At 47.2% G+C, this 70,740-nt stretch overlaps 5 protein-coding genes, 1 long non-coding RNA gene and 1 pseudogene across 8 annotated transcripts; 6 read left to right on the forward strand and 1 right to left on the reverse strand.

Annotated features, from left to right (window-relative positions):
• The first annotated feature begins 10,101 nt into the window (after nt 1-10,101).
• Nucleotides 10,102-11,968, forward strand: LOC147971642 (uncharacterized). Its single transcript, XM_087524053.1, has 2 exons — nt 10,102-10,826; nt 11,089-11,968. The coding sequence occupies exons 1-2, from the start codon at nt 10,102-10,104 to the stop codon at nt 11,966-11,968; spliced, it is 1,605 nt and encodes a 534-aa protein (XP_087380179.1).
• A 3,033-nt stretch (nt 11,969-15,001) lies between these two features.
• Nucleotides 15,002-19,156, forward strand: LOC125556083 (uncharacterized). Of its 2 annotated transcripts, none has more exons than XM_087526215.1 (6): nt 15,002-15,544; nt 16,272-16,339; nt 16,415-16,534; nt 16,618-17,862; nt 17,965-18,214; nt 18,305-19,156. In XM_087526215.1, the coding sequence occupies exons 1-6, from the start codon at nt 15,169-15,171 to the stop codon at nt 18,964-18,966; spliced, it is 2,721 nt and encodes a 906-aa protein (XP_087382341.1). In that variant the 5' UTR covers nt 15,002-15,168; the 3' UTR covers nt 18,967-19,156. The 2 variants fall into 2 exon arrangements, with proteins under 2 accessions (XP_087382341.1, XP_048574835.2); XM_048718878.2 differs by having other exon boundaries at nt 15,003-15,544; nt 17,965-18,181.
• Nucleotides 19,157-21,514: 2,358 nt separating this feature from the next.
• Nucleotides 21,515-22,264, forward strand: LOC147971643 (uncharacterized; annotated as a pseudogene).
• A 5,261-nt stretch (nt 22,265-27,525) lies between these two features.
• Nucleotides 27,526-31,854, forward strand: LOC125556082 (uncharacterized). The gene is made up of 6 exons (XM_048718876.2): nt 27,526-28,059; nt 28,783-28,841; nt 29,059-29,187; nt 29,304-30,557; nt 30,646-30,862; nt 30,989-31,854. Exons 1-6 carry the CDS (start codon nt 27,687-27,689, stop codon nt 31,666-31,668), a joined length of 2,712 nt encoding a protein of 903 aa, XP_048574833.2. The 5' UTR covers nt 27,526-27,686; the 3' UTR covers nt 31,669-31,854.
• A 981-nt stretch (nt 31,855-32,835) lies between these two features.
• LOC125509280 (heavy metal-associated isoprenylated plant protein 25) lies at nt 32,836-33,799 on the forward strand. 2 transcript variants are annotated; one of them, XM_048674207.2, is made up of 3 exons: nt 32,836-33,180; nt 33,261-33,342; nt 33,429-33,745. In XM_048674207.2, the coding sequence occupies exons 1-3, from the start codon at nt 33,169-33,171 to the stop codon at nt 33,620-33,622; spliced, it is 288 nt and encodes a 95-aa protein (XP_048530164.1). In that variant the 5' UTR covers nt 32,836-33,168; the 3' UTR covers nt 33,623-33,745. The 2 variants fall into 2 exon arrangements, with proteins under 2 accessions (XP_048530164.1, XP_048530163.1); XM_048674206.2 differs by having other exon boundaries at nt 32,863-33,180; nt 33,258-33,342; nt 33,429-33,799.
• A 62-nt stretch (nt 33,800-33,861) lies between these two features.
• On the reverse strand, nt 33,862-40,342 carry LOC125509279 (dihydrolipoyllysine-residue acetyltransferase component 4 of pyruvate dehydrogenase complex, chloroplastic). The gene is made up of 6 exons (XM_048674205.2): nt 39,266-40,342; nt 38,962-39,153; nt 38,770-38,857; nt 38,622-38,692; nt 38,426-38,509; nt 33,862-34,180 (listed from the first exon to the last, which is right to left on the reverse strand). Exons 1-6 carry the CDS (start codon nt 40,115-40,117, stop codon nt 34,076-34,078), a joined length of 1,392 nt encoding a protein of 463 aa, XP_048530162.2. The 5' UTR covers nt 40,118-40,342; the 3' UTR covers nt 33,862-34,075.
• LOC147971644 (uncharacterized) lies at nt 35,033-37,700 on the forward strand. The gene is made up of 3 exons (XR_015604777.1): nt 35,033-35,566; nt 36,266-36,398; nt 37,301-37,700. It is a non-coding gene; the product is annotated as an uncharacterized LOC147971644 (long non-coding RNA).
• Nucleotides 40,343-70,740: the final 30,398 nt, after the last annotated feature.

Raw genomic sequence — 70,740 nt, forward strand, 5'->3', positions numbered from 1 at the left:
CTAGGTCTCCTGATCTGGATCTGGTGCGCGCTTTACGAGGATGATCGGAGAAGGAGGTTCGCCGGAGTTCTCCACGCGGTGGCCGGAGCTAGGGGAGCTCGCCGGAGTCCTCGTCCTCGGGCGGCGCGGCAAGGAGGAGCTGGGCAGCGCCGCGGCTCCCGGGTGGCGCGCGGTGGAGGGAAGCGGCGGCGGACGGCGGCGAGGCAGTCGCGGCGGCCGGTGGAGGCGAGGCTCAGCGCCGGCGAAGCCGTGGCGGCATGGGCGGTGTGGAGGCGCGAGGAGGCGGGCGGCTACGCGCGGGCCTCGGGAGCCGGCCTCGGGCCCGGGCAGGCCGGCGGCGCGGGGGTTCCGGGGTGCCACGTGGCGGCTCCGGAGTGGCTGGGGCGCGGCGGCGAACGCGTCCGGCCGGCGGCGAACGTGTCCGGCGCGGAGCAGCGGGGCTAGGGTTTCGGGATCCGGATTTTTGAGGAGATGCACATATTTATAGGTAGAGGGAGCTAGGAGAGTCCAAATGAGGTGCAGTTTTCGGCCATGCGATCGTGATCGAACGGCCGAGAGGATGGAGAGGGTTTGGATGGGTTTTGGGCCACTCTGGAGGGGTGTTGGGCTGCAACAACATGAGGCCTTTACGGTTCCTCGGTTAACCGTTGCAGTATCAAACGGACTTCAAATGGCACGAAACTTGACAGGCGGTCTACCGGTGGTGTACCAAGGCTGCTTGGCAAATCTCGGTCCATTCCGAGAATGTTTAACACCCGCACACGAAAAGAGGCAAAAGGGGACGCCGGAGGACGTAGGAGCGCCGGAATGCAAAACGGACAACAGGGAAAATGCTCGGATGCATGAGACGAACACGTATGCAAATGCGATGCACATGATGACATGATATGAGATGCATGACATGAACAAAATGCAAAACGAAGACAAAACCCAACCACGAGGGAATACATAACTTAGAGCCGAAAATGGCAAGAGTTGGAATACAAATATGGTAAATTACATCCGGGGTGTTACAGCCCCCTCCTTCCTTCTCTTCCCTCTTCCCCTTCCTTGTCCCCTACTCCTACTACTTGGAAGGGGAGGAATCCTACTCCCGGTGGGAGTAGGACTCCTCCAGGGCGCGCCATAGGGGCCGGCCCTCTCCCCTTCCTCCACTCCTTTATATACGTGGCCAGGGGGCACCCCATAGACACAACAATTAATCTCTTGGATCTTTTAGCCGTGTGCGGTGCCCCTCTCCACCATAGTCCACCTCGATAATATCGTAGCGGTGCTTAGGCGAAGCCCTGCGACGGTAGAACATCAACATCGTCACCACACCATCGTGCTGACGGAACTCTCCCTCAAAGCTCGGCTGGATCGGAATTCGAGGGACGTCATCGAGTTGAACGTGTGTAGAACTCGGAGGTGCCATGCGTTTGGTACTTGATCGGTTGGATCATGAAGACGTACGACTACATCAACCGTGTTGTGCTAACGCTTCCGCTTTCGGTCTACGAGGGTACATGGACACACTCTCCCCTCTCGTTGCTATGCATCACCATGATCTTGCGTGTGCGTAGGAAATTTTTGAAATTACTACGTTCCCCAACAGTGGCATCCAAGCCTGGTTTTATGCGTTGATGTTATATGCACGAGTAGAACACAAGTGAGTTGTGGGTGATACAAGTCATACTGCTTACCAGCATGTCATACTTTGGTTCGGCGGTATTGTTGGATGAAGCGGCCCAGACTGACATTACGCGTACGCTTACGCGAGACTAGTTCTACCGACGTGCTTTGCACACAGGTGGCTGGCGGGTGTCAGTTTCTCCAACTTTAGTTGAACCGAGTATGGCTACGCCCGGTCCTTGAGAAGGTTAAAACAGCACTAACTTGACGAACTATCATTGTGGTTTTGATGCGTAGGTAAGAACGGTTCTTGCTCAGCCCATAGCAGCCACGTAAAACTTGCACCAACAAAGTAGAGGACGTCTAACTTGCTTTTGCATGGCATGTTATGATGTGATATGGTCAAGACATGATGCTATATTTTATTGTATGAGATGATCATGTTTTGTAACCGAGTTATCGGCAACTGGCAGGAGCCATATGGTTGTCGCTTTATTGTATGCAATGCAATCGCCCTGTAATTGCTTTACTTTATCACTAAGCGGTAGCAATATTCGTAGAAGCAATAGTTGTCGAGACGACAACGATGCTACGATGGAGATCAAGGTGTTGCGCCGGTGACGATGGTGATCATGACGGTGCTTCGGACATGGAGATCACAAGCATAAGATGATGATGACCATATCATATCACTTATATTGATTGCATGTGATGTTTATCTTTTATGCATCTTATTTTGCTTTGATTGACGGTAGCATTATAAGATGATCTCTCACTAAATTTCAAGATAAAAGTGTTCTCCCTGAGTATGCACCATTGCCAAAGTTCGTCGTGCCCAGACACCACATGATGATCGGGTGTGATAAGCTCTACGTCCATCTACAACGGGTGCAAGCCAGTTTTGCACACGCAGAATACTCAGGTCAAACTTGACGAGCCTAGCATATGCAGATATGGCCTCGGAACACTGAGACCGAAAGGTCGAGCGTGAATCATATAGTAGATATGATCAACATAATGATGTTCACCATTGAAAACTACTCCATTTCACGTGATGATCGGTTATGGTTTAGTTGATATGGATCACGTGATCACTTAGATGATTAGAGGGATGTATATCTAAGTGGGAGTTCTTAAGTAATATGATTAATTGAACTTTAATTTATCATGAACTTAGTCCTGGTAGTATTAGCATATCTATGTTGTAGATCAATAGCTCGCGTTTAGCTCCCCTGTTTTATTTTTTGATATGTTCCTAGAGAAAACTAAGTTGAAAGATGTTAGTAGCAATGATGCGGAATGGATGCATGATCTGAGGATTATCCTCATTGATGCACAGAAGAATTATGTCCTTGATGCACCGCTAGGTGACAGACCTATTGCAGGAGCAGATGCAGACGTCATGAATGTTTGGCTAGCTCAATATGATGAGTACTTGACAGTTTAATGCACCATGCTTAACAGCTTAGAATCGGGACTTCAAAGACGTTTTGAACGTCGTGGATCATATGAGATGTTCCAGGAGTTGAAGTTACTATTTCAAGCAAATACCCGAGTTAAGAGATATGAAGTCTCCAACAAGTTCTATAGCTAAAAAGATGGAGGAGAATAGCTCAAGCAGTGAGCATGTGTTCAGATTGTCTAGGTACTACAATCGCTTGAATCAAGTTGGAGTTAATCTTCCAGATAAAATAGTGATTGACAGAATTCTCTAGTCGCAATCACCAAGTTAGTAGAACTTCATGATGAACTATAGTATGCAAGGGATGACATAAACGATTCCCGAGCTTTTCATGATGATGAAATCGATGAAGGTAGAAATCAAGAAAGAGCATCAAGTGTTGATGATTAACAAGACCACTAGTTTCAAGAAAAGGGTAAAGGGAAAGAAAGGGAACTTCAAGAAGAACGGTGAGCAAGTTGTTGCTCAAGTGAAGAAGCCCAAGTCTGGACCTAAGCCTAAGACTAAGTGCTTCTACTGCAAAGGGACTGGTCACTGGAAGCGGAAATGCCCTGAATATTTAGTGGATAAGAAGGATGGCAAACTGAACAAGGGTATATTTGATATACAGGTTATTGATGTGTACCTTACTAGTATTTATAGTAGCCCCTGGGTATTTGATACTTGTTCGGTTGCTAAAAATTAGTAACTCGAAACAGGAGTTACAGAATAAATAGAGGCTAGTTAAGGGTGAAGTGACGATGTGTGTTGGAAGTGGTTCCAAGATTGATATTATCATCATCGCACACTCCCTATACTTTCGGGATTAGTGTTAAACCTAAATAAATGATATTTGGCATTTGCGTTGAGCATGAATATGATTTGATCATGTTTATTGCAAAACGGTTATTCATTTAAGTTAGAGAATAATTGCTGTTCTGTTTACATGAATAAAACCTTCTATGATCATACACCCAATGAAAATGGTTCGTTGGATCTCGATCGTAGTGATACACATATTCATAATATTGAAGCCAAAAGATGCAAAGTTAATAATGATAGTGCAACTTATTTGGGGCACTACCGTTTAGGTCATATTGGTGTAAAGCGCATGAAGCAACTCCATGATGATGGGCTTTTGGAATCACTTGATTATGAATCATTTTGATGCTTGCAAACCATGCCTCATGGGCAAGATGACTAAGACTCTGTTCTCCGGAACAATGGAGCGAGCAACTAACTTATTGGAAATAATACATACCGATGTATGTAGTCCGATGAGTGTTGAGGCTCGCGGCGGGTATCGTTATTTTCTGACCTTCACAGATGATTTGAGCAGATATGGGTATATATACTTAATGAAACATAAGTATGAAACATTTGAAAAGTTCAAAGAACTTCAGAGTGAAGTGGAAAATCATCGTGATAAGAAAATAAAGTTTCTACGATCTGATCGCAGAGACAAATATTTGAGTTACGAGTTTGGTCTTCAATTAAAACAATGTGGAATAGTTTCACAAAATCATGCCACCTAGAACACCACAGCATAATGGTGTGTCCGAACGTCATAATTGTACAATTATTGGATATAGTGCAATCTATGATGTTTCTTACCGATTAACCACTATCGTTTTGGGGTTATGCATTAGAGACGGCTACATTCACATTAAAAAGGGCACCATCTAAATCCGTTGAGACGACACCGTATGAATTGTGGTTTAGCAAGAAACCTAAGCTGTCATTTCTTAAAGTTTGGGGTTGCGATGCTTATGTGAAAAAGTTTCATCTTGATAAGCTCAAACCCAAGTCAGAGAAGTGCGTCTTCATAGGATACCCAAAAGTAACTGTTGGGTACACCTTCTATCACAGATCTGAAGGCAAGATATTTGTTGCTAAGAATGGATCATTTCTAGAGAAGGAGTTTCTCTCGAAAGAAGTGAGTGGGAGGAAAGTAGAACTTGATGAGGTAACTGTACCTGCTGCCTTATTGGAAAGTAGATCATCACAGAAATCTGTTTCTGTGACTCCTACACCAATTAGTGCGGAAGCTAATGATGATGATCATGTAACTTCAGATCAAGTTACTACCGAACCTCGTAGGTTAACCAGAGTGAGATCCGCACCAGAGTGGTACGGTAATCCTGTTCTGGAGGTCATGTTAATTGACCATGACGAACCTACGAACTATGAGCCCAGATTCCGCGAAATGGCTTGAGGCCATGAAATCTGAGATTGGATCCATGTATGAGAATAAAGTATGGACTTTGATTAACTTGCCCGATGATCGGTGAGTCATTAAGAATAAACGATCTTCAAGAGGAAGACGGACGCTGATAGTAGTGTTACTATCTACAAAGCTCGAATTGTCACAAAGTGTTTTCGACAAGTTCAAGGTGTTGACTACGATGAGATTTTCTCACTCGTATCGATGCTTAAAAGTCTGTCCGAATTATGTTAGCAGTTGCCGCATTTTATGAAATCTGGCAAATGGATGTCAAAACTGTATTCCTTCATGGATTTCTTAAAAAGAAGAGTTGTATATGATGCAACCAGAAGGTTTTGTCGACCCTAAAGGTGCTAACAAAGTGAGCAAGCTCCAGCGATCCATCTATGGACTAGTTCAAGCATCTCGGAGTTTGAATATATGCTTTGATAAAGTGATCAAAGTATATGGTTTTATACAGACTTGCGGTAAAGCCTGTATTTACAAGAAAGTGAGTGGGAGCACTACAACATTTTTGATAAGTATATCTGAATAACATATTGTTGATCGGAAAGAATGTAGAATTTTCTGGAAAGCATAAAGGAGTATTTGAAAGGAGTTTTTCAAAGAAAGACCTCGATGAAGCTGCTTACACATTGAGCATCAAGATCTATAGAGATAGATCAAGATGCTTGATAAGTTATTTCAATGAGTACATACCTTGACAAGATTTTGAAGTAGTTCAAAATGGAACAGTCAAAGAAGGAGTTCTTGCCTATGTTGCAAGGTATGAAGTTGAGTAAAGACTCAAAACCCGACCACAGTAGAAAATAGAAAGAGAATGATAAGTCATTCCCTATGCCTTAGTCATAGGTTCTATAAAGTATGCTATGTTGTTTACCAGTCCTATTGTATACCTTAGCATCTTTCTGGCAAGGGAGTACAATAGTGATCTAGGAGTAGATCACTGGACAGCGGTCAAAATTATCCTTAGAGGACTAAGGAAATATTTCTCGGTTATGGAGGTGATAAAAGAGTTCGTTGTAAAGAGTTACGTCGATGCAAGCTTTTTACATCAATCTAGATGACTCTAAGTCTCAATCTGGATACATATTGAAACTGGGAGCAATTAGCTAGAGTAGCTCCTTGTAGAGCATTGTTGACATAGAAATTTGCAAAATACATACGGATCTGAATGTGGCAGACCCGTTGACTAAACTTCTCTCACAAGCAAAACATGATCACACATTAGTACCCTTTGGGTGTTAATCACATAGCGATGTGAACTAGGTTATTGACTCTAGTAAACCCTTTGGGTGTTGTTCACATGACGATGTGAACTATGGGTGTTAATCACATGGTGATGTGAACTATTGGTGTTAAATCACATGGTGATGTGAACTAGATTATTGACTCTAGTGCAAGTGGGAGACTGAAGGAAATATGCCCTAGAGGCAATAATAAAGTTATTATTTATTTCCTTATATCATGATAAATGTTTATTATTCATGCTAGAATTGTATTAACCGGAAACATAATACATGTGTGAATACATAGACAAACAGAGCATCACTAGTATGCCTCTACTTGACTAGCTCACTGATCAAAGATGGTTATGTTTCCTAGCCATAGATAAAGAGTTGTCATTTGATTAACGGGGTCACATCATTAGGAGAATGATGTGATTGACTTGACCCATTCCGTTAGCTTAGCACTTGATCGTTTAGTTTGTTGTTATTGCTTTCTTCATGACTTATACATGTTCCTATGACTATGAGATTATGCAACTCCCATTTACCGGAGGAACACTTTGTGTGCTAAAAAACGTCACAACGTAACTGGGTGATTATAAAGGTGCTCTACAGGTGTCTCCGAAGGTACTTGTTGGGTTGGCGTATTTCGAGATTAGGATTTGTCACTCCGATTGTCGGAGAGGTATCTCTAGGCCCACTTGAGTATGCACATCACTTAAGCCTTGCAAGCATTGCAACTAATGAGTTAGTTGCACGATGATGTATTACGGAACGAGTAAAGAGACTTGCCGGTAACGAGATTGAACTAGGTATTAAGATACAGACGATCGAATCTCGGGCAAGTAACATACCGATGACAAAGGGAACAATGTACGTTGTTATGCGGTTTGGCCGATAAAGATCTTCGTAGAATATGTAGGAGCCAATATGAGCATCCAGGTTCCGCTATTGGTTATTGACCGGAGACATGTCTCGGTCATGTCTACATAGTTCTCGAACCCGTAGTGTCCGCACGCTTAAAGTTCGATGACGGTTATATTATGAGTTTATGTGTTTTGATGTACCTAAGGTAGTTCGGAGTCCCGAATGAGATCGGGGACATGATGAGGAGTATCAAAATGGTCGAGACATAAAGATCGATATATTGGACGACTATATTCGGACATTGGAAAGGTTCCGAGTGGTTCGGGTATTTTTCGGAGTACCGGGGAGTTACGGGAATACGGGGGAAGAAGTATATGGGCCTTATTGGGCTTTGGGAGAGAGAGAGAGAGGCAGGTTGCGCCCCCCCCCCCCAATGACTAGTCCGATATGGACTAGGGGGAGGGGCGGCGCCCCCTCCTTCCTTCTCTTCCCTCTTCCCCTTCCTTGTCCCCTACTCCTAATACTTGGAAGGGGAGGAATCCTACTCCCGATGGGAGTAGGACTCCTCCAGGGCGCGCCATAGGGGCCGGCCCTCTCCCCTTCCTCCACTCCTTTATATACGTGGCCAGGGGCACCCCATAGACACAACAATTGATCTCTTGGATCTTTTAGCCGTGTGTGGTGCCCCTCTCCACCATAGTCCACCTTGATAATATCGTAGCGGTGCTTAGACAAAGCCCTGCGACGGTAGAACATCAACATCATCACCACGCCGTCGTGCTGACGTAAGCTCAGCTGGATCGGAGTTCGAGGGACGTCATCGAGTTGAACGTGTGCAGAACTCGGAGGTGCCGTGTGTTCGGCACTTGATCGGTCGGATCGTGAAGACGTACGGCTACATCAACCGCGTTGTGCTAATGCTTCCGCTTTCGGTCTACGAGGGTACGTGGACACACTCTTCCCTCTCGTTGTTATGCATCACCATGATCTTGTGTGTGCGTAAGAAATTTTTGAAATTACTACGTTCCCCAACAACACACACCGGTGGCCATGACAAGTGTGGTGCCAGTCAAAAAGGTAGGTGCTAAAATAAGAAAATAATTAACATAAGAATTTATCACAATAAAACTTCTAATAAGATTTTATCAAAGTATGCTACGCGCAGGATCACCCCCCCTTGTGTGTGGTCCTCGAGTGAATAGCTCTAAATAACTTTGTTGCCATCAATCTAGGACTTCCTTATTCTTGATCCTAGAAATAAGAGTGGTGCAATTTACATGTTCTACACTATGGCCCTTCATATCTAAATTTATTCTCTCCTTTAGCCCTCTTTTGATACTCGTGAGCATACTACTCCTCCGGCCCATATATCATTGCCCCCTCTCCCCCTCTCACATATCTTTCATGCCACTTTTCACTGGAGCGGTGTCGAGACAGGCAGCCTTTTTTAGAACATTCCTCTTAGCACTTTATTCACGTCGCAAGAGCATCCAGCTCCGCTCCGCTCCAAGCGCCAAGCCCTCCTTGCGCCGCTGGCCACTCCGGCCCCGATGCCCACCTGCTCGCGACGTCCGCCACTCTGACGCCATCACCCACCTCGCCTGATGGCCGCCTCGCCCGACGGCTGCATCCGTGAGCTGAGATGGATGGAGTCGATTCTCTCCTCCACCAGATCTGAGGCCCCATCTTACCTCAACGTGCTCCGCTCGATGCCCCCTTGCCAGTCCCCTCCTCCACCCACGCCATCGCCGTCAGTCATGCGCCGTATCCCTCCCTCCGAGGTCCACCGTGTGGACCATGGGCACGAGGCCGACCTGGACGACGGCTGGAGGGTCGCCACAGGCGGCAAGAGGCAGCGTTCTCCGTGCAACCCCCGGTGTCGTCGCCGCAACCCTGGAGCGTGCCGCGACCCGTCGCCGCCACCTCCCGGCGAGTGCCCCAGCTCTCTCGGCTTCCACCCCCACTCTGAGTGCAGGCCACGACATCCGCTGCCGGTTGTGCCGCGACGTCCGCTCCCGGTTGTGCCGCTTCTTCGGCCACATCGCCAGGATCTGCACCACGCCGTGTCCCTACTCCCACGGCTCCTTCCAAGCAGCCACAGACCTCCTCCCCGATCACCGCAAGCTCCTTCGCATCAAGCGTGGTTGGACCAAGCCAACCTGCGCCGTCCAAGCCCGGCTCCCCGTTACCCACCTCCTCTTCGGCCCCATTGCTGCGGGCACCCCCTCGCCGGCAACGGCCTCCCCCTCTACCTCCTCATCACGCGAAATCACCGCGATGTCGGGGCACCCCTCACTGCACCAGACTTGAGGGATTCCACCAGACAGTTTCGACCACTTGGAACTCCGACAACCCCGACCCTGACCCATTCATACGGATATATGATAGGCTCAAAGCCACGGCAGGCGTGCTACGAAGCTGGAGCTCACGCTTGACCGGCAGGATCTCCATGCAACTTCTCGTCTCCCACGAGCTCATCTACCGCCTCGACGTTGCCGAAGACACACGCCCACTCTCCACCAGCGAAACGTGGCTACGGCGGGAGCTAAAGCGCAAGTAACTGGGCTTAGCCTCTCTTGAGCGATGCATTGCATGAACGTGCACGTTTCTCATGGCTCAAGGAGAGGGATACAAACACGGCCTTCCTCAAGATTTATGCTTCCCATAGAAGTCAAAAACTACATCCTTGGGAACACCATGAAGGCTCCTTCATCAGTGACGACCCCGGCATGGCCCGCACGACATTCTCTCACTTCTCCACCACCATTGGATCCCTGGTCTTGTGCGAGCACACCCTCGACCCTCGTCGCTTTGACCTTTTGTCACTAGAGGAACCATTCACTAAGGACGAAGTATGGCACGCGATCAAGCTGATGCCCACAGGAAAGGCACCGGGCCCGGATGGATTTACGGCGGAATTCTTGCGCTCCTGTTGGGCCATCATCAAGGAGGATATTTGTGTCGCGTTCGACAAGTTGTACACTATGAATGGCATGGGGTTTCGCAAGCTCAACGAGGCGCTCCTCACCCTACTACCCAAGAAACCGGACGCGTTGACGATCGCGAAGTACCGACCAATTAGCCTAATCCACCTCATTGCAAAGCTCTTCGCGAAGGTTCTCTCTCTCCGGCTTGCGCCACGGCTATGTGACATGGTATCCACCAATCAAAGTGCATTCATCGTTGGGAGAAGTGGGCACAACAACTTCCTCCTCGTCCAACAAACGGCGAGGCTCCTCCACAACCTCAAGGTGCCGCGCATGCTTCTCAAGTTGGACATCACCAAGGCTTTCGACACGGTGGCATGGCCATTCCTCCTTGAGACACTCTGCCACCTCGGCTTTGGCCAGCAGTGGTGCAAATGGATTTCTATCCTACTATCCACTGCTTCCATGTGTGTCCTCGTCAACGGCAACCCGGGACCGCCGATCGCCCATGCCCAGGGACTGCCAAGGCGATCCGGTCTCCCCCATGTTGTTCACCTTGGTGATCGACAAGCTTAACTCACTTCTTGAGTACGCCACACAGCAGGGCATCCTGCAGCGCCTCATCACATGCCATGCCGCGTCGATCATCTCCATGTTCGCCGATGATGTGCTCATTTTTTGCCACCCCGACGCTCACGAGCTCAACGCCATCAAGTAGCTACTCGAAGCTTTCGGCGGCGCATCCGGCCTTCGAACCAACTTCTTCAAATGCTTGGCATCACCCATCAGGTGTACCGACGGCCAGCTCGCCACCATTGGGGCCTCCTTCTCCTGCCCAATCGTGGATTTTCCCATCAAATACCTCAGGCTACCCCTCTCAACCTACAAGGTGTTGGCTTATGCGCTCCTACCACTCGTCGACAAACTCTCCAAGAAACTAGCTACATGGAAAGCTTCTCTGCTGTCACGTGGCCAATGGCTAGCTCTTGCCCACCACGTCCTCTCTTCCATGCCGGTGCATATCTTGCTCGCACTGGCGATCAACCCATCCATCTTGAAGAAGATCAACCGGCTAATCTGCGATTTCCTCTGGCATGGTAACAAAGATGCACATATTGGCTGCTGCATTGTGTCCTGGCAAAAGGTGTGTCGCCCCCTAACGCTCGGTGGACTGGTGATTCGTGACCTACACCGCACCGGAGTTGCTTTACGCACACGCTGGCTCTGGCTGCAGCACACTGACCTCGCACGCACCTGGAAACATCTCCATCTGCCATCCGACCCTAAGGCTTCTCAGCTTTTTCATGCCTCGACAACTTGGACCCTCGGTGACGGCAACACCTGCAAGTTCTGGCAGGATCATTGGCTCCATGGTAAATCTATCCCTGAGATCGCGCCCACCTTATCCTCCCTCATCCCGAGGCGACGCAGAGGACGACAACTTGTTAGTGAGGCTCTCACCGATCGTGGCTGGATCGCGGACATCCATGGCAACCTAAACCCCCTTGCGGTCATCGAGTATGTTGAGCTATGGAGATTACTCCAAGGCATTGAACTCTCCGAGGAGCCAGATAAGCTCTCCTGGAAGTGGACTATCGATGGCAACTACACGGCATGGTCTGCCTACCACACGCCATTCCTTGGGGCTACCACCGCACCCTACCGGTAGCTCATCTGGAAGACTTGGGCTCCCTCCAATGTGAAGATCTTTCTCTGGCTAGCCTCCCTCAATCGATGTTGGACCGCCGACCGTCGTGCGCGACACGACCTGCCGCACGACCCATCTGCAAACTGTGCGGCCAGGACGACGAACCTCTCCACCACCTCCTCATTGGGTGCATCTTCTCGCGCATTATTTGGCATGACATCTTGGCCTAGTGCCGCATACCCACAATACCGCCCGCTGGCAGCACCGGCTTCTTTGACTGGTGCACTGCGACAAAGACAAACGTGCCGGCGAGCCTACGCAAAGGACTTAACTCCCTTATCATCCTCACATCCTGGGCCATCTGGAAGCACCGCAACGCAGTCCTCTTCGACAACATAACACCCTCCTACTGCAGACTTCTCAACGACATCAAACAGGAGGCGAAACTATGGGCAAGAGCCGGTGCCAAAGGGCTCGATCCGACCATTCTTGTAACATAAAATGTAACTATCGAGGCTGAGCATCCTCCTACTTCTCTCTGCTCACATCTGCGCCTGGGTACCGCCATCTAATATGCACGATACCCAGGACGCCAACCTTGTATTCTCTCTCACCCTATCAATGGAATGATACGCGACCTCATGTATTCGAGAAAAAAAACCTTAAATCTTATTGAACGACCTCAACCAGATAAGCAGGGATTACTATATGATTCAACACATCATCTAGAATATTCTAGAATGTTAAGTGCTTGCTTAGCACAAGAATGGGTAGTGTTGCTAATGCCTCGGCGGGTTCGCCCAGTCCGTCTGCGTCAGTTGCTTCGGGTCATTCCTGGCTGTGGTGGATAGGCACAGATAGACGCCGACACACTCGGGAACACGAGGATTGCACTGGCCGGTTGTTTGCTGCACTGAATAGCGGTCTACTGGCCTCGTTCACAACGCCAACCTGGACGTCGGTCACGAATAGTTGTACGTACGCACCACACATCATCCTATGGCTTTTTTTACGCGTCATCCTATGGTTTGACCCGTCCCAAAGGGCGCTCTGTGCCAATACATCCCTCCTACGCACAACACATATGATCGACGATGATATGGAAAACATATCGTAAGCAAATTAAGGAGTAGTAGAAGATTTGGATCGAAGCAAATCAAAGCACCAAGTGTAAAAAGTATATATACAGTGCACAACTCGGAGGAATTAATTGCATGCATTGCATGCACACCGGAGGATGGCAAAAAAGGGAAGCTGCATGCACCAGATGGACATATCTGGTGCAATATTATTTGGTGTAGGTGTAGAGGACCCATGGACAAAAATCGTTGGAAGAAAGTTTACCTTTTCCTTCTTTGGAGCAGCATAAAGGAAGAGGACGAGATATAGAAAGGCAATTACCTGGAAGAAATTAATTCAATATCCTACGGAGGATGGACGGATGAGGAGACAAAAATGGAAAAGTTGTATCCAACCTTTATTTTTAGCCCGTTATACAAGTATCACGTCGTAGAGCAACGAAGGGGTGTAAACGCACAGGTGGCTATGACAACTGTCGTACCTTTTAAAAGGTATGAGGTAAAATAAGAAAATAATTAACACGAGCATTTATTATAATAAAATTTCTAATAAAATTTGTCCAAAGTATTATATGCACATGCACGGGACCACACCTCCCCCGTGCTCTTTGAGTGAATAGCAAACAACTTTGCTATGACCACCCTATATTTTTTTTATTTTCAACCCGAGAAATAAGAATGTTGTCATCCACATTCTTACACTATGGACCTTCATATATAAATTTACCTCACTCCTTACTTTTTATAAGCATTTAGCCCTCTTTTGGTACTCTTGAATAGACTACACCTTCAGTCGATGTATTAGTGCCCTGTTAACCCCCCCCCCCCCCTCCCCCCCCCCAACTATCGACGGGCAAGCCAACAGATGGGTCGTTCTAGCGTCCGGTCCGGTAAAAGAGTGAGTGCTCGCATAGATTTAGGGACCGGTAGATTTTTAACGACCTGGTTAGTATTTCACGCCACATGCCAGGCCAAGCGCCTGGTAAGAGAACTTCCCGATGCCCCGACCATCGCCCTGGGTGCCTAGGGCCCATCTCCGCCCCGCCCTAGTATATCATGTTCTAACAAAGGGGCAAGGGCTTGTTTGAAACCGCATGCACGTGCGGCGTACGTCAACTCCAGCCCAACTCAAATAACATGCTCGTCATTTCCGACCCATATACACCCTCACCCCCTCACCCCCACTCACATATCGTGCTCGACATTTCCCGCCAAATATCAACATTTTCCTTCCTCCCGCGTACAATATTCAAACAAAATGCACATACCAGTGTTCCAATGAAAGGGGTAAGGCCTTTTTGAAACTGAACCCGGCCCACTCAAACATCATGCTAGCCCTTCCCGTTCTTACATCGATCCCACTCCCTCCCCATGCACGGACCGTGCTCTCCATTTCCCGCCCATATATCAACATCTCCCCTCCCCTCGCATATCAATGTTCCGACGAAAGGGGCAAGTCATGTATGAAACCATTTGCACGTGCGGCATGCGCCTATACATCATACCCCACTCAAATATCATGCTCATAGTTTCCCGCTCGTACCATCCCCTTCCTCCCTGCTTATATATCATGCCCGTCATTTCCCACCCATATATCAATGTTTCCCCTCCCCTCGCGCATTATGTTCCGGCAAAGGGGTAAGGCATGTCTGAAACTGTCTGAACGCGCCTTGTACGTACGCATATACATCAGCCCCCCACTCAAATATCATGCTCATAGTTTCGCTCCCATATATCATCCCCCCTCCCAATCACATAGCTAGCATGCTCCCCATTTTCACCATGGATGCAAAACTCCAGCAGCCCTTGGACAGGACTACCCAATAGAATCAGGACCAAACTGCCACATTTTTTTTGAGGGAGGACCAAACTGCCACTTCCAACCTCTGGGCAAGCTTCACTCAAGTGGAAATCCTCATAACTTGAGGACACTCTCCGCGAAACCACCAGTATTTCCTCCTATAAAATCCCCCTAACACCCATCTCTCGAACAGTGTGTTCACAGGAACAAGAATTCGATCCAGAAATAGTAGTCCCTAACAGCACCCTGTCCCTGGCCCCCTCCCGTTTGAATCACCCTCCCCTCGGCCGCTTCCCCTTTTCGCTGTCGTCCACTACCAGTGCCAGCCAGGTGAGAAGGCCATGAGTAGCTCGCGCTCTCGGGCGGCTGTGGTGGACGAGGGTATTGCCAAGACGGCAGCGAGGGAGTGGGTTGGGTGGGAGGAGGAGGTCGTGCTGGGGCACGACGACGGCGAGGAGCGCAAGGTGTGCTACTACCTCCTCCGCGCGGCACCCCAGGACAGCGGTAAGAGCGAGAGGGATCTGGCGGTGGTGGGTAAGTACTGGGGGCCTGGGAACATAGCCTACTCGGCGGACGTGCAGTTTCTACTGTCCCTCGAGACGGCGCTGGAGTCTGGGTCGGCATCCGCTAGGCTGGTGACGCTGGCGTCGGAGATCACCGGGCTCAGGTGGAAGTCCAGGAGGGAGATCATGGACTGGCTCACCTCGCTCGTCTCAGGTACCACGTGCTCCTTTTTTCCATGCCCTAGTAGTGAATTTTTCTGGTCGTTTTAGTACCATGTGATTAAGCTGATGGATCAGGCGGCTTGAATTCTCACCATGCATCTCCAACGATCGATCTGATCATGTTTGGTTAGTGTTTAGTAGGGGCTTACGTCTTGAGCACAAGATCCGTTCTTATTCTATTTTCTTGTGTTTCTAGTGTTCGGATCTGAATGTTTAGGAGCTCTGTAGCGTTAATACACACGCTGCTCCTACGTCCAGCCAGATCGTCAGTTTCTTCTCATGTTTCGTCACGTTTTTGTTCGGTTCAGGATTCAGTACAAAGCTAGGGATCATATCCATGACCATCTTGCAGTGCTGTCCTTCTATCCCCTTCCTTTACTACCACTACTCTGGGATATCTTTTGTCTAATCTAATAGATCTACTCCTTTTTGTCAAGAGGATGACAACTTATTGTTAGATATCTTTTCTCTAATCTTATATATAGATCTACTCCTTTTCTCATGTATCGCCCTATGTATCTTCTATCTTGTCTTGTTCCTGATGTATATGTTTGGTTTGCTAGATCTGATTTACGCGTTTCTTTCCCTTTGTGTTTGGTTAACTTTTCTTGAGATAGTGTTTGGATAACTTATATGTTTCCTCTTGTGTTTGGTCTTCTAAGGCCAATATGATGTGGATAGAAATCGACTAACTTGCCCCGTTGTTGTCGTTTTTGTAGATCCTCCATATGGAGCCTTTGGATTGACTTGTCCCGACCACCATGATGGTGGTAGCGCTGCATCTAAGGTACATACGATCTTACAAGCCGTCTTCCTGAGAAATTCTTCCTCTCAACGAAATTAACGCTGGCTGTTCATTCAGGTTATCCTCGCTACTGCTGGGGAAAACAAAGAAGGGTTCACATGGATATGCAAACTGCCCAATCTTGATCAACGTCGGAAGCATTACAAATCCTTTTGGCGAGGGAGACTGAGAATTTCGGTATGTGTTCATCAACTTACCCCTTGTTTTCTTGTTTTGTTTTCGGCTGCCCCATCTTGGTTTACATCTACATGTCTTTGTAGGTTCATGATTTTGTGTTCATCAAGGGTGGAGGGAGGGAGAGCCATGTCGCCTATGTGGAAGACATGTACGAGGATGCCAGCGGGAAGAAGATGGTGCTGGCACGATGGTTCGAGGAACAAGACGGTGAGCACGGTGCTGTATTGTCCCCCGATCTTTATCGCATGGAGATCTTCTTTGGCTATGGGCTGCAAGATCTGAGGGTTGAATTTGTGGAGGCGGTGGTTCCAGTCCTGAATCCAGAGCACTTTGAGATGTTCAAGAAAATACATGGAGGGCGCAGTAGTTGGCAGCCCTTTGTATGTCGTCGGCAGATCGAGGATGAGACCGTCGGGCCCTTTGACATCGCGCAGCAGCTGCAAGGATATGCAAACCAGGAGATTGTAAAGGCAATTGTTGCCGCATCCTCGTCGACGATGGTGCAGGCCAAGCCACCTAATAACAACAAAGGTAAAGCTGCCATTACTGGCCTGGTCGCCGAGAACCATGCTGGTTCTTCCAGTGCTGCCATTATCAATGACAAAACCATGCAGAAGCATATGGCCCCTCCATCTCCATGCAGCACAACTCCTTCCAGCTCTGTTGTTGGTGACAATACCATGGAGAAGCACAACCAGAAGCCCCCTCCATGCAGTGCAGCTGCTTCCAACTCTATTATCGTTGACAAAACCATGGAGAAGCAGAAGGAGATGTCCCCTCCATGCAGCGTAACTCCTTCCAGCTCTGTTATTGGTGACAAAATCATGAAGCAGAAGCAGAAGCCACCTCCATGCAGTGCAACTCCTTCAAGCACTGTTATCAGTGATAAAACCATGGAGAAGCAGAAGCCCCCCGCATGCAGCGCAACTCCTTCCAGTTCCAGCTCTGTTATGGGTGACAAAGCCATGGAGAAGCAGAAGGAGAAGGAGATGCCCCCTCCATGCAGCGCAGCTCCACACAGTGTCACCATTGGCCAGACCGTCGGAAGCAGTGCCGTTCCCCGCAGCGTGGTGAACTGTCAGGCCACCGCGCAGAATCAGCCGCCCCTGAGTGGTACTAGTAATGCAGCAGCCAGTGATGCGTCAACCATGGTGAACCCTGCTGAGAAGATGTTCCAGCCCGGCGTCCGTCTTGAAGCCCTAAGCCAAGACAGCAGCGTGAGGGGCTGTTGGTTCAAATGTGTGGTACTCAAGAGGAACGAGAAAAATGACAAGATCTGGGTGCGGTACCAAGACCTTCGAAAACCCGAGGGCAAAGGACAGCTCAAGGTCGGTCCTGCTTCCTCTTCTTTCTCTGGTATACATCTTGCATGTGTTGACGATGATGATGGTGTGTGTGCTCAACACTAGTTTCCTTTCCTTGTTTTGCAGGAATGGCTCAAAGTTGCAAGAACTGCGGAGCCTGACCGCCTGGGCATTCGCCTTGCCAAAAGGCCCATGCTCCGCCCACAGCTCCCATCATGCTACAGGAAGATCGAGTCTCCGATGGATATCGGGGTCATCGTCGACGCGTGGCTGAACGGCGGATGGTGGGAGGGGATCGTGCTGCAGCAGGAGACTGCTGGCCACGTCAAAGTTTATCTCCAAGGTGAGCTAGTCGGCTTTGAGCTCTCTTGTAATGGTAATACACTACATACTCGGTTAGTACTTACTAGAACACTGGACTGGAGCTCTGCCTCATGCATGCATGCTTGCTTGCTGAAATGTCCAGGGGAGGGGAGACTCGTGGAGTTCAAAGTGGACGCTCTGCGCAAGTCGTTTGAGTGGCGTGAGGAGCAGTGGATGCCTCTGGATGCAAGGCAAGATGTTGCAGCCAAGATAACCCTTGACCTGAAGAAGCAGAAGGCGGCGGCCGCGGCCGCGGCAAGCCCAGCAGGACTGCTGCTGCAACCTCGGGAGGATCCTGGAACTGCAAACTCTGTTCCTCCACGGAAGAGGATCCTGGAACTGGGTCACCCTTCCAAGGAAGAAAGGCTGCAGGATGGAAAGAGCAAGGGTCCTGCTGATGAACCTGCCAAGACAGTTCCAGACAAGGCAAGCCCGCAGCAGCGCCGTGAGGAGGGTGATGGAGATGGCCTGTCCTGTGGCGGCGGCTCAGCTGATGCCAAGCGGTGCCGGGTTGATCCTGCAAACTCTGACAGCCTCAACTACGCTGAACGCAAGGGCAAGGCTACGAAATCTTCTGGCGTCAAGAAAATGGGGTCTTCGGAGGGCAGCGGCAGCCAGGGAGGCACCAGTGGCTCCGGCTCCAGTGGAGGCGCTGCGCCGGTGAAGCCAGCAGTGCCTATTAAGGAGATATGTGTCACCAATGGAGAGGCTCCTCTCATCGCCATGGACGAATCGGAGGTGATCGATCTGACCATGTATGACTGAAGCTGGTAGCAGGATATGATGAAGTCTCTCTGGCCTCAACTTTCCATTCATGAACTGTTATTTCTCAAACATTTCGTTCATTCGCCTATCGCATGTGTGCGTGATTTTTATTACCATTCTAGGCACATAGTTGTTTGTGCTTTCTGAACTTCAAATAAAAGGAGACATTCGTCGTATGTTTTGCTCCTCATCTTTGGTGTCTGTCAACTACTTGTCAGGAATTCTTGTTTTTTTCAGCTCAAAAAAAATATTCTTGTTTTTCTTCTTCCTGGAGTACACCAAGCGGTGTATCATCATGCATCCAAAGGAGAAAGCCAGGCAAGTTGTTGGCTTGGTGGTTCAGCCCCCCAAACTGGCCCAGGAATCTGATCCTGCCCAAATATGCTGCAGGTAGTTTTCACTGTCTGGACACCAATTCTAGTCTTACTGCTAGTACTTCACTGGGTAGCCGATTTCCTTGCAGCATATTAATCTCCTGGTGAAACTGGCTGGGTCAAACTAGCCGGCTACATAATCTGGTGGCCTGCAACTTTCCACCATTATCACCACTTATCACCGCGAAAGCGCAGGATGATTCTCGTTTTCGCTTGTAAAGATGAAGTCTAGATTCTAATTCCAAGCGCACACAAGGCTGGCGGAGTCAAGACTGATGCCATGAGAAACTAGATAGAAAAGCTCGGATATGTTCACACAGATTTTGCGTAGCCTTTTCCTAGGTTGTTCTCGCTGTGGCGCATAGATGTCTTTATTATTGTGAGGCTTCTGTCACCACTAGTGTATCGATCTCTATCGGCATAATGAATGGTACTTGATATACATAAGAGATACTACGTAGTATGTGGAAGAGAAGAATGGCATTAGTGAGATCAAATTCCAGCAATTTTGCGTCTCATAGGCTACACTGCAAAATTTCGGATACACCGAACAACATTGTTTTCTGAGCTTGAAGCGTAAATTTCTACTTCTAGAATTGATAGCGGACAGAGATAGTTGCAGTAAACCCTTTTTAGATGAGGCCAAGAGCCTCAGATGTTTTCGCCTCAACAAGTCTGGTGCCTCATTGCTAACAGCCCAGTGCCCCAACATGTCATCTTCCATGCCACTTGTCACTTGAGCGGTATTGGGACAAGCAATTATTTTGTTGAACAACCTCAATCGTATAAGCAGGCATTACAATACGATTCAACACATCATCTAGATACCCTAGCACAAGAATGGGCAGCGTGGCTGGTGCTTCACCCAGTCCGTGTGCGTGCATCTGTTGCTCCGGGCAGTTCCTGGCTGTGGTGGGAAGGCACATGCAGACGCCGACGAACCAGCGAACATGAGGATTGCATCAGCCGGTTGCTTGCTGCACCCAACAACGGCCTACTGGCCTCTCGCGCAATGCCAACCTAGATGCCGGTCACCAACAATTGTACGTACATGGTACACATCATTATCTAGTTTTTTTTTATGCATCATCCCATGGTTTGACCTGTCCCAAAGAGGCGCTATGTGCCAAAGCATCCCGTTCACACATAGCACATACGATGATTTAGAAAATGTATCGTAAGTAAATTAAGGAGTAGTAGAAGATTGGATGGAAGCAAATTCACGAGAGGATGGAAAAAAGGGTGCATGCACCAGATGAAAGTATCCGGTGTGTGTAGATGACCCATGCACAAAAATTAGTGAAGGAAAGCTTACCTTTTCTTTCTTTCTTTGGAGTGGCCTGAAGGAAGAGGACGAGATCCTCGCCTCTTCGTTGAGGAGAAAATGTAGATCCTCGCCTCCTCTTCTGGTACTTGTCTTCATGCTCCTTCACGGCAAGCGCTATGACTAATGTTTGCTACCGAAAGGTCGCAAGCATGGTCTCAACATCCGAGTCGTCCGAATTGGACGAATCGGATAGCAAGAACTTCTCGCACGGGGTCAACTCCATCTACACGCACACCGGCACGTCAATCTACTACATAGCTCGCAAAAATCATAAAAAAGGGACTAACCGGTGGCGAGTTTGATGTGGTCGGCGGCGACGAGGGTGGTGCGCTCGGCGGTGGTCGATCCCAGCGGCGACTGGGGGGCGGCTCTTCTCGCCGGATCCGGAGAGGCGGTGCAGCAGCTCGGCGCAGGAGGGTGTGGGGCGGCCCCGCGGAGCGATTCCGCCCGCAGATATGGTCGGAATCGCCGGCGGCGGGTGGGCGGAAACAAAGGCGGACGGCGGCGGGAGGAGGGGGAAAAGAGCGCGGGCTGAAATATCCCTCCCGCCAACTGCTTCTCTGTGATGCAGGGCACCGCAGCCGCGAGGCGGAAACCCGCGTTTTCCCGGATTGGGGTCAGGAATTTGCCGCGCCCCCTAAAAATTTTTGCGGGCCAGGGGCGGGATGCAGGGTCTGGTCGGGCAGGCTTTCCGGCCCGTACCCACATTTTGGCGGTTATTTTGCGGGTCGGGGGCGGATGCGGGGTCTGCTAGAGTTGCTCTAAGTGCGGTTCCGCGACCCTTTTGCGGGTCCAAACCCTATCCTCCCGCCACCGTGAGCCACCCGATTCCCCTTTCTCCTCTCCCAATTTCTCGCCGCCGGCGACCCTCCGCCCCGCCTCCAGCCGCCATGTGGGGGCGAATGTGGAGCTCCGGACGCGGCTCCGGCAGCCGATCCGGCCGTGAGAGGGACCCGGAGCGCGAGCGGCGCGTCCGGTCCGGCGGCGCGAGGAAGCGCGGTGCGCAGAAGTGGACCAACCGCGGGCTTTCGCCGCCGGCGAGTTTCGACCGCCGGGAGACGGTGGAGTACAACCGTCGGCGCGCGTCGTTCTCCTCCGCGCGTTCTTCGTACGTCGGATCCTCCTCCTCCTCCGCGGGCTTCCTCCCCGTGAAGAGGGGGTGGTCGGACAAGGAGGAGGAGCCAGAGTCGCCGGCACCGTTCCCCTTCGTGCCGGTGAAGGAGGAGCCCGAGGAGCCCGCTCCGCTCGGCCGCCGCGGGGTCGTCGGGCCCGAGGACTACGTCGCGGAGTTCGATGCCATCGCCGCCGCCATCGCTGAGCGGAGCGTGCGCGAGGAGGAGGAGCGTCACCGCCACGTGGAGGAGCTCGAAGCCCTCGAGTGCCGGCAGGCGGTCGCCGCCAAGGAGAAGGCCGAGGAGTAGCGCCGCATCCGCGCAGAGCAGGCGGAGAAGTTCGTCGATCTTTGCAGCTCCGGCGAGGAGGAGTGAGCGTCCGGCTCCTCCACGGCGTCGTCCAGTTGCCGCGACCTCGCTGCCGTTTAGATCCGACCCCCTAGTACTAGCTTAACATAGTATGTATGCTTGTAGTGTGATGAACTATGTAGTATGCGATGAACAATGTAGTATGTGATGAGCTGTGTTTGTGCAATTTCTCCCGCGAAAGAAGTTTTTCAAATTATGCAGATTTAGATACGGGTTCTGCTTAGACGCGTATGTTTCTGACCCGCAAAAGCAATTTTCGTGAACCCGCAAACACGTTTTGCGGGTCGTATTTTTGTGGGGTCTGCTAGAGTTGCTCTAAGAGTGTTGACATCCACATGTTTTACACTATAGCCCTTCATATCTAAATTTATCCTCTCCTTTATCCCCCTTTTGATACTCTTGAACATACTACACCTCTAGCCCATATATCATTGCCCCCTCACCCCCTCTCACATATCGTGCTCGCCATGTTCTCATGACCTGCCTATATATTAGCATCTCTCCTCCCTAGCATTTTGTTGAGCAAGACCAGTGTCAAAAATTAAGCTTTTATATCTACTGTAGAGCGTATCACATGCCAACGCATAAAAATAAGGCTTGATTGAAGAAATATTGTATAATTTAAATATGAAATTGATAATAAAATGCACCAACAAATGGTTTGAGACATACGAAAGGAAAGTTAATTAATGTTTATTTTTGGATGCTAAAAAGAATATAAAATATAGTAATTCATTAGAAAACATAAATGAGAATGGGTTGAAACTCAACAAGGTTTGTCATTTTACTTTGAATGAGCAGTGGAGGTATTAGACAAAAAATAGTATTGGTGTCCAAATGTGAGACCCCTGTGACACATAAAATATATGGTATGGCGAGGCGTGTGTCACCACTAGTGTCTAGATCTCCGTCGGCATAATTAATACTTGGCATACATAAGAGATACTAGTATGTACAGGAGAAGATAATGACATTAGTGCAAAAATTCTCCGCCGGTTGCTTGCTGCACTGAATAGCGGCCTACTGGCCTCGCTCGCAACGCTAACCTAGACATCGGTCACGAATAGTGATACTTAGGTGCCACACATTATCCTATGGCTTTTTTGCGGGTCATTCTATGGTTCGACCCATCTCAATGGGCGCTCTGTGCCAAAACATCCTGCCTATGTACAGCACATATGATCGACGATTATTTGGAAAACATATTGTAAGCCAATTAAGGAGTAGTATAGAAGATTTGGATCAAAAAAATCAAAGCACGGAGTGCAGAAAGTGCATATACAATGCACAGCTCATAGGAATTGATAGCATGCATTGCATGCACACCGGAGGATGGCAAAAAAAGGAGGCTGCATGCACCATATGGACGTATCTGGTGCAATTTTACTTGGTGTAGGTGTAGAGGACCCATGGACAAAAATTGATGGAAGAAAGCTTACTTTTTCTTTCTTTGGAGCAGCATGAAGGAAGAGGACGAGATATAGAGAGGCAATTACCTCGCAGAAATTAATGCAATACGCTATGGAGGATGGACGGATGAGGAGACACAAACGGAAAAGTTGTATCTAGCCTTAACAGATGAGGAGACACCGTAGAGCAACCAAGGGGTGTAAACACACAGGTGGCTAGGACAGTTGTCGTGCCACTTTAAAAGGTATGAGGTAAAGTAAGAAAATAACCAACATGGGCATTTATTACAATAAAATTTCTAATAAAATTGGTCCAAAGTATCCTACGCACATGCACGGGGCCACACCTCCCTTGTGCTCTTTAAGTGAATAGAAAACAACTTTGCTATGACCACCCTATTTTTTTATTTTTGACCCGAGAAATAAGCATGTTGTCTGTTAATCCACAAGTATAGGGGATCGTTTGTAATTTTTTTGATAAATAAGAGTGTCGAACACAATGAGGAACTAAAGGTAGGACAAATATTTCCTCAAGTTCTATTGACCATCGATACAACTCTATGCACAGTTAACGTTTGCTTTACCTAGAACAAGAATAAAACTAGAAGTACTTTGTGAGAATAAAATTATGAATAAATTGTAAGATAATAGAAGTAGTAGATAGCTTTTGTCACACAAGAAGGTCATTTGACCCTAGGTGATCGATAACTAGACCGGAGATTATTATTGCAATTTTATATGTTGAAGAAGCATGAGCTAACATACTTTCTGTACTTGAATCATATGCACTTATGATTGGAATTCTAGCAAGCATCCGCAACTATCAAAGATCATTAAGGTAAAACTCAACCATAGCATTAAGTATCAAGTCATCTTTATCCCATACGCAACACCCGCCTTACTCGGGTCTGTGCTTCTATCACTCACGCCACCCACCATAAGCGAATCATGAACGTATTGCAACACCCTACAGCGGGGATCCTTCACGTTTGCGCGACACAGAGAGAACCGTAGGACAGCATCAAAATAAAATATACAACTCATACCAATCATGATCATCAATCAACCCATAGGACAAAACAGATCTACTCAAACATCATAGGATAACCACATATCATTGGATAATAATATATAGTGTTGAGCACCATATTTAAGTAGAGAATTGCAGGGGAATAGAGAGGTTACACTGCTTCATAGAGGGGGAGAAAATTGGTGTTCACGGTAGCAAGATTGTTGATGTAGATCGCCTTCACGATCCTAGCCTCGGCGGCACTCCGGCGTCATCGGGAGAGAGAGGGAGAGAGCCCCCCTCCTTCTTATTCTTCCTTGACCTTCCCCCTATATGGGAGGAGGGTTTCTCCTCTAGTCCATGGCCTCTATGGCGGTGGAGGAGCGAGAGCCCCTTCGAGATTGGATCTATCTCTTTATTATCTTCTGTTTTGCGTTTCCCAGATCTAGCCTTTCACCGTTTTCTAAATATCCGAAGATCCGTAGCTCCGACCGCGCTGAAATTTTAACACGAACTTTTTCCGGATATAAGCTTCCTTGCGCCCGAAGAATGGCAGCAACCGCCTTACTAGGTGTACACCACGCGCCAGGGGGCTGGGTCGCGCCCTGGTGTCTTGTTGGGGCTGTCACTATTAGGAAAAGGGCTAAAGATGAAATTGACACTAATGGCGCACTGTACATGTGGTGCGTCATTACTAAATACTAATAGCGCACCATGTGTTGGTGCGCCATTAGTGTGCAAATACTAATGGCGCACCACATCCACGGTGCGCCATTAGTAAAAAAATTAAAACTACTAATGGCGCACCGTGGGAGTGGTGCGCCATTATTAGTTGAACTAGTAATGGCGCACCGTGCCACGGTGCGCCATTAGTAACTTGACCACCACTTCCACCGAATGCACCCCCCCCCCACCCGTGGACCGCCTTTTCAGTTTTTAAAAAAATAAAAAAATGATGGAAATGTCAAAAAAAATAAAAGAAAATAAGTTTCCCATGTGATATGTGGTCTAGTTGTTGTGAAAATTTACAAATATAAATTTCGACTTTATTTGCGAAATCTCTCGAGAATTTGTAAAATGGGCATAACTTTTGCGTACGAACTCGGATGAAAAAGTTTTTTATATGAAAAATCATCTACTCAAAAAGTTACATCCGAACCCGTTAAACATTTTTAAAATCCTCAAAAACCTAACAGAAAAAAAAAGTTACGGGGCTTTTAAGATCTGGGGAGGCAAAAAAATTCAAACTTACTAATGCCGCACCTGCCCATGGTGCGCCATTACTATCTTCCCGCCTTCAAAATTCAAAATAAGTCAAAAAATAATAATAATAAGTTACTAATGGCGCACCTGCCCATGGTGCGCCATTAGTATAACCCCGCCTTCAAAATTCAAAATAAGTCAAAAAATAAAGAAAAAAGTTACCAACGGCGCACCTACCCATGGTGCGCCATTAGTATCTTCCCGCCTTCAAAATTCAAAATAAATCAAAAAAATAAAAAATAAAAGTTAGTAATGGCGCACCTGCCCGCGGTGCGCCATTACTATGCCGTATATACGGTTGGGCGTGGTCCTCTCCTCCTTACCTCTTCATTCTTCTCCTCCACTCCACCTCTCCTCCACTCCATCTCCTCTTCTCCTCCACTCCATCTTCCCTTCTCTCCTCCATCATACTACCCTCCTCCTCTCCGGCGACCTCCTCCTCCCTCCTCTCCTCCCCTCCCCTCCCCTCACGGTTTCTCCTCCCTCCACTCCGGTGAGCTCCTCCTCCCTCCTATCCGGTGAGCTCCTCCTCCCTCCTCTCCTCCCATCCCCTCATGGTTTCTCCTTCCTCCTCTCCGATGCTCCGGTGAACTCCTCTCCGGCGACCTCCTCCTCCTCTCCGGCGATGTAGGCGAGCGCCTCTCCGGTGACCTCCTCCTCCTCCTCTCCGGCGAACTCCTCTCCGGCAAAAGAACACGGAAAAAGAACGTACAAGATCCAAAAACAGGAACAAAATTTGAAATAATATCGTGCCAAAAAACGAGCAAAAAATGGACAAAAAAATCACGACCCAGATCCAAATTCAAAATTCAAAAATAGCAATGGCGCACGGTGGGGGTTAGACGGTGCGCCACTACTATTTTCCCGCCTTCAAAATTCAAAAATACTAATGGCGCACCAGTGGCCTATACTAATGGCGCACCAGTGGTGCGCCATTAGTAAAAAATACTAGTGGCGTGATACTAATGGCGCACCAGTGATGCGCCATTAGTAGGCAAAACTGGTGCGCCATTAGTAGCCCTTTTCCTAGTAGTGTGTGGGCCTCCTTTTGCGTTGATTCCACCTCCCAAAAATCACATATATTCCAAAATAATCCTCCATAAATTTGTATCACATTTGGACTTCGTTTGATATGGATATTCTGTGAAACAAAAAACATGCAACAAACAGGAACTGACACTGGGCACTCGGTCAATATGTTAGTCCAATAAATCATATAAAATGTTGCCAAAAGTATGTGAAAGCTGTATAATATTGGCATGAAACACTAAAAAATTATAGATACGACGGAGACGTATCATTGTCATCAACATATTTTATACTATGGTCCTTCATATATAAATTTATTTCGCTCCTTTCATTACTTTTTATAAGCATTTTGTCCTCTCTTGGTACTCTAGAATACACTACACCTTCAGTCGATGTATCAGTGCCCTGTCAACCCCCCACTCCACACCCCCCCCCCCCACTATCACATAGCATGCTCGCCATTTTCACCATGGATGCAAAACGATCGGAGCCCTTGGACAGGACTACCCAATAGAATGAGGACCAAACTGCCACATTTTTTTGAGGCAGGACTAAACTGCCACTTCCTAGCTCTCGGCAAGCTTCACTCAAAGTGGAAATCCTCATAACTTGAGGACACTCTCCGTGAAAAACCACTCGCATTTCCTCCTATAAAATCCCCCAAGACCCCATCTCTCGAACAGTGTGTTCATAGGAACAACAATTCGGTCCAGAAATAGTAGTCCCTAACGAGCCCCCTGGCCCTGGCCCCCACCCGTTTGAAGCATCCTCCACCCTCCGCTGGTTCCCCGTTTCGCTATCGTCCACCACCATCCAGGTGAGAAGGCCATGAGTAGCTCGCACTATCCGGCTGCTGTGGTGGACGAGGGTAATGCTAAGATGGCAGTGAGGGAGTGGGTTGGGTGGGAGGAGATCGTGCTGGAGGGCGGCGACGGCGAGGAGCGCAAGGTGTGCTACTTCCTCCTCTACGCGCCGCCCCAGGACGGCGGTAAGAGTGAGAGGGATCTAGCGGTGGTGGGTAAGTATTGGGGACCTGGTAACATAGCGTACTCGGCGGACTTGCAGTTCCTGCAATCCCTCCGGACGTCGCTCGAGTCTGGGTCGGCGTCCGCTAGGGTGGCGACGCTGGTGTTGGAGATCACCCAGATCAGGTGGAAGTCTAGGAAAGAGGTCATGGACTGGCTCACCTCGCTCGTCTCAGGTACTACGTGCTCCTTTTTTCATGCCTTAGTGGTGAATTTTTTGGTGGCTTTTGTACCATACATGATTAAGCTAACAGATCAGGCCGCTAGAATTTTTACCATGCATCTCTAACGACTGATATCAATGTTTGGTCAGTGTTTAGTAGGGGTTTACATCTCGAACACAAGATCCGATCTTATTTTTTCTTGTGTTTCTAATGTTTAGATCTGAATGTTTAGGAGCTTTTTAGCGTTAATACACAAGCTGCTCCTATGTCCAGCCAGATCAGTTTCTACTCGTGTTTCGTTACGTTTTTGTTCGGTGCCAAGATTCAGTACAAGGGGGATGATATCCATGACCATCTTGTAGTGCTCTGCTTCTATCCCCTTCCTTTATTAGCAGTACTTTGGGATATCTTTTGTCTAATCTAATAGATCTACTCCTTTTTGTCAAGACGACGAGTAATTTATTGTTAAAGATCTTTTGTCTAATCTTCTAGATCTACTCCTTTTCTCATTCACCTCCCTATATGTGATCTATCTTGGCTTGTTTGATTCCTGATGTATGTGTTTGTTAATTTGCTAGATCTGGTTTATGCGTTTACTTCCTTTTGTGTTTGGTTAACTTTTTTTGGATTAGTGTTTGGTTAATTTATGTGTTTCCTCTTGTGTTTGTCTTGTGAGGCCAATATGATGTGGATAGAAATCCCCTAACTTGCCTTCCATTGTTTTCGTCTTTGTAGATCCCCCGTATGGAGCCTTTGGATTGACTTGTCCCGACTACCATGACGGTGCATCTAAGGTACATACAATCTCAAGCGTCTTCCTGAGAAATGCTTCCTCTCAATGTGGTGGCTCATCTAATAGCAAAGTTTAGTTTTGACAATAGATCCGATGGTAGTCTTGTTAATGATGTACCGCGCTGTGTGGTGAATTTTGTATCGAACGATTGTAAGTTTCGCGATGGTTAATTAATGTAAGGTGGTGTTCAAAAAAAATTGATGTATTTGTTCATCCAGGATACCCCCTCAACACTCTCTACTGCCGGGGAAAATAAAGAAGGGTTCACATGGATATGCAAATTGCGCCATCTTGATCAACGTCGCAAGCACTACAAATCCTTTTGCCGAGAGGGAATGAGAATTTCGGTACGTGTTCATCAATGGCCCCCTTGTTTTCTTGGTTTGTTTTCACATACGGACGGATCTATATATCTTGGTTTACATCTATTATTAATTGTGTCGTGCACTATATGTCTTGGTAGGTTCATGATTTTGTGTTTATCAAGAGTGGAGGGAGAGAGAGCCATGTTGCATATGTGGAAGATATGTACGAAGATGGCAGTGCCAAGAACATGGTGCTGGTACGATGGTTTGAGGAACCTGATGGTGAGCACGGTGTTGCATTGCCCCCAGATCTTTATTGTAGGGAGATCTTCTTTGGATATGGGCTGCAAGATCTGAGGGTTGAATTTGTGGAGGGGGTGGCAGCGGTCCTGAATCCACAACACTTTGAGATGTTCAAGAAAATAAATGGAGGGAGCAGTAGCTGGCAGCCCTATGTATGTCGTCGGTGCATCGATGATGGCACCGTCGAGCCCTTTGACATCGCGCAGCTCCAAGGATATGCAAACCAGAAGATAGTAAAGGAAATTGTTGCCGCATCCTCCTCGACGGTGGTGCAGGCCAAGCCACCTAATAACAATGGTAAAGTTGCCATTACTGGTCTGGCCGCCGAGAATCATGTTGGTTCTTCCAGCACTGTTACCGGTGACAAAACCATGGATACACAGAAGCAGAAGCCCCCTCCATGCAGCGTAACTCCTTCCAGCATTGTTATCGGTGGCAAAACCATGGAGAAGCAGAAGGAGAAGGCCCCTGCATGCAGCACAACTCCTTCCAGTTCCGGCTCTGTTATCAATGACAAAACCATGGAGAAGCAGAAGCCTCCTCCATGCAGCGCAACTACTTCCACTTCCAGCACTGTTATCGATGACAACAAAACCATGGAGAAGCAGAAGGAGATGCCCCCTCCATGCAGCACAACTCCTTCCAATTCCAGCTCTGTTATCAATGACAAAAACATGGAGAAGCAGAAGCCTCCTCCATGTAGCGCAATTGCTTCCACTTCCAGCACTGTTATCGATGACAACAAAACCATGGAGAAGCAAAAGGAGATGCCCCCTCCATGTAGCGCGACTCCACAGAGCACCACCATTGGCCAGATCATCAAAAGCAGTGTCGTTCCCCGTAGCGTGGTGAACTGTCAGACCATCGCGCATAATCAGCCGCCCCCAAGTGGTACTAGTACGTGTAATGTAGCAGCCAATGATGCGTCAACCATGCTGAACCCTGAGAAGATGTTCCAGCCCGGCTGCCGTCTTGAAGCCCTGTCCCAAGACAGCAGCGTGAGGGGTTGTTGGTTCAAATGTGTGGTACTCAGTAGGAGGGAGAAAGATAACAAGGTCAGGGTGCGGTACCAAGACATTCTGAATTCCGAGGGCAAGGGACAGCTCAGGGTTGGTCCTTCCTCTTCTTTCTCTGGTATCCTGCATGTGTTGACGATGATGATGTATGTACTCAACATGAGTTTTTTTTGTTTTCCAGGAATCTCTCAAAGTTGCAAGAATTGCGGAACCTGACCACTTGGGCATACGCCTTACTAAAAGGCCCATGCTTCGCCCACACCTCCCAAGACACTACAGGAAGATCGAGTCTCCGGTGGCTGCCGGGGTCATCGTCGACGCACGGCTGAAGGGCGGATGGTGGGAGGGGATCGTGTTGCAGCAGGAGACTGCTGGCCACGTCCAAGTTTATCTCCAAGGTGAACTGCCTGCCTACTCTCTCTAATCACCTAGCTAGCAGTTAATAGTACTATATATCCAGTTGGTACTTAGCACATTGGACTGGAGCTCTTCCTGATACATTGCATGCTTGCCAAAATTTCCAGGGGAGGGGAGACTTGTGGAGCTCCAAGTGGAGTGTCTGCGAAAGTCATTTGAGTGGCATGAGGAGCAATGGATTCCTCTAGATGCAAGAAAGGATGTTGCAGCCAAGATAACCCTTGACCTGAAGGGTGGTGAGAGATCTTTGAAACAGAAGGCTCAAAAGATGGATGAGCAGTCTAGCCAGACGGCGGCCGCCGCAGCCGCAGAGCTGGCAGCACCAACTGCAGAACTAGTGCAGCCTCTGGAGGAAGGTGACGATGAACCTGCAAACTCTGCTCCTCCACGGAAGAGGTTCCTGGCTCAGGGCTACTCTTTCGAGGAAAAAAGGCTGGAGGAGCATGCCAAAAAGATCAAAGGTACTGCTAATGAAGCTGCAAAACCAGTCGCGGCGGAGGGAGATGGCATGTCCCACGGCGGCAGCTCAGCTGATGCCAAGCGGTGCTGGGTTGATCCTGCAAACTCTGACGGCCTCAACTGCGCTGAACGCGAGGGCAAGGCTGCGAAATCTTCTGGCGTGAAGAAAATGGGGTCTATGGAGGGCAGCGGCAGCCAGGGAGGCGCCAGTGGAGGCGCTGCGCCGGTGAAGCCGGTGCCCAGGGAGGAGATTTGCGTCACCAACGCAGAGGCTCCTGCCGTCGCCATGGACAAATCGGAGGTGATCGACCTGACCCTAGATGACTGAAGCTGGTGGCAGGATATGATAAAGTCTGGCCTCAACTTTCCATTCATGAACTGTTATTTCTCAGACATTTCGTGCATTCGCCTATCGCGTTTGTGCGTGCTTTTTATTTCCATTCTAGGCACATAGTTGTTTGTGCTTTCTGAACTTCAAATAAGAGGAGACATTCGTCGTATGTTTTGCTCTTCATGTTTGGTGTCTGTCTAGTTGTCATAAATTCTTGTTTTTTCAACTAAAAAAATATTCTTGTTTTTTTTCTATCTTCCTGGAATACACCACACGGTGTATATATCATCATGCCCCCCAAACTGGCCCAGGAATCTGATCCTGCCCAAACATACTGCAGGTCGAGACCAGTTTTCACTGTCTGGACAGCAAATTCTGGTCTTACTACTTCACTGGGTCGCTGGTCTTACTACTTCACTGGGTCGCTGCTTTCCTTACTGCATATTAATCACCTGGTGAAACTGGCAGGGTCAAACTAGCCGGCTACATAGTCTGGTGGCCTTCAACTTTCCACCGTTATCAGCGCATGATGATCCTCGTTTCAACTTGTAAAGATGAACTCTGGATTCTAAGCGCACACAAGACTGGCAGAGTTAAGGCCCTGTTTGGTTCAGCTTTTATCAACGGATTCCGCTGCTGTGCAGCATAATCTGAACCAAAGGGCGAACCCAGCAGAATCCGATTCCAGAAATTCGCTGTCAAAATCTGAACCAAAAGCGGAAGCAGCCTAGGACGTGCTTTTTAAAATCTGATTTCGCTGCGGGCCAAAATCTAAAAAAGCTGTATTAACTGGTTTGTCAAATGACCTACATCTTTTTCACATCAGATTTTCCACAGCTGTTTTTCCACAGCAGATTTTTGACAGCTACTTTTAAAAATCCACAGCCGAACCAAACAGAGCCTAAGATTGATAGAAAAAAGCTCGGATATGTTCACACAGATTTTGCGTAGGCTTTCCCTAGGTTCTTCTCGCTGACAAATCCATCCGTCATCTTCGTTCGTTTTTTGGCCATGATTTCTCCAGATTTTCATCTCTTTTTTTAAACACTGGGTAGTTCGCTACCTCTCCCTGCATATGGGTCTGAGGCGTAAAGGTTAACTGTTAAGTACAAGCTAGAGCCTGGAAGAATATATATCCACAAGCCTACAGGTAGGTATCTCGTATGCAGATCTTTTTGCCGATCCAAAAATTATAAAATAGATATCCGGAGCATGTTTGCAGGTCCTACCGGCAACTTATAAAGATCCGAAGAACAGATAGCAAAGGAACAATGTGGGAAGCAGAATCAGATTCTGACAGCACACGTCGAGCCCACGAGGAAACGAAGAAGCGGGTGGCCATAAAAAGAGGCTCTTAAGCAGCGCTAACTCCCCACTTTCTGCACCTAAGGTTCCTTGCTTTCCTCACAACTTCTGTTCCCCGGAACCCCAAGCTTTCTCCGGTCAGTCGACGCGGCTGCTCCGCCACCTCAGAGGAAGAGCAGTATCGTCGTCTTCATGGACTACAGGGTATGTGCCTAGGAAGGCAGCAGCAGCAACACTGACGTGGTGTGTGTCTCTTACTCTGTGTCTCCTGTGCTCTGCAGCAGTTCTACTGCATGACCCTGCGGATGAGCATAGACTGCAACGGGTGCTACCAGAAGATCAGGAGGGCGCTGCTCCAGATGCAAGGTACGTAGCACGTCCTCCTCTTTCCACAGACCTCTCAAGTTGCTGCGTGTCTTGCTCTGTGTTGTTATCTGAAACAAAAATGACAGAGCTGGAGAGCCACCTGATCGACCGGAAGCACGGCCGGGTGAGCGTCTGGGGCGCCTTCAGCCCGCAGGACGTGGCCATCAAGATCAGGAAGCGGACCAACCGGCGCGTCGAGATATTGGAGCTCAGGGAGGCCGCAGGGCCGGGGGGCGCCGACGAGCAGGGCGCCGGCGGCGGGCAGATGCCCTCAAACTGAAACCCACCTTGTATGCACCAGCAGAGCACTCGGATGCTGCTTGTATTAGCTTCTTGACCTGACACTTTCAGGAGGATTTACCCACCTTCTTGTGTGCGAGCTTATGAAATCATCATTTTGATCTGTAGTCCTCTTATGACTTGTTTGAGTGAACTTCACTACTCAGTTATTTCACCACTGGCGGCCTGCTTAATCTTGATTTCTTGCTAACCAGCATCATCCAAGCCACAAACAAGCTATTCTCAATGTAAAGATCTTTTGCATTATTAACACCCCAAAGAGTGTAGAATTATTCATAGTTTGATGAATCAGGGTATCTACATCCAAAAAAGAGGAGTATATCTGTGGCTATTCTACAATTTCAACGCCTTCGCGAATTCTCCATAACATTATTCGTATCATGGTCCAATTGGACCAGATAAATCACGTACACGCTTCCGAGGAACTTCTCTTCTACAGTGTTAAGCTCTCAGGGTCCTCGGCAATCTTTGCAAATGTTTGCAGAAATGCTGCCAAGTCAGCGCCATATATAATCCTGTGATCAGCAGTAACATTGACCTGAAAAGGTTATGAGCAACTTAGTTAGGGTCCTGAGCTGCATTTTACTAGGATTTTGTTAATTCTATAAATGTGGTGTTGCAAATGAAGGTTTAGAGGTCTAAAAGCTGCATGTATAATACCATGAAGTACGATCTTAGGAAAAATTCACAATAAACACGGCATTTGTAGGTTAGCACTGAGAATGTACAGTCTGGACAGAATCAGGAGGCAAGCAGTATTTCTTGATAACTGCCACAAAGCACATTTGATGTGATGATGTCCCAAACCAAAACGCGCTTGCAGTTATAGAAGCAAACAAAACTTTACCAATTAGAAACCAGCTCAGGTAAACAGAACATCCTGCAGCCATATTTAGCTGTGGCATGAAGCAGAAATCTTTCCCTAATAATAAAGCAAATAGTGCTTCTGCCCGCCCGCTCACCGTCGTTAAGTTAACCCTAAAAATTGCAAATAATTACCCACCATGCCATCCATAATAATCAATAGTTAAAAAACGGTTCGTTAAAAATAGGAACCTCGCGAATAGCATCACTGCATTGGGCCTATTTCGGCCTGCCCTAACCCCGTGCTCTTCGGCCCGCTCCTGTCCCCGTGCGGTGATCCGTCTCCTCTCCACCCCTGCGATGACCTATCCCATAGCCCCTGCCCACCCCCTCCGCCGCCGGCGCCAGTGCCTCGAAGGTCAAGGGAAGACCCTCTACTCGGCCCCCATCGCCGTCCGCGCCGCCGCCCTATGCCGCCGCCACCACCGCCGTCCAAATCGCCGCCCCCATAGCCGTCCAAACTGCTCTCGGCAACACCTCTCCATCCCACGGCTGCCGAAGACAGGGAGGAGGACGAGGCTGGCTAGGCAGGGAGGCCGAGGGTGAAGTGCAGTGGGAGGCGCATCGGTTAGTGCAGAGGGAGGTCTATGGTCAACTCATTGGAATCTCACAGGCCACCACGGGGAGAGCAATCACGCAGGCACATCAACCTCCCCCACCAGGTATGTTCAATTGAACCTTCACTATTAGTTGAGCTAACCGTCTCCAACAGCAACGTCCCAATCACAAATAATTATTTAGGTTTCTTACTGTGTGCGTGGATGGGGCATCGGAAGGATAGATGGCAGTACTCGTGTGGATGCAACAACTGACTGTTAGTTTGTTCATTCAGAGACTACCACGAACCAGTTTGATTTGTGCTATAATGCTCTTGCAAATAATCATAGATGTTGGTGAAAACTGCAGATGTTGTGGTGTTCAGGAAGGAGCGCAGATACAGCAGCTGTCCATCTGCAACCGCGGCCACGGGTGCCTAATCTAACGCGACCTCCTGTTTTGACATCGTCCTTGGTAGCTGCAAGCGTGGAAACAACCTTGGCAGTGCAGCGGCAGCCATGAGGTTGTTCCTAGACCACTCCACCTTTGAACTGTACAATCTGCTGTGCTTTCTAGCTATTCTATTTATATGTAGCCATAGATTGGTACAGTTAATTCATAAATATGATTCAATAGGATTTGATATTTTTTTCATGTCTCAAGTTTTTAGCTCTTCCCTCCTGGTGTGCAAATTTTTTAGAGGAATTTGGTGTGCCAATTATTTTCCTGCTTACTGTAGTTATAGTTTTTCTCACTGTTAGAGCAGAGTAAAATTCAAACTATGATATTAGTGGTGGTTAGCTGATAACTTGATCATAACAGGGGGCACACTAATCTTCTTTCTTTTCTTCTCTAACAAAGTCTTAATATTATAAGAATGTTGTTCTCTTCTTTCATATTTGACAAATAAAATTTCCCCTAATTTCAGTTTGGATAAGCCAAGGTTGCTTTTGGATCTTAGTAGAAGATAGACGTTACGGATTTATAGACAAACAATAGATGTGGATTTAGGGGTTCCGTCTGATACTCATGTCTTCTCTATTTGGGATACAAGTTCAAGTGATCTTTTAGGCTACTATTAAAGGGAAATATGTATGCCGTTTCGTTCATTTCATCTCCACCTCCCCACCTTGCATGTGCGTTCCCCTTCCCACCGGTTTTATTGATTTTTTATAACAATATGCCTTAGGTTATAAACCTACAATATATTAACATTCAGCAGATACTCATTTTTGTCTGTAGCTACACAATCCAACTACTCAAAGGAACATACAGTTCTAGAAGTGAGAACTGTTGAGCTATTATAGTGCAGCCTTGGGATGATAGATGTTCAGGCCAGCTATGCAGACCTTAAGGTAAATGTTTTTCCAGCTAATTAACATGAAATGTCTTGTAACTTGAACTAATAATGAACAACTGAGGAATGCTTCCTGAATGAATCCAAAATTGTTGGAAACACCACCGTCCAGTTGGAGAGGGAGCTATCTGGATCTCTATCCAACCAGGACATGTCTGCTTACAACTTTTTGTTGAAAAAGGTTGCGAAAAAAAAATCTAAATCTGGAGGTAGGTGATCCCAACTCACAACTATGGATAGCAAAAGGAAGATGCAGTACTTGATGTGAAAATTTACAGGAATAGATAATCTAACTTACAATTAATAAGCTTATACTATTATTGTTGATGCAATACTAATTTTACACGTTTTTTCAGTTGTAAATACAATATGAAATAAAAAGTTATTCACAGGACCATGGGTGTTTGTTAGTTTGTATAATCACACAAATAAAATAAGAGTTAATTTGTCTATGTATGGTTTGTATCCTGTTATTTGCTACAATATTTAGCAAGTGTGCAAGCTATTTATGTGAGGTTAACTACGGACCTATAAGCGAAGGAGTTTTTCTTCTCTACACAAGTAAGGTGTAAGTCAGCGATCTTGGTTATATAGTTGACTTAAATCCTGAAGGGACGAGCCTGCATCTTTTCTTTCTGATTTGAAATGTATTCAAAATTCTTATGCCCTGGTGTGCTCTAATTCTTGGTAGTATGTTCTCACATGAACAGTCATTTGAACATTCATCTAACTTTCTGCTTAATAAATTTGTAGCTGAGATGATGTAGCCGAAGGCACACTTCGGTATTGTTTTATTTCAGTCTTCCCTTATCCTTTTTGTCTAAGAGATATTTCCCAGCATGTCTGTCCAAACATATATTACAGTTATTACTAAGAAGGCTATCCTCTTTTCTATTTCAGCTCAAAGATGGATCGACCTGCGCATTGTTGGGATCTGTTTTAATTGAAGTACTTCCTTCTACCGAAACAACTGGTACACAAGGAGCGTGTTTCCTTCTACAGAGGTAGCTGGTGCACATGGATGTAGTGAAACACGGTCAGAAACACTTGAGATATTAGCCGCATATATTGAGATATTTCTCCTTTTATTCTGGGTCCTGTATCCTAAAATAAGTAGCCAACTCATTTATACATGGTGGTCAGGGCAATGTGTAACGTCTACCTTTGGTATTGTATTATTTTGTTCAATGCAATTCATCAAAATGACAATGCAACAACATATGTAAATGTTCTTTACTACCTTCTCATTCTGCGCTGAGATCAATGAAAGTTGCAGGCATCTATAGCTTTGAAGCTAGCTCTTTGGGCGGCTTGAGATAGGACAGCTACATTGTTCTTTAATTATAGGTTCCATCAATGGTAATGATGGTTTCCCAACAAGAATGCTAGGGTAAGCACCTTCATATGTTGCTTATCATTATGGTCAATACATTATTGTGCCTTCTGTTTGTGTAAAATGTGATTTCTACATCATTGATTGTGGCACTCAGAAAGAGCACTCCCATTTCCTGTCGATTTAATGATTTAAGAGAAGTTAGGCTAAACTGCATATACCAAGGTTATGTCATGATGGATGTTTTGCATCATCATTATTACATTAGAGACGATTGGTGTTGAACAACTAGATTAAATATGCCCCGTAGCAACGCACGGGCATTTTTGCTATTACTCTTATGTCACTACAGACCTCATACATAATCAACCAAGTTTACATGCTTATCATGCCTGCATATTATACTCCCTCCATTCCTAAATATTTGACTTTCTAGAGATTTCAAATGATCACCACATACGGATGTATATAGACATATTTTAGAGTATAGATTCACTCATTTTGCTCCGTATGTAGTCATCATTTAAAACCTCTAAAAAGACAAATATTTAGGAACAGAGGGAGTATATGATAATGTATTTCAGCAACATACACTAGGGGTTCACACGCATTAATATCTGTTGAATGCATGCATTTAGTACTAACCAGTCAGCTTTGATATATGCAAATTAAAAACTGAAAAGCAAACTAACCAGCATTTCGTTCTTGATACTGAAGAAACCATTCTTGTCAGCTATAACAGTAGGTCTCGATGCTCCAACAGCCATGATAGCCCCCTGGATCGAGCAATTTATATATAGTGGTTCTTAGTTGTTGGTTCTTATGTTGCACAGATGCAATTTATCTGCAATTCATACTGACCGAGCAGAGATCAGGAAAATAACTCACCTGACCAGGTGGAAGGATTGCATCAAATCTATCTACCCCAAACATACCCAGATTGGACAGCGAAAACGTCCCTATACAACAGCAGATCTCCATGTAAGCACAGTTCCAGTGAAAAACTAAATGTCAAAATAAGACACAAGTTCCTTACCTGAGCTGTATTCACTTGGTTGGAGCTGCTTCATGCGCGTCTTCTTGAGCAGGGCTCTCCATTTTTGCGCGAGCAGATATATATCTGACTGCAATGTTAATTTGCATTTTTTTGAGGCTTTTAATTGATTTACAGACATGCTAAATGTTGCATTTCTTAATAGAAAAGACAGCTATCGCAATAAGCATATACCTTATCAACATCCTCTAATACAGGCGTAAGAAGGCCACCCTCGATGGCAACCGCCACCGCGATGTTGATACTACTGTTGTAACTGAAGCTCTTTCCATCCCTGCAGCTGGCATTCACAACTGGGTGCTGAGCGAGTGCCATGCCTGCCGCTTTCACCAGCAACAATGTTTTTGTAACCCCTTTCAACTTAACCTGCACAATCCATTTTAATCAAACTGTCACTACACACATGAAAACTTGAGCGGTATCTCAAGAATCTAGCTGTGCAATTCAATATTTTGTCAAAGGTTCATCGCAACGATACCTTCTCATAGAGTGCATCAAGCTTATCGGTCTTGATGGCATACCCAACTCGGAACGTTGGCACTGACAAGCTCTCCACCATGTTCCTGCTCACCGCCGATTGCATCGATGTGAATGGTACCACAGTCGCGCCAGGCACCGGAGGAAGCACTGCTGGTTGTCGGACTGCAGCTACTAATGGTATGCCAGCCGGAGGCGCAGAGCGAGCTGCAGGGGGTGGAGGTGGAGCGGCCTTTGGCTTTGGCTGGATGCCAACGACTGCCTCAACGTCAGCCGCGGTGATGCGGCCGTTTGGCCCGGTGCCGACAACATTGGAGATGTCCACTCTGTGCTGCTTCGCGAGCTTCTTGGCATGAGGCGTAGCGATGCCATTCGTGGGCGCGGTCACTGTTGCCGGAGCAGGAGCCATGGTAGGTGGAGCCGTGGCGGCAGCATGGGGAGGAGGGGTTTCTTCGCCCTGGGCCTTGGATAGGGCCTGGGCACGCGCCTGCGCGAGGGCGACATCCTCCTCTGACTCCGCGAGGAGGGCGATGGGGGCGCCGACGGGGGCGGTCCCACCGGCCGGGACGAGGACGGCGGCGATGATGCCGTCGTGGAAGGTCTCCACATCCATGTCGGCCTTGTCGGACTCGACGACCACCACGGGGTCGCCCTTGGAGACGCGGTCTCCCTCGGCGGTCGTCCAGGAGACGATCTTGCCCTCCGTCATCGTCGAGCTCAGCGCAGGCATGAAGATCTCGCGCACCTTCGCCCGCACCACCGCCATACGCCGCCGGCGAGGGGCTTTAACGGACTCCGCACGGCCTGCGCGCCCAGGCACGGTGTAGATGGAGAGAGAAGCCAGCGACGCCATGGCCCGCGGGTGGGGTCAATCACCGATGTCAGCTCGTCGTGGCGAAATTTGGAATGAGAAGGAGCTTGCCGCAGCAGTGAGACTGTGGGACGGGGCGAGGAGGGCTCGGGCCGGGGGAAAATGCGGCGGAATCCGGCGAGCGAGCGCGGCGGCGGCGGCGGTGGCGTGAGGGGGGAGGTGTTGTCATTCGGTGAAGGCAACCGCGAACCAACCAGACGGTACGACTCTGCCAGTTAGTTCCGTAATACGTGGGCTCTCTAGATGCCGTCCGATCGTGATCTCGCGGTCAAGACATGGACAAGTGGCACCCCTTTCCGCAATGCGTGGGCTCTCCTGGTGCCGTCAGATCATGATCTCCCGGTCCAGACGGGGGGCAAATCCTATTTGACGCCCGCAGGCGTCAAAAGGAGGAGCCTTCGCTGAAGCAAGTCGCCACTTGGGCCGGCCCGCGTACGGATTTCGTTCGCTGCTGTTTTCCTTGTTTCTTGCGGGTTTTTTTTTTCGTTTTTCTTCTATGGTTTTTTTGCTTTCAGTTTTTTCACTGTTTTGGCCGGTTTCAGTTGTTTTGTTCCGGTTTTTTATTTTTCTGTTTTGATTCCTTTTTGTCCTTTCATTTTCTTTCTTTTATGTTACCTTTTTTATTTTCTGTTTCTGTTCTTCTTCTTATTATTACGTATTTATATAAAATGTTCACCGTGTGTTACAAAAATCTTCAATGTATTAAGAAAATGCTCATCGTATATTATGACATAGTCCACCTTGCACTATAAAATGTTCATTGTGTATTACAAAAATGTTATTTGTATATTATTAAATTGTTTAATGTATATTAGAAAATGTTCATTATGTATTAAAAAATGTTCATTGTATATTATTAAATTGTTCAACTTATATTAGAAAATGTTCATTGTGTATTACAAAAATATTCATTGTATATTATTAAATTGTTCAACGTATATTTAGAAAATGTTCATTGTGTATTAAAGTTTTGTTCATCATATATTAAAAAATTGTTTAACATATACCCATAAAATGTCCAGTTTAGTATTTAAATTGTGTTCAGTATTTTTTTTTTTACAAAAACGCTCACTGTATTTTAAAATTTATTCAACGTATATTATAAAAATGTTGAACATTTTTTTAGAGGATTTGCCCTGTACGTTCTACTTTAAGATTGGTGCTGCATGTAAAACATTCGTGGTAGCTATCTCAGCTGGTTAGCCTCACTGGATTCCAGGATGAGGTCATCGGTTTGATCCTACGCACGCGCTTCTTCTTTTGTCGATTTTTTGCTCTCAGCGAGATGATTGGGCCGGCCCGTGTGCGCGTCGCTTCAGCGAAGTTGCAACGATCGGACGCACACGGGCGGCATATAGGAGCACCCCAGACGGGGACCGTGGCAGATAGAATTTTGCTCGGCTTTTTTTTGAGACAATTTTGCTTGGCTAATTGTGCGATGGAACTTCCACGGCCCAGATCGAGCATGGTCGTTTAGGTTTGGGGGGCCTCGTTTTCCACATTAGGTGTTCCACATTGGTCGATCTATTCGAGTGATCGATAGGTCATCATGCACACCGTCCGATTGCCTTGGTTGTGACCATCTAATTGCATGTGGAAAAGAAATTGTAGCAACTACTTCCTCGGTGTCGGTGTAGCGCTCGTTCTCTCTTCCTTTGTTGAGGCGCCCCTCGCTCGCTTGCAAGCATCGGGTGGCATTGTTCGCAGCACCACCATCTCGCTGGTGGCATGCCCATCACTAGCATGGGTCGCTCAACTTGCACCACCTGCCATCGTCGGGCGTAGCTCCTGTTGCTGGTGGTTGGTCGGTCGGATGCAACATATTCGGCTAGGGGTCGTGACTTCTCAAATGGATGGTCGCAAAATCGCTAGTTGGGGTTCGCGGCACGCGGTCGCAACACATGGTCCCCACCGGCCGCAGCACGACATCATCGTGGGCGTGTGAGCTCACAACACTCCTCGCCACCGCCCACCCATGAGCTCGCATGTCATGGCTGATGACCGGTGACCTCATAGGCTTCGGCCCCACTCACTGCAGCAGCATGGCCGTGTAGCAACGACGGAGGTGTCACGTGTGAGCTTGTTGCAAGAGGGAAGGGAGGAGCGCCGAGGATATTGGGGCGACGACGACATATGAAGGTGGGAGAGAGATTGGGGAGCACCTGTTTCTCCCTAGAGCAGCCCATCACTGAATCTTTGGCAACTGCATCACCTTCACCTTCACTGTCAGTAGACGATGTCTTCTTTGATTGAATTTTCTTCAACACCCAGAACTGCCTCGTTGTATGCTTAGATGTGTCATTCTCTTCTCTGCTATGGAGGGCACACGACTTGTCCAGTATATCATCAAATGTAGGCTTCTTACGAGGAGACTATTCTTTCTTTTGGTGTGACGCCTCTAATTGGACCGTACACTAATCATACACGCAAATGTGTACGATCAAGATCAAGGACTCACGGGTAGATATCACAACACAACTCTAGACACAAATCAAAATAATACAAGCTTAATATTACAAGCCAGGAGCCTCGAGGGCTTGAATACAAAAGCTTGATACACAAAAGTTAGCGGGAGCAACAATATCTGAGTACAGACATAAGTTAAACAAGGATGCCTTAAGAAGGCTAGCACAAAAGCAACACGATCGAAGAGGCAAGGCCTCTTGCCTGGGACCTCCTAACTACTCCTGGTCATCGGCAGTCTCCACGTAGTAGTAGGCACCATCCGGGTAGTAGTAGTCGACTGGGGTGGCATCTGGCTCCTGGGATCCACCATCTGGTTGCAACAACCGGAAAGAAGAAATACAGGGGGAAGGGGTAGCAAAGCAACCATGAGTACTCATCCAAAGTACTCGCAAGCATCAGATCTATACTAAGTATACGTTGGTATCAAACGGAAGGGTTGTACTGTGGACTGAACTGCAGAATGCCAGAATAGAGGGGAAGGCCTAGCCTGTCGAAGACTAGCATCTTCAAGCAACTCCAAGCATCTTGCAGCATGTAGAAGAGTAAAGAATAGCATTTTATATTTAACAAGCATGTTGTAGCAATAACACCCAGAGATCCTTTATCGTCTCCCCGCGAGAAAGCAATCCCGGAGCCACATATCCATCACATGTCTCAAGTAACCAGTTGTAGTTCTAATAGATCAGGATACAAGTCTGAACGTCCATTATCATGGACACGGTATTTGAATAGATAACTTCCCTGCAGGGGTGCACCACATTACCAAACACGCTTGATTACTCTGGCCAGACACACTTTTCTGAGTCAATGCCCGGCCTCGGAAGATCAACACGTCGCAACCCTACCTAGGCTCAAGAGAGAGGTCCCCGCCGGTCTACATCCTAAACACTCCGGGGTCTTGGGCCCATCGCCTGTTGCACTCCGAGTCGTTGCGAGCAGGGCTGACCAGGCTCCACCTCTGGGGTGCCGGCCCAGCCGTGCCGCAATGCTGAACTAGACGTCTGACAAAGCTTCGGCTGATACCACAACGCCGAGGCCCATAACTATTCTCGTGTGGTGGTTAGTGTGTAAAGGCCAGAGGCCAACTCAGAACAAATACCCAAACATGTTAGTGCATTGGGGGTCGCGGAGATGAGCAGAGACTCACGATAATGTGAACATGTCGCCCCGTCTCGTGGACTTATGGCAAGGGCCCAGAATGCCCGGTCGTGCCTCGTAGAAAACTCGCGGGTGCTCTACGGGCCTGCCTGACTTTCACATCAACTCGCGGGTGATAATCCCCAAGTGAAGGGAATCATCGTAGCAATTCCCAATGGTGGAAGTGATAAGTATGGAGTGTCGAACCCACAAGGAGCTAAAGGTAAGATCAATATTCTCTCAAGTCCTATCTGCCACTGATACGACGCTACGTACACCGAACGTTTGCTTCCAACTAGAAACGAGAAATAAAACTACGTTGTGGGTATGAAGAGGATAACTTTGCATGGTATTGGCGAGATAAAATATAAAAGTAGGTTTTGTTATCATAAAGTTAGAATATATTACTAAATATTATAAATAGCGAGTGTGGAATAATGGTGGATCGGTGTGCGAAATTGTCTTAGGCAATTGTTAACAAGACCGATAGTCGTCATTGCAATTTCATATGAGGGAGAGGCATAAGCTAACATACTTTCTCTTCTTGGATCATATGCACTTATGATTGGAACTCTAGCAAGCATCTGCAACTACTAAAGATCATTAAGGTAAAACCCAACCATAGCATTAAAGCATCAAGTCCCCTTTATCCCATACGCAACAACCCCCTTACTCGGGTTTATGCTTCTGTCACTCAAGCAACCCACTATAAACGAATCATGAACGTATTGCAACACCCTACAACAGGAATCCCTCATGCTTGCGCGACACGGAGAGCACAATTGTTGGGAAACGTAGTAATTTCAAAAAAAATCCTACGCACATGCAAGATCATGGTGATGCATAGCAACGAGAGGGGAGAGTGTCGTCTACGTACCCTCATAGACCGTAAGCGGAAGCGTTATGACAACGCGATTGATGTAGTCGTACGTCTTCACAATCGACCGATCCTCAGTACCAAACGTACGGCACCTCCGCGTTCAGCACACGTTCAGCTCGGTGACGTCCCGCAAACTCACAATCCAGTAGTGCTTCCGGGAAGAGCTTCGTCAGCACGACGGCGTGGTGACGGTGTTGATGAAGCTACCGACGCAGAGCTTCGCCTAAGCACCGCTATGATATGACCGAGGTGGATTATGGTGGAGGGGGGCACCGCACACGGCTAAGAGATCAATGATCAATTGTTGTGTCTCCAAGGGGTGCCCCCCTCCCCGTATATAAAGGAGTGGAGGAGGGGGAGGGGGCCGGCCTCCTATGGAGCGCCCCATGAGGAGTCCTACTCCCACCGGGAGTAGGACTTCCCCCTTCCAAGTAGGAGTAGGAGAGGAGAAGGAAGGGAGAGAAGAAGAGAAGGAAAGGGGGCGCCACCCCCTCCTTGTCCAATTCGGACTAGAGGGCGAGGGGGGGCGGCTGCTCTGGCCGCCCCTCCTCTTCTCCCACTAGGGCCCAGTAGGCCCAATATACTCCCCGGGGGCTTCCGGTAACCCCCGGTACTCCGGTATATGTCTGAAACCTCCCGAAACACTTCCGGTGTCCGAACATAGTCGTCCAATATATCGATCTTTATGTCTCGACCATTTCGAGACTCCTTGTCATGTCCGTGATCATATCCGGGACTCCGAACTACCTTCGGTACATCAAAACACAAAAACTCATAATACCGATCGTCACATAACTTTAAGCGTGCTGACCCTACGGGTTCGAGAACTATGTAGACATGACCGAGACATGCCTCCGGTCACTAACCAATAGCGGAACCTGGATGCTCATATTGGCTCCCACATATTCTACGAAGATCTTTATCGGTCAAACCGCATAACAACATACGTTGTTTCCTTTGTCATCTGTATGTTACTTGCCCGAGATTCGATTGTTGGTATCTCAATACCTAGTTCAATCTCGTTACCGGCAAGTCTCTTTACTCGTTCCGTAATACATCATCCCGTAACTAACTCATTAGTTACAATGCTTGTAAGGCTTATAGTGATGTGCATTACTGAGAGGGCCCAGAGATACCTCTCCGACAATCGGAGTGACAAATCCTAATCTCGATCTATGCCAACTCAACAAGTACCATCGGAGAAACCTGTAGAGCACCTTTATAATCACCCAGTTACGTTGTGACGTTTGGTAGCACACGAAGTGTTCCTCCGGTATTCGGGAGTTGCATAATCTCATAGTCATAGGAACATGTATAAGTGATGAAGAAAGCAATAGCAATATACTAAACGATCAAATGCTAAGCTAACGGAATGGGTCAAGTAAATCACATCATTCTCTAATGATGTGATCCCGTTAATCAAATGACAACTCATGTCTATGGCTAGGAAACTTAACCATCTTTGATTCAACGAGCTAGTCATGTAGAGGCATGCTAGTGGCACTCTGTTTGTCTATGTATTCACACATGTACTAAGTTTCGGGTTAATACAATTCTAGGATGAATAATAAACATTTATCATGATATAAGGAAATAAATAATAACTTTATTATTGCCTCCAGGGCATATTTTCTTCAGTCTCCCACTTGCACTAGAGTCAATAATCTAGTTCACATCTTTATGTGATTAGTTCACATCTCCATGTGACTAAAACCCAAAGGGTTTACTAGAGTCAATAATCTAGTTCACATCGCTATGTGATTAACACCCAAAGAGCGATCATGTTTTGCTTGTGAGAGAAGTTTAGTCTACGGGTCTGCAACATTCAGATCCGTATGTATTTCGCAAATTTCTATGTCTACAATGCTCTGCATGGAGCTACTCTAGCTAATTGCTCCCACTTTCAATATGTATCCAGTAGATCGATGTAAAAAGCTTGCATCGATGTAACTCTTTACGACGAACTCTTTTATCACCTCCATAACCGAGAAATATTTCCTTAGTCCTCTAAGGATAATTTTAACCGTTGTCCAGTGATCTACTCCTAGATCACTATTGTACTCCCTTGCCAGAATCATGCTAAGGTATATGTAGGATCGAAAGTATGTCTACAGGGGGGTGATTAGACTACTTGACCAAATAAAACTTATCATTTTCCCAATTTTAGTTGTTGGCAGATTTTAGCAACTTTGGACAAGTCAAGCAATCTTAACACAATTCAAGCAAGCATGCAAAGAGTATATGAGCAGCGGAAAGTAAAGCATGCAACTTGCAAAAATGTAAAGGGAAGGGTTTGGAGGATTCAAACGCAATAGGAGACATGGATGTTTTTGTCATGGTTCCGATAGGTGGTGCTATCGTACATCCACGTTGATGGAGACTTCAACCCACGAAGGGTAACGGTTGCACGAGTCCACGGAGGGCTCCACCCACGAAGGGTCCACGAAGAAGCAACCTTGTCTATTCCACCATGGCCATCGCCCATGAAGGACTTGCCTCACTAATGGTAGATCTTCACGAAGTAGGCGATCTCCTTGCCCTTACAAACTCCTTGGTTCAACTCCACAATCTTGTCGGAGGCTCCCAAGTGACACCTAGCCAATCTAGGAGACACCACTCTCCAAGAAGTAACAAATGGTGTGTTGATGATGAACTCCTTGCTCTTGTGCTTCAAATGATAGTCTCCCCAACACTCAACTCTCTCTCACAGGATATGGATTTGGTGGAAAGAAGATTTGAGTGGAAAGCAACTTGGGGAAGGCTAGAGATCAAGATTTATATGGTAGGAATGGAATATCTTGGCCTCAACACAAGTGTAGGTGGCTCTCTCTCAGAAAAGGTAAGTTGGAAGTGTAGGTTCGTTCTGATGTCTCGAATGAAGAGGTGGTGGAGGGGTATATATAGCCTCCACACAAAATCTAACCGTTACACACAACTTGCCAATCTCGGTGGGACCGAATTGGTAAACTCGGTCGGACCGATTCAGCAAATCTAGTGACCGTTAAGATTTTTGGTGGGACCGACATGCAACTCGGTAGGACCGATATGGTTAGGGTTAGGGCATAACGTAATATCGGTGAGACCGATTACACAAACTCGGTGAGACCGATTTTGGTAATAAGCCAACCAAAGAGTTGGTCAGGTAAACTCGGTGGGACCGATTCGCTCATTTCGGTGAGACCGAAATGTTACGAAAGGGAAACAGAGAGTTTACATTGCAATCTCGGTGGGACCGAAACGTTACGAAGAGAAACAGAGAGATTACAATCCCATTTCGGTGAGACCGAGATCCCTATCGGTGAGACCGATTTGCCTAGGGTTTGTGGCAGTGGCTATGACATCTGAACTCAGTGGCGTCGGATAGAAAGAATCGGTGGGGCCGAGTTTGACTTTTGGTTTAGGTCATATGTGGATGTGAGAAAGTAGTTGAGGGCTTTGGAGCATATCTGTGACGCCCCCGATTCAATCGTACACTAATCATACGCGCAAACGTGTACGATCAAGATCAGGGACTCACGGGAAGATATCACAACACAACTCTACCAATAAAATAAGTCATACACGCATCATATTACAAGTCAGGGGCCTCGAGGGCTCGAATACAAGAGCTCGATCATAGACGAGTCAACGGAAGCAACAATATCTGAGTACAGACATAAGTTAAACAAGTTTGCCTTAAGAAGGCTAGCACAAACTGGGATACAGATCGAAAGAGGCGCAGGCCTCCTGGCTGGGATCCTCCTAAACCACTCCTGGTCGTCGTCAGCGGCCTGCACGTAGTAGTAGGCACTTCCAGAGTAGCAACAGTCATCGTCGACGGTGGCGTCTGGCTCCTGGTCTCCATCGTCTGGTCGCAGCAATCGGGTATAGAAAGGGGAAAAAGAGGGAGCAAAGCAACCTTGAGTACTCATCCAAAGTACTCGCAAGCAAGGAGCTACACTACATATGTATGCATTGGTATCAAATGGAAAAGGGTAGCATATGTGGATTGAACTGCAGGATGCCAAAATAAGAGGGGGATAGCTAGTCCTATCGAAGACTATGCTTCTGGTAACCTCCGTCTTGCAGCAGAAGAAGAGACTAGATGGTAAGTTCACCAAGTAACATCGCATAGCATAATCCTACCCGATGATCCTCTCCTCGTCGCCCTGTTAGAGAGCGACCACCGGGTTGTATCTGGCACTTGAAAGGGTGTGTTTTATTAAGTATCCGGTTCTAGTTGTCATAAGGTCAAGGTACAACTCCAAGCCGTCCTGTTACCGAAGATCACGGCTATTCGAATAGATTAACTTCCCTGCAGGGGTGCACCACATTTCCCAACACGCTCGATCCCCTTTGTCCGGACACACTTGTCTGGGTCATGCCCGGCCTCGGAAGATCAACACGTCGCAGCCCTACCTAGGCACAACAGAGAGGTCAGCACGCCGGTCTAAATCCTATGGCGCAGGGGTCTGGGCCCATCGCCCATTGCACACCTGCACGTTGCGTACGCGGCCGATGAGCAGACCTAGCCTCCCTTATACAAGAGCAGGCATTCCAGTCCAACCCGGCGTGCGCCGCTCAGTCGCTGACGTCACGAAGGCTTCGGCTGATACCATGACGTCGAGTGCCCATAACTGTCCCCGCATAGTTGGTTAGTGCGTATAGGCCAGTGGCTAGACTCAGATCAAATACCAAGATCTCATTAAGCGTGTTATTTAAAAATAACCGCGGACGCCGACCAGGGCCAGGCCCACCTCTCTCCTAGGTGGTCTCAACCTACCCTGTCGCTTCGCCTCAAAGTAACAGTCGGGGGCCGTCGGGAACTCAGGCCCACCACTACCTGGATGGAGCCACCTGCCCCTTCAGCCCCCACATCAGAATCACTTGCGGGTACTCAACGAGCCGACCCAACTTTAGTCACCACCTGTATAGAATGTATATATCTATGTATTTACCCGTGATCAACACCCGACGTGATCATGGACCGATAGTATAGCATGACAGACTGACAAGAATGTAGGGCCACTGATGATAATCTAGCATCCTATACTAAGCATTTAGGATTGCAGGTAAGGTATCAACAGTTGTAGCAACAATGACAGGCTATGCATCAGAGTAGGATTAACGAAAAACAGTAACATGCTACACTACTCTAATGCAAGCAGTAGAGAGAAGAGTAGGCGATATCTGGTGAACAAAAGGGGGGGGGGCTTGCCTGGTTGCTCCGGCAAGAAGGAGGGGTCGTCGACACCGTAGTCGAACTGGGGGTCGCTGGCGGCGGTCTCGGGGTCTGCCGGAGAGGAGAGGGGGAAGAAACAGTAAATACAAGCAAACATATGCATGACAAGACAATAAGTGGTGCTAAGGGTGTTATACCGCGGTATGAGGTGGTACTGGTGAAGGGAGGAAACATCCGGGAAAATATCCCCGGTGTTTCGCGTTTTTGGACAGATGAATCGGGGGAAAAGTTGCGTGTTCGCTATGCTAGGGATGCGTGGCGGACGAACGGGCTGCGTATCCAGGTTCGTCTCGTCGTTCTGAGCAACTTTCATGTAGAAAGCATTTTCATCCGAGTTACGGTTTAATTTATATGAATTTCTAAAGTCTATTTCATTTTCTGAAATATTTAGATTTAACAATAATTCAAGTTGACTAAGTCAACTTGGCTAGTCAAAAGGATAGGTGTGGCCCACATGTCATGGACTATTTAGCAAAAAAAACTAACTTATTTAATGGGGCCTACATGTGCATCTACTACTAGACTATTTTAACACAAATTAATACGCACTAGCTAAACCATAGTACTAATTTAAACAAGGGCCGTCCACACGCATGGCGCACACACACAGAACGCACTCACACACACATAGCAGCGATTGGCCATGGCTATGGCCTGCAGCGGTAGCAGTAGAAGCAACTGAGCAGCAGCAACTAAACAACGGCAACGACTAGCATCATCTGCAGAGCAACGGGCAGCAGCAGTAGCATAGCAGGGGCAGTTCGTGAGCAGCTGCAGTACGCGAGCAACAACAGCAGTACAAGCAGCGGCGCTAAGCAGTAGGCGGTAACGGTCGGGCAAGCACAGCGCGAGGGGGAGCAGGAAGGCACGGCGGGGCGAGCAGTGGTAGGCAGTGGCGCGAGGCCACGCTCAGGCAGGCGCTCGCGGGTTTGCGGCCAGGGCGTGGCCGGATGGAGCTGCAGCCATGGCGACCACGGCAAGCACCGGAGCAGCGGCAAACGACACAAGATCGAAAGGGGAAAGCGAGGTAATCGGTAGTGGGGCTCATCCCAGCGCTCATGGACGAGGTTGGGAGGTTGGGGGCGTCCCGTAGCAGTGACAACCGGTGACGAGATGCGGCGGCCACAGGCGGGGAATGACTCGATGCCGAGCGTGCGGTGCGGCCCGTCTTGATTTAATGGGGGTAGTCGAAGGAGTAGACGACGAGAGAGCTCGTGGACATCTTGACGCGGCGAGGGGAGGCCGGTGGCCGCGGGATCGATGCGGTGACGACGACAGTAACTCGGGGACGAGCAAATTTTCGAGAAAAAGGGCGAGCAAGGGGATAAGTGAGGGTTAGGGTTCGTCCAAGTCGTCGGGGGTCTTCTTATCCATCTCCTGGAGTGCCCAGATGATCGACACGGCGACAATCGGTGGCGTGGACGGCGTGCGTGCGTGCACAGCACCATGGCCTCCTCTACTCTGTATAGAGGTGGGAGGAAAAGCCTTTATGGGCTGGGCCAAAACACTATAGCTACATAAAGCCCACCCGCACAGGAGCTTGTTGGTTTTTTTTGTTTTTTTACTTATTTCCCTGTTCTGTTTTCTTTTAGTCTCTAATTTATTTTCTATTCTAGAAAGATAAAAGTAGTTCCTGATTTAGTATAACTAAATATACTACTGCCATATTAATTATGGCACCCAAATAAAATAGTTTAGTATTTTACTAAATATAAAAGGCATTTATTTAATTGTTTAAGATGTTGTTTTATTTATTTTAGAGTATTTAAATAATTTATAAAAAAGTGGTTTCACCACCATAATCATCTAGGATTTATTTTCTACATTTCGAACACTTTAAATTTAATATTTGAAAATTTTTATTGTCTAACTTGATTTTGAATTTGAATTCGGAACGAGATTTGAATCATCGTGAAACTAACAATAATAATCGTGGTGATGTGGCATCATTAGTAGATGGTTACTGTAGATTAAATATCCGGACGTCACAATTCTCCTCCACTATAAGAAATCTCGTCCCGAGATTTAGAATGTTGTGTAGGGGGGAAAGTTCTTGTTACGAATTTCTAAAGAGTCTTCTCGGTCTTGGATGCTCTTCTAGAAGAGGTTGGTCCATTACGTTGATGTCTTCCAGTCGTACTTACGAAAGCATTGTAACGCCCTCGATGCGGCTATATCTCCCACATGTCGAAGCACGACTTAGAGGCATAACCGCATTGAAAGCAATGTCGCAAGTGAGGTAATCTTCGCAAACAACCCATGTAATACAATAAGGGAAAAGATACATAGTTGGCTTACAATCGCCACTTCACACAATTACATGAATAAAGCATTACATCAATCAGATACAATCAAGGTCCGACTACGGAACCAAAATAAAAGAAGGACCCCAAATGCGACAAAGGTCCCCGATCGACCCCAACTGGACTCCACTACTGATCAACTAGAACGGAACAACACAAAGGACAAGATCTTCATCGAGCTCCTCCTGAGCTTGGTTGCGTCATCTGCACGGACTCAACGGCACCTACAAACTGGTTTTGGAAGTATCTGTGAGCCACAGGGACTCAGCAATCTCGCACCCTCGCGATCAAGACTATTTAAACTTATGGGTAAGGTAAAGGTATGAGGTGGAGTTGCAGCAAGCGACTAGCATATATGGTGGCTAACATACGCAAATGAGAGCGAGAAGAGAAGGCAAAGCACGGTCGAGAAAGTATGATCAAGAAGTGATCCTAAAACAACCTACGTCAAGCATAACTCCAACACCGTGTTCACTTCCCGGACTCCGCCGGAAAGAGACCATCACGGTTACACACGCGGTTGATGCATTTTAATTAAGGTCAACTTCAGGTTTTCCACAACCGGACATTAACAAATTCCCATCTGCCCATAACCGCGGGCACGGCTTTCGAAAGTTCAAATCCCTGCAGGGGTGTCCCAACTTAGCCCATCACAGGCTCTCACGGTCAAAGAAGGAATAGACCTCCTCCCGAGACATTCCGATCAGACTCGGTATCCCGGTTCTACAAGACATCCTCGACAATGGTAAAACAAGTCCAGCAAGACCGCCCGATGCGCCGACATCCTGATGGGAGCTGCACATATCTCGTTCTCAGGGCAACACCGGATAAGCAATCCGTACAAGTAAAACCAGCCCTCGAGTTTTTCCGAGGTGGCGCTGCAAGGGGATCTAGTTTGGACCAACACTTAGACAAGCACTGGCCCGGGGGGGTTAAAATAAAGATGACCCTTGGGCTGGCCTAACCCAAGGGAAAAAGAGGCTAGGTGGCGAATGGTAAAACCAAGGTTGGGCCTTACTGGAGGAGTTTTATTCAAAGCGAACTGTCAAGGGGATCCCATTATAACCCAACCGTGTAAGGAACGCAAAATCCGGGAACATAACACCGATATGACGGAAACTAGGGCGGCAAGAGTGGAACAAAACACCAGGCATAAGGCCGAGCCTTCCACCCTTTACCAAGTATATAGATGCATTAATTAAATAAGATATAATGTGATATCCCAACAAGTAAACATGTTCCAACAAGGAACAAACTTCAATCTTCACCTGCAACTAACAGCACTATAAGAGGGGCTGAGCAAAGCGGTAACATAGCCAATCAATGGTTTGCTAGGACAAGGTGGGTTAGAGGCTTGGTTCAACAATATGGGAGGCATGATAAGCAAGTGGTCGGTATCGCAACATAGGCATAGCAAAAGAGCGAGCAACTAAGCAAGCAAAGATAGAAATGATTTCGAGGGTATGGTCATCTTGCCTGAAATCCCGCAAGGAAGAAGAACGAGTCGATGAAGAAGACAAACGGACATAGACGAACGGGTCCTCACAATCACGACGTTACCGCATCCAACCCGAAGAAGCAACACCGGAAAGAAGCACACAACATAGTAAACAACCAACACAAGAAGATGGTATGATATGCGGGATGCGTTATGCGATGCATATGCATGATTTGACAAGGAACGAATGAACCTGGACTCAACATGGAAATCCAAGTGTGCCACTGGAAACGTGAGATGATTTCGCTTGAAAACGATATAAAGATCACCGGAATCGGCGTTACGGTTTGGAAATGGCAAGCAATTCAAATATGGCACCAGTCTGCGATAAACAGCAAGTAGCCATCTAAATGCAACAAGATGAACATGCTACAACACCCAAACAAGGCATCAAAATACATGGCAGGGATGCATTCATGATGCTTAACAAAAGATGAACACTGAGCTATGGCCAATTCATCCATTAACATGTTCAAACAAGCATAGAAAAAATGCATTTAGTAGACAGATCTCAGACTTAGTGAAATTAACACTTGTCTGGAATTTCAGATCAGGTAGCACACTTTGGAGCAAGAAAACTATATGCTACAGAACCTGAACATGGCAAAGTAAAGCATGTCATGGAGCTACTCAAAGAGCTTAACAAAAGTCCCTTAGTGACCTTGAGCTTGATGCACTCACTACAGAGCAAGTCATGACAATCTAAGCATACACCCATCAAGAATACACATTATACAAGCTATTCATGGCAAGAACAACAACATAGCATGCACGGATCAACTACAACATCCTCGGTAAAATCGCTAACAAGTAGACAATCTGCCCAGATTCACGAAATAGCAAAAGTAGAGCTTGATTGACTCAGGCTAGGGTGCTCCATAATTGCAAACAAAGACATGGATGGATAGAGCACCACAATATTAACAAATCATCCTTACTGATCATCCTCAAAAGAGGCACGGATCACTAGGAAACAACATGAACATATGGCACATTAATAAAAACAGATCAAGGACTTAGAGAAATCCTAAGTCCCTGAAATCAGCATTAACGAATGCACTACTTTGCAAGCTTGTGCTAGTCACCACACACATCACAAAAATACATGGATGGCACCTCTGGAAAGATGACAAAGCATATAACAAAACATATGTAGAGTTCAGGGACATATCATGCACACATTAATCATGGCAAAAATGACAAATATCTAAATGGAGCAGCAGATCTGACAATTATCTCAAATAGCACTCTTCCAACAGCATTTCGGGCATCAAGATTAGCTCAAATGAAAATGATGCAATGAGATGAAATGATGCACTCTCTGAGATGAACATTTTGATATGCTACAAGCCCAAAACGGATCTACGGATGCAAAGTTACGACATGATGAACATGAGCATATGAAACTGGGAATTTCGGGGACTTAGTGAAATTATACCCTCCGCAAAAAGTCAACGGGACGAGGAGAAGCGGGACGACGCGGATCCGGGACGGAGGACGCCGTTTGGTTGGAGGGATGGGTGGATCTCATCCACCCTCCTCGGATCCGACCGGAGCGGGGCTCCGGCGAGCGCGTCGCCAGCGAGGAGCGAAGCTCCGGCGAGGTCGCAGTGGGGCGGCGCCGGAGGGAGGCGAGGCGGTGGCCGGACGGTGGAGGAGCTCCGGCAGGGCGCTGGCGAGGACGTTGGCCGGAGCGGCGCGGGCGGGGCGCGCCGGCGCGGCGGTCGAGGACGGCGGCGACGAAGGACGGCGGCGGGGCATGGCGCACGGCGGCCGGAGTGGCGGCGCCGGCGCGAGGTGGCGGCGGCTCGCGGTGGCCGGCGACCGAGCAGGTGGCGGCGGGTGCGTGCAAGTGCCTGCGGACGGCGGCGGCGACTGGGCCCGCGCGGGCCGGATCTGGGCCCCGCAGGCCGCGCGGCGGGGAGGAGAGAGAGGGCGCGGCGCGGGCTGATGTGGCGCGCTCCGGTTGGCCGGGAGCGGTCGCCGAGATGACGTGGCAGGCTCCCATTGGTCGGAGTGATGTGGCGGCGGCGGTGGACACGTCCAGCGGCGGGACGGACATGTCCGGTGGCGCGAGGAGGAAGACGCTAGGGTTTGGACTGCGCGAAAATTCGGGGAGAGCCACATATTTATAGGTAGAGGGAGCTAGGAGAGTCCAAATGAGGTGCGGTTTTCGGCCACGCGATCGTGATCGAATGACCGAGATGATAGAGAGGGTTTAGGTGGGTTTTGGGCCAAAATGGAAGGGTGTTGGGCTGCAACACACACGAGGCCTTCTCAGTCCCTCGGTTAACCGTTGGAGCATCAAACGAAGTCCAAATGGTACGAAACTTGACAGGCGGTCTACCGGTCGTAAACCAAGGCCGCTTGGCAAGTCTCAGTCCAAACCAGAAATGTTTAATCCCCACACATGAGAAGAGGGTAGAAATGACCACCGGAGGAGAACGAAGCGCCGGATTGCAAAACGGACAACGGGGAAAATGCTCGGATGCATGAGACGAACATATATGCAAATGAAATGCACATGATGACATGATATGCAATGCATGACACGCAAGCAATGACAAGACAACAACAATGAATAACTGGACGACACCTGGCACATCGGTCTCGGGGCGTTACAACACTCCACCACTACGAGAGGATCTCGTCCCGAGATCTAGAATGGCACCGGAGGGAAAACGGAAGAGAAAGAGAAGAGGTAAAACTAAGTTGCTCCTTTGACAAATGAGTGAAAACCAAGAACCTTGAAGAGGTTAAGCCAAAGACCGAGAGAAGCAACGGAGATGAACGAAGTTGAAAACACTCCATTAGGAAAGGGGAACAAGGAAGAATAAGGTTGAAAGCACTCCGATTGAAAAGAAAAGGAATTAAATAAGAACTTGATAAGATGAGAAGATACTTGATGAAATCACAATACACTGCCTCCGGAACAAAAGTAAGAATGGAATGGGATGAACGAAGGGAAACAAGATCTCGAGGGAGCACGCTTGCGACAAATGCTAGAACGGAGTTGTTGGAAAACCAACAACGAAAAGAATAAGCTTGATATGGTCTTATGGAAAACATCTCAAAACTATGAGGTGAAATTCTGCCACTAACGGAAACGATATATTGGATTGATAACAACAAGGAGATGAGAAGCTTATTTCACCGGGAGGATAGATGAATAACTTGGGTTATTTATAAACACCATAGATAGCAACAATCCTTAGGGAAGGCTTTAGGTGAAATATAACCCAAGATAGCTCCAATGACGAGATTGATGGATTTAAAATATCCCGATCTTGACAACATGTGAATCATGAAAACATGAACTCAAATTATCAAGAATGACCTAATACCACCTCCAATGATACGATAGACAGAAATGCACTCCGGATTACAATATGAAGAAAGCTTGAGCTCCTCTGAAAAGAAAGTTGATGAACGTTTCGAGAAGGAATATAAATCCTTGATGAACCATCATGTAGAACCTTCATGAAGAACTCCGGTAAACAAAAAGAATAACGAAAATAAAGAGAAGTCGGAAACACAAGGTGAAACCTTGTAATGATTTAGATGGATCTCCGTGATAATTAGAGCTTGGAACTCCGGAAAAGAAAAGATAAGCATCTCGAACTGAGAATGTGATATGATGAACCATTCCGGAAAAAAAGAATTAAACACTAGGATGAAACAAGAATAAGAATTACATTATGCTTATCCTTCACCGATTAAATTGATGACAATCAACGGATTCAACATATTACTTATTCTCGTAGAAAAGATTAAGAGAGATATAGCGTCAAACTTGGGAAGGTCTTCAACGAACCACCGGTAGAATTGAAATAACGAATAAATTGATATGATGAACGAAGGAAGACAAAATCTTGGAAGAACCACCGTAAGAATTGAAAATGAACGAAGAGAAGATAAAGAAACACCGTGAAAAATTAGCAAATGAATGAAGATGCTTGAGAGAAATTATATATGAGAGAACGAAGAGATCATGCACTGATTAGAGGATATTTGAATGATGCACCAGTAAGATTTAGAGTATGAGAGCTGAAAGCTGGAATGAACAAATCTTAGATGGTGGGCTCCGGATAATCAAACTGAAAAGACTCCTGAATTACTCCGGATGGGTGGAAAGAAATCGCACAATCGAAAATAAATCATGAGAGGATGGCAACAAACTAGAGGCACGAATCTTGAAGAGAATGAAGCAAGATATGGAGGAAAAACTCTTCTTCGGTCTTCAAAATCTGAGAATGATGATGAGAAACACCACCATGAATTGCTGATGCACTCCGAAAGGATCAAACAAAGAGGTTGAGCCAACGATGAAAAGAATTTGAAAGATCTTGGAGAAAGGCACTTGACTGATGAAAATCATTCTTACGTCAAACTTCGAAAAGAATTTGAGAATACCTCCGAGAAAATAAGAAGAGTCAGGTAAGATCCTGGGAAAAGACCTGTGGGTTAGGGCCCACTGAAAAGAAAATACCGTTGAAATGATTTAAAAGAGAGGTTGCACCGGTTGAATTAAAAGGCTTGAATGAGATAACAACCTCGAAAGATCTTGAACGAATGCAGAGTGGAAAACATGAATCTTCGAGATATCTTGAGCACTCCGGAACAAATGAATAGCGAGAAATGAATGGTTATGAGGAGCACCGGCATGAGAAAAGCATTAGAAACGAGGGGAAAAAGGGATATGATCAACACCAAAAGTTTGAATTGGAACCACCGGAGAAGAGAAGAAACAAAGAATGATAACTTGAAGCTCCGTTAGGATCTTCATGAGAATCACCGGATAAGAATATTGACGGAAAAGGATGGAGAGACTTCACAAGACTAAAAGGATACGTGATTAAGACATCTGAGTCCTTGAGGAAAAAAGGGTGGGTGGGCGGGAAAAACAAAGGCAACTTGGAGACGGATGAAACAAACACCGTTCAGAAGAAACGGATACTTGATCTTGCGGATGTTGAAATGATCAGATCCACTTGAAGAGAAGCACGCCGGTTAAAAGGGATTGACAAAAACAATCTTGATGATCAAGAAGGATTGGTATTCACATCGGAGTATGAGAACGCCACTTAGGAAAGGTATGGATCAACATTTGACTTCGAAGCAACTCGAATACCACAACTCAAAACAAAACAAAGGATTGGCTTGCAGAATAAGCCGGAACAAACATATGATAGATATTTCGTCCGAAGTTTTCGTGGTGGGGCCTACACGGGCTCGATCGTACAGCACCATCATGTACAAGGCAGTGCACATGACATACAAAGCGTCCCCGAGTCGGCATAGCCAAGGACTCTTTAAGACACAACGAGACCACTGTAAAACCGACCGTGAATAGGCGGACCACTAGACATCGAACCCCAATTTCAAATCATACATTTGTCGGAAAGATATCCTAAGAGCTACTAGAATTCCCACTTATGAAACTCCCGAACCTTTCCGGTTATGCAATCAGGTGTTGGGGATACAGGGGAAGCATAATATCTCACCCAAATCTAGCAATTCCTACATCCAACTGTATCCATCCTTCAACACATAACCGAGAAACCTTCGGAAATCATCTACCCCAACCTTCGAAAAGCATCCGTTATACGAGTTATGGCAATACTCCCGAACTCCCGCCCCAGTACTGGGTGGCGTCGAGGTTATCTCACCAACGAACTGCATAAAAGAGATTTTCGATGTTGGCGTACTAAACTCAGGTATTCCAGAACTGCAACGATAAAATTGTGATGACAACACCTCGGAGCTCAACTCCCCGAGACACTGCCACAAAACCCCTGACAGGAGGCACCAAGACAACGTTCTCGTCACAAAACCATCGGAACGATTCCAAGATACCCGCGTGATCCTAAATTTTTTTAGGTAAATTTGAGAAGAGAAGAGTCAAAACTCTACGTCAGGATGTCTTACCAGAGCGATGAGGAGGCTGGGAAGTAAAAAGAATTCCTAGACTCTCCGATATATAATTCCTAAATGACTCAAAACATTTTTCTAGACACAACTCGGCCGCTAAAAACGATCAAGCAATGGGGGCTCCTATGGTCGGGGAAGGCTCTGATACCAACTTGTAACGCCCTCGATGCGGCTATATCTCCCACGTGTCGAAGCACGACTTAGAGGCATAACCGCATTGAAAGCAATGTCGCAAGTGAGGTAATCTTCGCAAACAACCCATGTAATACAATAAGGGAAAAGATACATAGTTGGCTTACAATCGCCACTTCACACAATTACATGAATAAAGCATTACATCAACCAGATACAATCAAGGTCCGACTACGAAACCAAAATAAAAGAAGGACCCCAAATGCGACAAAGGTCCCCGATCGACCCCAACTGGGCTCCACTACTGATCAACTAGAACGGAACAACACAAAGGACAAGATCTTCATCGAGCTCCTCCTGAGCTTGGTTGCGTCATCTGCACGGACTCAACGGCACCTGCAAACTGGTTTTGGAAGTATCTGTGAGCCACAGGGACTCAGCAATCTCGCACCCTCGCGATCAAGACTATTTAAGCTTATGGGTAAGGTAAAGGTATGAGGTGGAGTTGCAGCAAGCGACTAGCATATATGGTGGCTAACATACGCAAATGAGAGCGAGAAGAGAAGGCAAAGCACGGCCGAGAAAGTATGATCAAGAAGTGATCCTAAAACAACCTATGTCAAGCATAACTCCAACACCGTGTTCACTTCCCGGACTCCGCCGGAAAGAGACCATCACAGTTACACACGCGGTTGATGCATTTTAATTAAGGTCAACTTCAGGTTTTCTACAACCAGACATTAACAAATTCCCATCTGCCCATAACCGCGGGCACGGCTTTCGAAAGTTCAAATCACTGCAGGGGTGTCCCAACTTAGCCCATCACAGGCTCTCACGGTCAACGAAGGAATAGACCTCCTCCCGAGACATTCCGATCAGACTCGGTATCCCGGTTCTACAAGACATCCTCGACAATGGTAAAACAAGTCCAGCAAGACCGCCCGATGCGCCGACATCCTGATGGGAGCTGCACATATCTCGTTCTCAGGGCAACACCGGATAAGCAATCCGTACAAGTAAAACCAGCCCTTGAGTTTCCCCGAGGTGGCGCTGCAAGGGGCTCTAGTTTGGACCAACACTTAGACAAGCACTGGCCCGGGGGGGTTAAAATAAAGATGACCCTTGGGCTGGCCTAACCCAAGGGAAAAAAAGGCTAGGTGGCGAATGGTAAAACCAAGGTTGGGCCTTGCTGGAGGAGTTTTATTCAAAGCGAACTGTCAAGGGGATCCCATTATAACCCAACCGTGTAAGGAATGCAAAATCCGGGAACATAACACCGATATGACGGAAACTAGGGCGGCAAGAGTGGAACAAAACACCAGGCATAAGGCCGAGCCTTCCACCCTTTACCAAGTATATAGATGCATTAATTAAATAAGATATAATGTGATATCCCAACAAGTAAACATGTTCCAACAAGGAACAACATCTCCATGTTCCAACAAGGAACAAACTTCAATCTTCACCTGCAACTAACAACGCTATAAGAGGGGCTGAGCAAAGCGGTAACATAGCCAATCAACGGTTTGCTAGGACAAGGTGGGTTAGAGGCTTGGTTCAACAATATGGGAGGCATGATAAGCAAGTGGTAGTTATCGCAGCATAGGCATAGCAAAAGAGCGAGCAACTAAGCAAGCAAAGATAGAAGTGATTTCGAGGGTATGGTCATCTTGCCTGAAATCCCGCAAGGAAGAAGAACGAGTCCATGAAGAAGACAAACGGACGTAGACAAACGGGTTCTCACAATCACGACGTTACCGGATCCAACCCGAAGAAGCAACACCGGAAAGAAGCACACAACATAGTAAACAACCAACACAAGAAGATGGTATGATATGCGGGATGCGTTATGCGATGCATATGCATGATTTGACAAGGAACAAATGAACCTGGCCTCAACTTGGAAATCCAAGTGTGCCACTGGAAAGGTGAGATAATTTCACTTGAAAACGATATAAAGATCACCGGAATCGGAGTTACGGTTTGGAAATGGCAAGCAATTCAAATATGGCACCGGTCTGCGATAAACAGCAAGTAGCCATCTAAATGCAACAAGATGAACATGCTACAACACCCAAACATGGCATCAAAATACATGGCAGGGATGCATTCATGATGCTTAACAAAAGATGAACACTGAGCTATGGCCAATTCATCCATTAACAGGTTCAAACAAGCATGGCAAAAATGCATTTAGTAAACAGATCTCAGACTTAGTGAAATTAACACTTGTCTGGAATTTCAGATCAGGTAGCACACTTTGGAGCAAGAAAACTATATGCTACAGAACCTGAACATGGCAAAGTAAAGCATGTCATGGAGCTACTCAAAGAGCTTAACAAAAGTCCCTTAGTGACCTTGAGCCAAAAGGGATCGGAAAATACATTTGCAAGCATGTGAACATGGCAAAGTAAAGCATGTCATGGAGCTACTCAAAGAGCTTAACAAAAGTCCCTTAGTGACCTTGAGCCAAAAGGGATCGGAAAATACATTTGCAAGCATGTGAACATGGCAAAAACATAATCAGTTTTCAGACTTAGTGAAAACTGGAACATGCTGAAACAGATATCAAGTAGGCATGTTTACGAGCTTGATGCACTCACTACAGAGCAAGTCATGACAATCTAAGCATACACCCATCAAGAATACACATTATACAAGCTATTCATGGCAAGAACAACACCATAGCATGCACGGATCAACTACAACATCCTTGGCAAAATCGCTAACAAGTAGACAATCTGCCCAGATTCACGAAATAGCAAAAGTAGAGCTTGATTGACTCAGGCTAGGGTGCTCTATAATTGCAAACAAAGACATGGATGGATAGAGCACCACAATATTAACAAATCATCCTTACTGATCATCCTCAAAAGAGGCACGGATCACTAGGAAACAACATGAACATATGGCACATTAATAAAAACAGATCAAGGACTTAGAGAAATCCTAAGTCCCTGAAATCAGCATTAACGAATGCACTACTTTGCAAGCTTGTGCTAGTCACCACACACATCACAAAAATACATGGATGGCACCTCTGGAAAGATGACAAAGCATATAACAAAACATATGTAGAGTTCAGGGACATATCATGCACACATTAATCATGGCAAAAATGACAAATATCTAAATGGAGCAGCAGATCTGACAATTATCTCAAATAGCACTCTTCCAACAGCATTTTGGGCATCAAGATGAGCTCAAATGAAAATGATGCAATGAGATGAAATGATGCACTCTCTGAGATGAACATTTTGATATGCTATAAGCCCAAAACGGATCTACGGATGCAAAGTTACGACATGATGAACATGAGCATATGAAACTGGGAATTTCGGGGACTTAGTGAAATTATACCCTCCGCAAAAAGTCAACGGGACGAGGAGAAGCGGGACGGCGCGGATCCGGGACGGAGGACGCCGTTTGGTTGGAGGGATGGGTGGATCTCATCCACCCTCCTCGGATCCGACCGGAGCGGGGCTCCGGCGAGCGCGTCGCCAGCGAGGAGCGAAGCTCCGGCGAGGTCGCAGCGGGGCGGCGCCGGAGGGAGGCGAGGCGGTGGCCGGACGGGGGAGGAGCTCCGGCAGGGCGCTGGCGAGGACGTTGGCCGGAGTGGCGCGGGCGGGGCGCGCCGGCGCGGCGGTCGAGGACGACGGCGACGAAGGACGGCGGCGGGGCATGGCGCACGGGGGCCGGAGTGGCGGCGCCGGCGCGAGGTGGCGGCGGTGCGCGGTGGCCGGCGACCGAGCAGGTGGCGGCGGGTGAGTGCAAGTGCCTGCGGACGGCGACGGCGGCGACCGGGCCCGCACGGGCCGGATCTGGGCCCCGCGGGCCGCGCGGCGGGGAGGAGAGAGAGGGCGCGGCGCGGGCTGATGTGGCGCGCTTCGGTTGGCCGGGAGCGGTCACCGAGATGACGTGGCAGGCTCCCATTGGTTGGAGTGATGTGGCGGCGGCGGTGGACACGTCCAGTGGCTGGACGGACATGTCCGGTGGCACGAGGAGGAAGACGCTAGGGTTTGGACTGCGCGAAAATTCGGGGAGAGCCACATATTTATAGGTAGAGGGAGCTAGGAGAGTCCAAATGAGGTGCGGTTTTTGGCCACGCGATCGTGATCGAACGACCGAGATGATAGAGAGGGTTTAGGTGGGTTTTGGGCCAAAATGGAAGGGTGTTGGGCTGCAACACACACGAGGCCTTCTCGGTCCCTCGGTTAACCGTTGGAGCATCAAACGAAGGCCAAATGGTACGAAACTTGACAGGCGGTCTACCGGTCGTAAACCAAGGCCACTTGGCAAGTCTTGGTCCAAACCGGAAATGTTTAATCCCCACACACGAGAAGAGGGTAGAAATGACCACCGGAGGAGAACGAAGCGCCAGATTGCAAAACGGACAACGGGGAAAATGCTCGGATGCATGAGATGAACATGTATGCAAATGAAATGCACATGATGACATGATATGCAATGCATGACATGCAAGCAATGACAAGACAACAACAACGAATAACTGGACGACACCTGGCACATCGGTCTCGGGGTGTTACAAGCATAAAGGTTGGGTATTCCGGGAGAGCAGACCTCTACAAGGCCGAAACATCGGGGAAGGTGGCAAAATGTAACTCTCGAATTGAAACTTAAGAAAATATCGAGAGCAAAGTAGGGAGGTAGCATGGGAAGTTTCGAGCGGGCGGGCAATCGTTCAATGCCTGAAATAGGGCGTGAAAGAGGTTCAAAGCAACGGGAATAGATATTGTGTCTGATTCCAGAATAGATCACTAGGAAGGTGGCCCATGAATTATATATGAAGCCAAATGTGAGGATTGACTTTGGGAACAGGGGTGTTCATGAGATTCAGGTTTCGATCCCGTGGAACTGTGGGTTATGGGCCCACCATGTGGTTTAAAGTAGGAAGGGGGCTGACATCTTGCACGGTCACGATAACAAGGCATGTCAGAGGGTAGCCTGTCAGTTATGTCGGCAACAACACCGGTACCAAGGGCGAGGGACGAAGAGAACCATTTTCCTGCTCGTTAAACGAGGCGGACCAATAGGCAAGGTTCTCGTCCATCGATGGCTATCGGAATGTCATCAAAAATAGTAACAGGGTCTTACTGACAGAGTTGTACCGCAAGGTGTTTACATAAGCAGTGAATTATTACTGCTTAGACCATATAGATCACAAGAAAGATTAAAAAAAACAATGGAAAGGAATATGTGTTTAAACACATATTTCAGGGGTATATTCTTCCCAAGGACAAGCGGACCATGATATCCATGACAGGATATAATGTAGAAAACCCTTTAGTTAAGAGGAGAGAAATTTCATGACATTACCCATACAACGGTGTTTGGATAATTGAGCAAGAAACATTTAGCATTGGGCTTCAAATGTTCTTGTTGAAAATCGGAGTACCACACACATGCTCCGAGATAGCATTGACATGGTCTTCAAGCAAAGGTTAGACTTTGGATACACAAAGGATCCATCAGGATAAACTTATTAAACAAGGCATTCAATTTCCTCACGGAAAAAATGGTTAACCTTGTTAAGAAGGAAACTATAACACTAGGTTCTCCCGGCCAGGTGTGCTAGGCATGACATCACCTGGTTATAACTCCTGGGAATATATTCCAACCATCATATCTGACCGAGTTTCAGATCTGATTGGTGTCAGGATACCTCAGACTCGGGATGCCTAAGAAGAAAAGGTGCAACACAATTTGACGAGATGACATAGTAAGTTTCTCGGGGAATTAACTATGGAAGCAAGTTCCAAAACAAGAGTTCATCATTAAACCAATGATAGGATGAGGAGGTGGCTGATGGTCTCAGCGACAATTCATCGAGATTCCCAACAAGATGGATTTCCACAATTATGTGAACAAGGAGATAACATTTGTCAAAACAGATGGTATAATGGTGTATGCTCGAGGAAAACATACACAATTAACCATTGGTTGAAAGGTGCACCCATAGTATGGGGTTAGGTAGCATGACTGGTGTTATAATGGTGATTCGATAACCAATGGTCTAAGAATGAAATGTCAACCATTAAATTCAAAGCAATAGGGTTGCTAGAAGGAAGGAATCCAAACGACACAGTTCAATTGTTGGAATCAACACGGGGACCAAGAAAGAATGGTGATGGTGAGAAGTATCACTATACCAAGAATTCTTAATAGGTGGTGAAATTCCCACGAAATCCTTGACATAAAAGATGGTAATACTCCAAGGTAAAGAACAAATGCTGGATAGCAAGGATCTCAAGGTATAACACGAAACACGAACAAGTTTGTGTTGAATAGAAGGCAATAAAGTGGTCGATGATAACACAAATCATCGAGGGCAAGGATGGTATTTCTCTTCTTAAATTCAATTGATATCCTGGAAGAGCTCGGAATGTTGATGATGATCACGACAAATTTTGTCGAGATATTTCATGAAGATGTAATCGATCGGCGATGACATCAAGTCAAAGGAATGGTGAAGCAAGAGGTTATTGGAACCACAGTTACGACACAAACTCGAAATCAAGCTTGATGTTTAAGGTGAAAGTGGATGATGAGGAAGATCGACGTAAGCTTAGCTATCGTCGCAAATTGGTGCTCCGAGAATAAGGACCAGGTAGCACAGTTAAAATCATCACGACAATGATATAGCCAAACAGGCTAGGAATGGCTTGAAGGATTATTAAACTCATAAGCAACAAAAAATTACTTAAGAGTTATAGAATCGGAGTGCGGAATAGATTCACTTATTGGTGTTCTCGAGTGACAAACAACCCAGCACCCATGAAGTAACAATGAGAGGGAAAGGTAGTACTTCACCAAAAGTTTCATAAGATGTAGTGCAATGGATGATATCCTCGAGATACCAGGGGTAATACTCGAAGGTAGATCATAATAGAGGTTGGGCATGCATATTGATCTATAGAAGACAAGTGCTTTAACTTGTCCGAGAAATGGGATCAAGGAAGAACAATAATGGCCGGAACCACAGTTGAAAAGGATTAAACATAGATACAAGACAAATTTATAACAAGGGGATTATTATTATTATTACAAGAAGCTTCGATGATAAGTTCCACATCGGGTCCATGGGCATGAACGCAAAGTTCAAGGTCGACTCCCACTTCTCCAATGCTTAACCTTTCATTCACTTCTCACTTTTCGAAGAAGTTGTAATGTTTAAATTTTATCTAACAAAACACCAGACGAGTATGACTCGTGATAACTCTCGGGTTTACCCGGATCTGGGAAGGCATATAAGTTCGACCCTTAGGGGCATCTTGGGAACTTATACCACAAGATTCAATAGTAAATAACACAAGCTCGATAGTAGAGCATGGGTGACAAAACGAGAGGATACATTTTACCGAAGGAATTATGTATTAGGGAAAGAATTTCTCGAGGTTTTTGTATACGAAGGACATTGTCGGATGATATTTCAACAAAGGATCCGACGGTCCTCTAGGGATCTGATGTGAGCATCGGTACTCAGCCAAAGGAAGAATGCAAGGAGGTCAGATTATAGAAACAACTGACTAATTCAAAGCTCAAATGCAAAGGAATTATGATTTCCAATTCAAGGGATCAAAAGCAAACGCTCTGATTAAGGATGAATATGTTGAGTGGGCTTAGGGGTACAATCGCTGGCCATTTGATTGGTCTAGATCCAGCTCATTTTTAAAACGACGTCTGAGCTGGAAGGATGAATTCTAGGACCTGATCGAAGATTGGGAGCATTCGCGACATAGTGAATCAGCGGACTCAAAATGATAATGTCAAGGGATGCCAATAAGATTACCAGACTTGTGGCATTACCCATAATGCAAGCAAGAAAGAATTTCGAGAGCAATAGGCTGCTGAGGATTTCGAAAGATCAAATAGTATTTCGAAGGCTTATATGAAACACCTGAACAACTGAGAATGAGCGGATACTCAATAAGTGCAAGGAATTATATGTAGGGGCATTCTTGTGGCAAAGAACTTTATGGCAGTAAGCTTAAAGGATTCTCGAAACAATAGAGAGAATTTCAAGGTATCTTGTAATAACAAGATCAACGGGGAATCATTGTATGAATGGAAAGTGTACGTGGTTATCTATAGGGTTTATCGATGGAAGGTAATTGCAAAAGCTATGACACAAAGTCTCGGGAGAACATCGGAGAGTATTGTCAGAATCTTCTGTTGAAGCAGTCGATCGTCTGAAATGAAGGGACTCTCCGGCAGGAAGTGGTAACGAGAACCTAGAGTTAGATTTTAGCAAAATCATTTAACCCGAATAGAAGAGAGATCAGAGTCCCAGAGTATAGGTCGAGGAGTAAAGGATCCTAAAACCACCCAGATGGCGACGTGGGCCCTTAAGGCACACAGCCATGTTAGTAAAAAAATTTGTAATGTCAAGACTCAACTTCGGCCAAGGAGTGTGGAAGGAGGATTCCTACAGGCAGTCGGCTGTGATACCAACTTGTGACGCCCGCGATTCAATCGTACACTAATCATAAACGCAAATGTGTATGATCAAGATCAGGGACTCACGGGAAGATATCACAACACAACTCTACCAATAAAATAAGTCATACAAGCATCATATTACAAGCCAGGGGCCTCAAGGGCTCGAATACAAGAGCTCGATCATAGACGAGTCAGCGGAAGCAACAATATCTGAGTACAGACATAAGTTAAACAAGTTTGCCTTAAGAAGGCTAGCACAAACTGGGATACAGATCGAAAGAGTCGCAGGCCTCTTGCCTGGGATCCTCCTAAACCACTCATGGTCGTCGTCAGCGGCCTGCACGTGGTAGTAGGCACTTCCAGAGTAGCAACAGCCATCGTCGACTGTGGCGTCTGGCTCCTGGTCTCCATCGTCTGGTCGCAGCAATCGGGTATAGAAAGGGGAAAAAGAGGGAGCAAAGCAACCGTGAGTACTCATCCAAAGTACTCGCAAGCAAGGAGCCACACTACATATGTATGCATTGGTATCAAATGGAAAAGGGTAGCATATGTGGACTGAACTGCAGAATGCCAAAATAAGAGGGGATAGCTAGTCCTATCGAAGACTATGCTTCTGGTAACCTCCATCTCGCAGCAGAAGAAGAGAGTAGATGGTAAGTTCACCAAGTAACATCGCATAGCATAATCCTACCCGATGATCTTCTCCTCGTTGCCCTGTTAGAGAGCGACCACCAGGTTGTATCTGGCACTTGGAAGGGTGTGTTTTATTAAGTATTCGGTTCTAGTTGTCATAAGGTCAAGGTACAACTCCAAGCCGTCCTGTTACCGAAGATCAAGGCTATTCGAATAGATTAACTTCCCTGCAGGGGTGCACCACATTTCCCAACACGCTCGATCCCCTTTGTCCGGACACACTTGTTGTTGGGGAACGTAGCAGAAAACAAAAAATTTCCTACGGTTTCACCAAGATCCATCTATGAGTTCATCTAGCAGCGAGTGATTGGATGCATCTACATACCTTTGTAGATCGCGAGCGGAAGCGTTCAAAGAACGGGGTTGATGTAGTCGAACACGACGTGATCCAAATCACCGATGACCAAGCGCCGAACGGACGGCACCTCCGCATTCAACACACGTACGGAATGGATGACGTCTCCTCCTTTCTTGATCCAGCAAGGGGGAAGGAGAGGTTGATGAAGATCCAGCAGCACGACGGCGTGGTGGTGGATGCAGGGCGTCACAGTAGCAGGGCTTCGCCGTGTACTGCGAGAGAGAGATGTAACAGGGGAGAGGGAAGCACCAAAGGCTGAGGTATGAAGTCCTCCCTCTCCTCAACTATATATAGGAGGGCCAAGGGGGGTGGTGCGCTAGCCTAGGAGATCCAATCTCCTAGGTGCGGAAGCCAAGGGGAGGTTTCCCTCCCCCCAAGGCACCTAGAGGTGCCTTCCACCATTGGGACTCTTCCCTTTTGTGGAAACCTAGGCGCATGGGCTTTTGGGGCTGGTGCCCTTGGCCCATGCAGGCCAAGGCGCACCCCCTACAGCCCATGTGGCCCCCCGGGACAGGTGGCCCCACCCGGTGGGCCCCCCGGGACCCTTCCGGTGGTCCCGGTACAATACCGATGACCCCGAAACTTGTCCCGATGGCCGAAACTGCACTTCCTATATATAATTCTTTACCTCCGGACCATTCCGGAACTCCTCGTGACGTCCGGCATCTCATTCGGGACTCCGAACAACATTCGGGTTACTGCATATACATATCTTCACAACCCTAGCATCACCGAACCTTAAGTGTGTAGACCCTACGGGTTCGGGAGACATGCAGACATGACCGGGACGACTCTCCGGTCAATAACCAACAGCGGGATCTGGATACCCATGTTGGCTCCCACATGCTCCACGATGATCTCATCGGATGAACCACGATGTCGAGGATTAAACAACCCCGTATACAATTCCCTTTGTCAATCGGTATGTTACTTGCCCGAGACTCGATCGTCGGTATACCAATACCTTGTTCAGTCTCGTTACCGGCAAGTCACTTTACTCGTACCGTAATGCATGATCCCGTGATCAACCACTTGGTCACCTTGAGCTCATAATGATGATGCATTACCGAGTGGGCCCAGTGATACCTCTCCGTCATACGGAGTGACAAATCCCAGTCTCGATCCGTGTCAACCCAACAGATACTTTCGGAGATACCTGTAGTGCACCTTTATAGTCACCCAGTTACGTTGTGATGTTTGATACACCCAAAGCACTCTTACGGTATCCGGGAGTTACACGATCTCATGGTCAAAGGAAAAGATACTTGACATTGGAAAAGCTCTAGCAAACGGACTACACGATCTTGTGCTATGCTTAGGATTAGGTCTTGTCCATCACATCATTCTCCTAATGATGTGATCCCGTTATCAATGACATCCAATGTCCATAGCCAGGAAACCATGACTATCTGTTGATCAACGAGCTAGTCAACTAGAGGCTTACTAGGGACATATTATGGTCTATGTATTCACACGTGTATTACAATTTCCCGATAATACAGTTATAGCATGAATAAAGACAATTA

Source organism: Triticum urartu, chromosome 5A (assembly GCF_056163025.1).
Source record: "Triticum urartu cultivar PI428250 chromosome 5A, HENAU_Tu73, whole genome shotgun sequence".
Taxonomy (NCBI): Eukaryota; Viridiplantae; Streptophyta; class Magnoliopsida; order Poales; family Poaceae; genus Triticum; species Triticum urartu.

What these genes read in the sequence shown, in the direction of transcription:
- LOC147971642 (XM_087524053.1), top strand. Translation starts at nt 10,102, where the DNA reads ATGGCCCGCACGACATTCTCTCACTTCTCCACCACCATTGGATCCCTG. An exon ending in CATGCCCAGGGACTGCCAAG is followed by an intron (nt 10,827 to 11,088) that starts GCGATCCGGTCT and finishes ATCACCCATCAG; the next exon opens with GTGTACCGACGGCCAGCTCG.
- LOC125556083 (XM_087526215.1), top strand. Translation starts at nt 15,169, where the DNA reads ATGAGTAGCTCGCGCTCTCGGGCGGCTGTGGTGGACGAGGGTATTGCC. An exon ending in GCTCACCTCGCTCGTCTCAG is followed by an intron (nt 15,545 to 16,271) that starts GTACCACGTGCT and finishes TCGTTTTTGTAG; the next exon opens with ATCCTCCATATGGAGCCTTT. An exon ending in GAGGGAGACTGAGAATTTCG is followed by an intron (nt 16,535 to 16,617) that starts GTATGTGTTCAT and finishes ATGTCTTTGTAG; the next exon opens with GTTCATGATTTTGTGTTCAT.
- LOC125556082 (XM_048718876.2), top strand. Translation starts at nt 27,687, where the DNA reads ATGAGTAGCTCGCACTATCCGGCTGCTGTGGTGGACGAGGGTAATGCT. An exon ending in GCTCACCTCGCTCGTCTCAG is followed by an intron (nt 28,060 to 28,782) that starts GTACTACGTGCT and finishes TCGTCTTTGTAG; the next exon opens with ATCCCCCGTATGGAGCCTTT. An exon ending in AGGGCAAGGGACAGCTCAGG is followed by an intron (nt 30,558 to 30,645) that starts GTTGGTCCTTCC and finishes TTTGTTTTCCAG; the next exon opens with GAATCTCTCAAAGTTGCAAG.
- LOC125509280 (XM_048674206.2), top strand. An exon ending in GGCGCTGCTCCAGATGCAAG is followed by an intron (nt 33,343 to 33,428) that starts GTACGTAGCACG and finishes CAAAAATGACAG; the next exon opens with AGCTGGAGAGCCACCTGATC.
- LOC125509279 (XM_048674205.2), bottom strand. Translation starts at nt 40,117, where the DNA reads ATGGCGTCGCTGGCTTCTCTCTCCATCTACACCGTGCCTGGGCGCGCA. An exon ending in TTGATGCACTCTATGAGAAG is followed by an intron (nt 39,154 to 39,265) that starts GTATCGTTGCGA and finishes TGGATTGTGCAG; the next exon opens with GTTAAGTTGAAAGGGGTTAC. An exon ending in CAATCCTTCCACCTGGTCAG is followed by an intron (nt 38,510 to 38,621) that starts GTGAGTTATTTT and finishes TGCTCGATCCAG; the next exon opens with GGGGCTATCATGGCTGTTGG.